Source organism: Haemaphysalis longicornis, unplaced genomic scaffold, assembly GCF_048455015.1.
Source record: "Haemaphysalis longicornis isolate Haplotype H1 unplaced genomic scaffold, Haemaphysalis longicornis Haplotype H1 scaffold_4, whole genome shotgun sequence".
Classification (NCBI taxonomy): Eukaryota; Metazoa; Arthropoda; class Arachnida; order Ixodida; family Ixodidae; genus Haemaphysalis; species Haemaphysalis longicornis.
Genome location: NW_027526361.1, coordinates 224,555,250 through 224,626,805, shown reverse-complemented (window position 1 = coordinate 224,626,805; position 71,556 = coordinate 224,555,250). Strand labels below are relative to the sequence as shown.

The 71,556-nt window shown below is 46.9% G+C and overlaps 3 protein-coding genes across 4 annotated transcripts in view; 2 read left to right on the top strand and 1 right to left on the bottom strand.

Annotated features, from left to right (window-relative positions):
• The window catches only part of LOC144179660 (uncharacterized), a 144,706-nt gene extending 118,930 nt beyond the window's left edge, over positions 1-25,776 (top strand). The window contains exons 1-2 of one of the 2 annotated variants that reach the window (XM_077708098.1): positions 3,881-4,130; positions 24,822-25,776. In XM_077708098.1, coding sequence (XP_077564224.1) covers positions 4,101-4,130; positions 24,822-25,319 — 528 coding nt within the window. In that variant the 5' untranslated portion in view covers positions 3,881-4,100 and the 3' untranslated portion in view covers positions 25,320-25,776. Of the gene's footprint in view, positions 1-3,880; positions 4,131-24,821 lie in introns of those variants that run through there. The other variant, XM_077708097.1, reaches the window with a different exon arrangement.
• A 13,515-nt stretch (positions 25,777-39,291) lies between these two features.
• On the top strand, positions 39,292-53,026 carry Snpf (short neuropeptide F precursor). Its single transcript, XM_077705616.1, has 3 exons — positions 39,292-39,340; positions 47,496-47,592; positions 52,813-53,026. The coding sequence occupies exons 2-3, from the start codon at positions 47,505-47,507 to the stop codon at positions 52,971-52,973; spliced, it is 249 nt and encodes an 82-aa protein (XP_077561742.1). The 5' UTR covers positions 39,292-39,340; positions 47,496-47,504; the 3' UTR covers positions 52,974-53,026.
• Positions 53,027-55,592: 2,566 nt separating this feature from the next.
• Positions 55,593-67,932, bottom strand: LOC144179659 (uncharacterized). The gene is made up of 11 exons (XM_077708096.1): positions 67,507-67,932; positions 66,730-66,871; positions 66,505-66,621; positions 65,330-65,440; positions 64,537-64,596; positions 64,358-64,434; positions 61,866-61,986; positions 61,298-61,513; positions 60,939-61,208; positions 58,286-58,614; positions 55,593-57,160 (listed from the first exon to the last, which is right to left on the bottom strand). The coding sequence occupies exons 1-11, from the start codon at positions 67,666-67,668 to the stop codon at positions 55,934-55,936; spliced, it is 2,832 nt and encodes a 943-aa protein (XP_077564222.1). The 5' UTR covers positions 67,669-67,932; the 3' UTR covers positions 55,593-55,933.
• Between the last annotated feature and the right edge of the window lie 3,624 nt (positions 67,933-71,556).

Here is a 71,556-nt window from a genome sequence, read left to right as displayed (position 1 = left end):
TTTTAGTTTTTTTATTCTAGTCCAGACTTCCCTAGAATCTGTATAAGAGTTTATAGACGATATAAACCTTGTGCAACTTTCATTTTTGCCATAGGACGCGTACGCTTTCCTTTGGCTTTTGCCGGTTTAAAGTTGAACAGGTTGTCAGCCGCAGGATAGCGGCCTAAAAGTGCCCACGCCTTGTTCTATTCAGACCGTGCAGGCACGCAGTCCTTATTCCACCATGGTCTGGGTTTTGGGAAAATTTTAGATGTAGTCTCTGGAATGCTTTTGTGCGCACAGTCAAGAATATGGGCCGTAATCAATGAAGTGGCTGCTTCGAAATCTAAATGGCTTATTAATGTAAGGGATAGCCTGGAAAGTTCCTGGTATGTTGTCCAGTCAGCTGCTTGCAATTTAAATGTTCGAAGGATTTCTGTGTCTTTTGAGTCATTTTTTAGCTATTAGTTTTACGGGAAAATGGTCAACCATAGGGGTTGTTCATTACGTTCCAATCATGCGTAAGCAGTAAGATTGCGGAACCAATTTCAAGGTCTATTGCTGAATAAGTGGGGTGCGTGTTGTTGTAATATGTGGGGTGTTTCTTATAAGGATGCAACATCCGGACGACGTGACAAACCTTTCCATGAGCAGCCCTCAAGCATCGACTCACACAGATCCCAAAATGGGGTTGTGGGCATTAAGATCACTGGTTATGATGTAGGGTTCCGGTAGCTCATTAATTAGGTTTTCAAATTAGACGTTGGACAGACGATGGTCAGGCGGAATGGGAGAAAAGCACACTGTAACTACCTTCCGAAAAACTATGGCTCTAACGGCTTCAAGAGGTGTCTGTAGCTTAAGGTACTGACAAGCCACAGATTTCTGTAGTATTATTGCCACACCACCAGAAGGCTGGATGCAGTTTTGTCTGTCCTTTCGGAAAACAACGTACTGCGTTAAAACGTTTGTCTGTGGTGGATGAAGGTGTGTTTCTTGGAGGCACAACGTTTTTGGTTTGTGATTGGAGAGTATGTCATAAATATCGTCAAAATTGCATACAGCCCCCTACAATTCCAGTGCATAACATTTTGAGCAGCCATGAGAATCAACAAAGCAAAAAAAATCAGTTTTTTGTTTGTTCGTTTTTTTAAGTGCTATTTCTTAATAGGCCATGTTTGGGGAGCCCTTCTCAACATATTCGTTAGGTTGCAGAGTCAGTTCCGGGTGCAATGACCTTACGGGCCTTTGGTTTGGTCGGTTTACCACGACCAGTGGCACCACGACGTTCTTGTGATGCCTCAGGAGTAGACGTGATTGGTGAGACATCCATGGCCTCAACCGCGTTTCTGAACGCCAAACCGTGTCGTGGGGATCAGAGGTTGTGCAAGAGGCCGTAGCCACAGGACTGGACACAGCAGCAACAGCAGTGGCTACAGGGGCAGCCTTGTGGTGCTGCACAGGAGTTTGAGATGAAGCCAGGTCAACATCGCTGACCTGGTCAGAAGTCGTGCTGGCTGCCTTTGGCCCAGCCCTAGGTCCAGGTGCAGCAGCAGAATCCACAGTAGCGACTTTCTGCTGCTCAGTGGGGGGCTGCGACGGGATCAGGTCAGCCTCGCTGCACTGTGTGCCCGCATCTACCAGGCGATACCACACACCCCCGGCGAGCTGCGTCTGCGTAAATGTTGCCCGATAGCAAGGCATGCATCAGGCGCGCTTGTGGGAACGTTAGGTTCTCGGTGAATTTCAGTCGGATAATTTCTTTTTCTTTCTTAAATTATGGACATGCGCGTGAGAAGGCAGGGTGTGGTTCACTGCAGTTCGGGAATTTCACTTGTTGCTTGTTGCACTCGTCACTGGTGTGGTCAGGGTTTCCGCAGTGAGCACAGATGGGTCGGCCACGGCACGACAGAGTACCATGGCCGTACTTCTGGCACTTGAAGCACTTTCGCGTATTAGGTATGTCTGGACGCACTGGACAGGTAATAAATGCAACATGAACATATTTGAGAAGTGTTGGACGATTGAAAGTCAAAACAACGTGCTTTGTTCGAATTTCCTCACCCGCGCGACGCATGGTTATCTTCCTTATAGCTGTGACGCCTTGGTTTAAGCCCTTCGAGATCATCTTCACTCTCATGAAAAGTAGCTCTCGTTCAGACATGACGCCTTGGGTTGTATTTAGACTACGCTGTGGTGTGACTGCCACTTTTAGTTGTGCCAGGGTGTCCTGTTTCAGGATTCTCGCTTTGGTTTTTTCTTTGTACTTCTACTAGCACATCGCCAGAGGCAGGTTTCTTTGCATGGTAGTCTTTCCCGACAATGCTATGCAGGCATTTTGCGATGAGGAACACGCACTTTTTGGCTAGAGGCGAATTTCCTTCTTCTGAATGTATCACTAGGTATTTTCTGAAGGTTTCGACTGTGAGAGCTGGTTTGAAGTTAATTACTTCGGCGCGGCCTCTCTTTAAAGACTGATCGGTTTTTCTTGATGAGGGGAAAAAGGAAGTTATAAATTCATGGTGTACATTCGGTAGCAAGATCGGTCGCCCACCACGGAGCCAAACAAGGGAACGTGACTATGCAGCCCACGCTAACCGTACTTGCTACTATAATCCTATGCTTGGAATCGAGGGTGATGTCTTTGCACAGGATTAACTCTCACTGCCTGGAAAAGCATAGTGATACGGAAGAAAGGAGATGACAGTACCGGGTTAGGAAAGGAAATAGAAAAGAGAAAGAATTGAGAGGAGGACAGAAAAAGGCGACTGGCTGATTCCCCCCTGGCTGGGTCAGACTGGGGGCACCTACTGCGTGAAGGGGGGCCAAAGTGGCGTGTTGCCGCTGCCAGTGGGCCGTGAAGGTCCAAAACAACCCTGGCTTTGGGTCAGCCACCAGGATGGCCTTTTCCCTGGACACGGCTAAGCCACGCACAGCCGGGGCGTGGGTGGGTCCGACCATATATGTGCTCGGGTCTGTGGTATTGCAAATACCAAATGCCTACAGCTGTTGGCACCCATGTGGGGCTCGGGGCCGAGGTGGCGATACTCACCAATATACCTTGATTAGTCAAGGTGCCCCCTTCGGGGACGCGTTGTGGCCATCTAAGAACCATTCAGCTTCAATTTCCAAAGGTGATGGTTGGAGGCCTGTTCGTAATCAGAGTTGGGGAATTTAATACACCGTTTTTACACAAGGGAAATTCTTAGGTCGGTCCCTGCGCTTCGAGTGGAGTTTTATGCCAGAAGGCAGCGGGTTCTTGCGGAAACATCGACATTGGGCCGAAGCTACCCTGCCAACTTAATCCTTGTGAACGATTTTTTGGGTGGTGGGGTGGGGGGAGAAAATTTGTTTCGGACAAAATTGTTTTTGTATGCTAAGCTTTCGGTAGTTGATGATCCAGTATCTGTCTCAAGTCGTGCATTGACCATGCTCTGAATACGCATCAAAGCTGACTGAATTTCATTCAGTCAGCTTTGATGCGTATTCAGAGACTGAATTTCATTCCTCGGTTTGTGTAAAGTTACCGCGCCGGAATCGACATTGCGGCTTTGCGAGTGGAACAGAGCGCCATAGCTACTGAATACTTTGACGGGCCGATATTTGGTCGCTGGGAGTTCTCACGTTACATCACTATCCCCCATGTGAGAACGGATATTAATCGATGGCCTTAAACGTTAAAGCTTTAAACGTGAGGCAATGAAAGTAGGTGCAGACGTAACCATCGAGGGGACTCTAGAAAAGGCTGGAGGAAAAAGAAGGGCACTGCGAAGAGAAAGCCTGGTGCTTTTTGCGCGTCAGTGGTGCAAGAACGCTAAACGGTGAACATTTACAAGTATTGGCCAATTCGAAATACCAAGACACTCGAAGGACTCCTTTGTCCATGCCACTGCGGGCGTGGTCCGTCCCGCAGGTGGGACGGTGCGCGGCGGACAGTCACGGAATTCCGCCGCTTCTACACGGCTGCCGTGAAAGTCGGGGAGCCCGGCCGCCTTCACCCTCTTTTTTCTTCCTCCTCCTCGTCTGTGAACCTGACCCGAATCGGGGGCGACCTCGTATAAGAGGCGCATCCGGAAGCGGCGGCCCCCAGACACCCACCCCCCTTGGGACGCGAACACGCCATGGATTCCTCGCCGCCCTGCTGTCTCGCGGTGAGTACATAGTAGCGCAAAGCACGCATTGAGGCATAACCGGACACAGTCTCCTACGCGCCTTTATTGCGACAGCGCTTATGAATGGGCGCGTTACAAAAAACGAAAATGCTCTGATAAACTCAAAGGATATGTTTCAAGGCCAATGGTAGGCATCTTTGTTTGCACTAGCGATTAAATCGGTTTTGCCGTCCTGTTAGTTGAGTAACCTTTAGCAGCACCGAGATATCCAGATTAAAAATTGCGCCGAAACGGCAGCTAAGCGCAGTGCAAAGTGTGTGGATATCGTAAGGTACAGAGTGACACTGATTATCGCGAAGAAAGAAGAACAGTGCTGTCGCTTTATGTTCACCTATAGAACAGAATTCTATATGAATAATTTCAAAATGTGATCACACTGCATCAAAAAAGACAATAGAAAAGGAAAAAAAAAAAACATCACATTTGGTAAGAGCTTTAGCTGCTCTTTTGTTACCCTTCACTACGACTGGCGGGGGCCATCACATATTACTTGTCAGAATAAGAACTACTGAATGGTTCGCTTTATTCCAATTCTGTGCACGTTATTACGGTCGCGACCTAGAGGCAAAAAAAAAACAGAACCTATTCCACCATGTGGTTCATTTTTTAACAGTTTTTAACCGAGCTGCTTGCTCAACCGTTTCTTTTGCTACATCCGGGGCTCAACCCCGCCGACAATGCGGCAACATCGTTCCACATTACTGCGGCTGTGTCTTACGCCAGCGCCGCAAAAGGAAAACTATAGTTACAAGTTCAAGCGATACAGGCAGTCGGTGTGGGCAAAATATAGCTCTGGTCATTCTTATGTTGCAGAATGAGACACGGTTTATTAATCGGGTGCTTGCAATGGGCTTGGTGGACACTGGAACTATTTTTGTGATGAGTCGATTTTGAAACCGAGGCTTAAAGGGGCCTCGGTTTTTCTAACATTTTTCTAAACGTTTTCGATAACTTAAAGGCTTGCAGAACGTAGTCAACCAACACATCCAGTACTTAGATTAGGGAGTCCCAAAGTACCTCAGCCAAAATCACTGCTCTGTGCCGCTCAGATAACTTAGAAACTTGCTCAAAAGATTTCTCTCTCTTCCCGGTCTTGGCGTTCTTCGACCGCGGGAATTACGTCATTACAGGGTTGTAGTGGGTATCGGTCAGCTTTCCTTCAGGTGCAGCAATGAATGGATTCGATAGCCACTTTAAAATTAAGGCCACAAAAACAATGCAGAAGCGGAGGGCGTATCTTCTGCGGCGACCAAATTACGCAGTGCGGCTCCATGCTGGCGATAACTATAGCTTTCGCATGGCTGCCAGACGAGAGGGAAAGCGTGAAAGCATTTATCGGACGTGTCGCAGAGTCCCTTTAATCGTACAGTATTCTTTATGAGTATCGTACTGCTACTATTTGAGCAATAAGCATAGAGTTATTAACCCACCATCATTCCGTGCTTCCTTGTTTTGTGAAGAATGTCTCGGCCATGTCGAGACAGTTGAGACTCATCTCTACGCCGATGTCACCGAGAAGCCCCCGTATCTGCATCGCGACGCCCATAACCCTCGCCCGGGCCCTGGCGCAATGTTTTTCTGCGCTTTTGACGACGCCTTGGATCCTGCACAAGAGGACCAACTCCTCAGCGTTCTTGAAGGTTAATGCGCATCTTTGGACTGCCACCAAGCTTCTTCGGGTCGGAGATCCAGTGCTTCGCATCAGATTGACAATCGTTCGCACGCCCCATTGAGACATTGGCCATATCGCGTGCCTCCCAGGGAGCGGCAAGTCGTCGATGAACACGTGGCAGACATGCTGACACGCAACACTGTCCGACATCCGACGAGGCCGTGGGCCTCTCCTCTCGTACTCGTGAGGAAAGGCACGGCTCCATTCGCTTCTGCGCGGACTACCGACGCATCAACAAAATCCCACGCAGTGACATGTATCTCGTGCCACTAATGGATGACGCTTTTCATTTCTTTCTCAGTGCGGAGTTGTTCACCTCTGCCAAAAATGTGATGACATATAAGGGCAAAGGTCTTAGTAAGATTGGTGACGCCGTCTAGCTTGACCTCAGTAGTAGCGGGAACAACGAACGGTTGCCGCTTTCCTAGTCGTGCGCACACGATCCTGCTTCTTCTTTCAGATCTAACCTATGGAACGTTGCCGTTGGGTAACTGTCCAAAAGCAGGTGTAGATTGCTGGCAACAGTGATGAGATTCTGAATCAAACATAGCCACTGGAAGAGTGTCCTCTCTCTTTTGATCTTTTTTCCTACAATCTATGTATTTATACCGTTAGCATAGGAGGGCCGATACAACATGGAAAAATAGTCATAGTGCTAATAAACCCCGCATTAAGGATAGACACCTGGCAAATAAAAGAAATAATTAACACCTCAAAAGCCCTCTTCGTAAATGCTGTTACAGTGTGGAAAGAACAAACAAGATACATAGAACCGCGAGTGTTCGTGATGTGCGAAATATTTATTTATTTATTTACAGATATCACATAAAAAACATACACTCTGTTCCCCGATGCTCATAATTAAAGCAAATATAGTCATGCCCATCACGTGGAGACACATTAGTGCCAACTTCTGAAACAAGAAAAATTTCAAGGCACACATCGACAGCGCAACATTTAAAACTTCAAATTTACAGTATCCATAAGCGCAAACTTTGCATGATATTCAGTGCTTACCTAACATTTAGTGCTTACATAATTTACACGTCACATACATTTTGTTCCTCTTATGCGATTATAAATCCCTGTGAACTTCATCCACTTTGCACTATGCATGTCCCTGTTTAACACCTACCGACTGAGCAACTCACAGCGGATGAGTGGCGGGCGTTCAGAAGAATGACATGCGCTTGTGTTGAACGCCATCGTGCTGGAGACGCTGGCGACAGATGAGACGGTGCTGTACGTAGTACCACGTACCATTAAAGGCGCTCAGGCAGAGATGACCGAGCCGTGCAACTAATGTGTATCCATATTAGTGCGATTAGTATTCTTCGCCAACTTAACCCACTTTGCGGTGCATTTCAAGCTACCCATGGGCTCCTAAAGTTTTAAACTTCGTATGATACCAAGTACAACCATAGATCTTCTATGGAACGAGGTCGGGGCTGAGGGTTGTTTCGTACGCTTTACCGCGGTGATGATCACCTCTCACTACGGCCATCTTAACAACTTATATTAAGGGAATTATAAACGTCTACAACCACTTTATTAATAAAATTATTCTAATTTCAGTAACAAGCATGACACTGACTGACCACACATTATCTCCCTTGCACTCTTTTACCCTGGATGCCCTCGAGTCATTAAAACACATGCTACTACCACTCCTATAACCACCTCTCATTTAGTCGTTGTTGGTCCGTGTCTATGAAACCTGCGGCGAAAGTGGACAGGCGGGGTCGCGAGGAGGGAGGAGGGAGTTTAGGGTTGTTGAAAGGGAGGGGGAGAGAAATCGTAGACAGTAGCGAGGGGAGATATTGGGACACGCAAGAGTGTGGAGCAATGGAGAGGGTTGATTGGTGGAGGCAATTGGAGGGAGATAAGATGGAAAATAGTGAGAATGAATGGCAGCCTACCATTGTCCCTGAAGAAGAAAGGGCATGACAGCTGCACCTTACCGGTACTCACCTGCGAGGCAGAAACTAGGAGGCTCACTAAGAGGGGTCAACTTAAATTAAGGACGACTCAGCGAGCAATGGAATGGAAGATGATGGGTAACATTAAGGGACAAGAAGAGAGCGGAGTGGGTCACAACAAGCGCGTGTTAAGGACATATTAGTAGAAATTAAGAAGAAATGGGCGTAGGCAGGGCATGTAATGCGAAGGCAAGATAACCATTGGTCGTTAAGAGTAACAGACTGGATCCCTGGAGAAGGCAAGTGTGGCAGGGGGCGGCAGAAAGTTATGTGCGCAGATGAGATCAAGAAGTTTGCGGGGATAAATTAGTCGCAGTTAGCAGAGGACCGGGATAATTGGAGACGTATGGGAGAGGCCTTTGGCCTGCAGAGGGCGTACATAGGCTGATGATGATGTTGATGAAGATGGAAGGAAAAGGGTGGGCGAGGTGAACCCAGTTCTTCAACAAGCACGTGACCCACAATCGGAATGGCACTGCTAGCGCAAGCCCCACCGCAGCCGATGGCCTGATCGCTCCGCAATCATCGCGCGTCATGATGCAGTACCCGCCGTGTGCTATAAGTGTGCTATAATACCCATACTTTACTGGAGGTGTAGCGGTGGCCAAGTGGTCAAGTAAGGGTAGCGTCCACGCATACATTCGTACTACCAATACGGTTTTACGAATATGATTATTTCCCTAAAGATGGGTGGGGCTTTTATTTTTTAAATCTAGCCTAAATATTGGCCTGACGTTTTGCGCATGAGCAATGCGCGCTGAAACATATGAAGCCGGATAAAAATTGCCGCGTGAAAGCTAGGGACGATGGTAGTGAGATGAAAAACTCAATAGGCAGTGGTATTGCGTACCAATTTGAAGAGACGAAAGCGCAACTGATGGTTTTATTATTTTACTTTATTACAGACACACTGTGATGTCGGGAACGGAGTCAAAGAGTGTAGCTTTGTTATGCCAAAGGTTGTTATATATCGTGATGCGAATGTAAAATAATATTACAGTATTCTAAGGCTGCTTTATCTCCGTCACTCGCATTTGTATTGTTTTCCGCTTTGCACTGAAAGTGCCCAAACACGCATGCACACTCAAAAATTTGCTGTGTTTGGAAATACTAAAGGCATTCCATGCCTATCGAAGTTTGAACTTGCTGCCCAAGAATGGTCGCTGCCAGGTTGCGTAGACTGTCTCTCCCTTTTTAGGTGTACGAGAATGATTATGAAAGCGGTGATCTTGAGCTATGCCTCGTAGCCATTTGCCCGTAAATTAGAGATGTTAAAGCCTTCAGCACTGAGCAGCGCTATGGCTCCAGCTGGGAATCAATATACCTCCACTTGGAATATCAAACCATTTTGGGGTTTTTATTTGGCTACAGCTGCTTTTACAAAGCGAGGGGTTATGCGGAGAAGGCACAGTTTTTTGCTAGTCACTCGCACGCCTTGCGTGCTATGTCCGGCGGAATTGCGGCCAGGCACATGCGTTTCCCAACCATGATCAACTGCCCGATTCAGCGTTTCTCTTGTGGCAGAACGTGCGTTAACAAATGCGTCCAGTGCCAACACCCCATTCGTCATATTGTACCCCGTCTGGCTTTCTACGTGAGAATACCTTACAATATTACAATTTGAAACATGTTTGAAACAGCCACCTCTGCTCTTTTTCGCTCTCTTCAGCCGGCTAACGCACAATTGTCGTTTCCATGAGAATACCTGGCCCGAAATGCTGCTGCCGAGCCTATTGCGATGATAACCTAACCTCCACATTTGTGCTCAATTGTGTCATCTCGCAGCACGAATATCCTTGGTGAGATGAGCAAGTACCGCAACTACGAATTTCTTCGAAATATTATTTAAGAACTTCACCTTTGTTCTATTGAAGTCCAGAATTCTGCTTGTTATGGCTGCATGCAGACAACTTTATGAGGTTTGGCCATCATGAAGCTGACGTCAGCCTCAAACGGACCCATATGTCATGGTATGAGATGAGCTTGAGGACTGGCACCTAGTGAGTGAGAAAGTGCAGAGCACTTGGCGTTGAAAGCGATTGAAACATGAAATGAGGTTTGAATGAGAACCATTATCAGCTTCGTAATTCTGCCATAAATATCTGTTTCAGCTTTGTACTGTGCCTTACGAAATCCAGCGCCCTTTTAAACATGAATACCATGTAAAGCACACCAACATATAAACTCTTATGCCCGCTACTAATTACGTTCATTTCTCTTTGGCAAAAAAGCTTTGCGCGGTTTGACGAACCTGGGTGTCCTCTAAACTATGCACGGTGCACAAAAAATTCGCCTAATTGTTCTGAGCAATAAAGTTGGCAGGTTATTGCTCGTGATTGCTTATGGTAAATGTCATCATGTAATACTAAGTGCGTTTGTTTCCATACAATCTTGGCCTGTCATGTGTTTTATGTGCCGGGAAGGGCTTTACAGCTTCAAAGAGGGCCCCCAATCGACGCTAAACCGCCAGGCTTCAGGTGTATGACATTCACGTCGAGATGAAGTTGAGTTAGACGTGAAGTTGTGGTGACATATGATATTCCATCGACGGTCATTTGATCTTATCCAAGCGGGCTTAAGTTTTGAGGTGAGTACAATGCCCGACATGTCATTTGGTCAGCTCTGCTTACCACACGCGGGCAAACTGCGTGGACGACCGTTCTGACGTCGCATTGGCAAGTGCATTGTCGATGTACGTCGGTGTTAATATTAACAACTGGGATGCCCTGCTGCCTTAGAAAACATCGTCGAGATTTTACTACGCTTGTCGATTCCTCGACAAAATTTGTACCGACTTTGAACACTTATTCAAATATCATATATTTCCCACAGCATGCCCCTACGAAGACAAATAACAAGGCAGTATAATGACATCAAAAACTCTATGATAAGTGTTGAATATGCCTTACTAAGGTGTTTCCAAGAATATGTATGCTCCTAGCCTCAACATTCATTGGCCGCGTCAAGCCATTTTATTTGATGAGTCACATATTTATCATTCAGTGGAGACTGAATGAATGATAAATATGTGATGAGATGATGAAGTTTGCGGGGATAAATCGGTCACAGTTGGCACAGGACCGGGCTAATTGAAGAATAATGGGAGAGGCCTTTGCCCTGCAGTGGGCGTAGATAGGGTGATGATGATGATGATGATGATGATGATGATGATATTTATCATTCATAATGGTAGCATTGTCACTGGCAACCGGTTCGACGGAACGAATTTCCATGCAATATACTATGGTGGGAAATTTTGTGGTTTCTCGATTCGGCTTGGGGAATAGCTTCGTTACAGTTTGCAGGTATTTGTCAAACAGCGTCACTGTAGGCACCTTGGTGGGCCACTTCATAATTACGAAGCAGTGGTCTTTGTTTGTGGTAAAAGTTTGTCATAGCAAGGAAAACTCACCCATGAGAGAGTGCGTGTGTGGTAGATTATCCTTGTCAGATCCTCGACACAGGCAGCTTCGGAAACATTTCACATGTTGAGGTGGCGGCTAATTTCTTGTCTGTTATGTTTTGGATATTGTATCCCGCTCCTTCGTGCTGGTGGCCCGCGCTCGCTGTCACGTAATTTGTGCGTTTATTATGTCATCGTTCTTGCTTCATCCTAAGCTTTCCCGCTTAAAAGTCCGACCTGTCAGGGACCTAGTAAAGCCTCTTAAAAAAAATTGATATATGGTATGGAGAATAGAAGTGGACTAGGGCATGAACACTCTAAAATTACTTTTCAGGGCTCTGAAAAGTTCTCGTGCAATTCGTTGTCAAAATAGACTCCCCATACATTTCAATGGGATAGTTTCTATGGCTCTGGAGCATGGTCACGCTAGGCGCTAAACTGGAGCCTGCGCACAAAGCAAGCTTACGCCCACAGTATAAGCTCTGCGAAAATATTTTGCACTCCGCTGAATCACTACATTGTAGCCGTTACCAAAAGAACTCCGATTAGCTGGAAAGCTGCACCTGTGTGGTGTGCAAGAGTGACTTGTTGTCTTTATTTTATTGCCTCGTCCGCTGCATTTTAGTTGACCAGCTCTTCAGCGCGAAGTTCAAAACCCTTATCAAAAAGGTTCGCAATACCTACTTTCTCATTTGGATCAGTCGCTTCATCTTAAACAGAAGTGCTACGTACCCACCGCCTAATTGGGGCAGTCGCTCTACCAACTGAGCTAACTAGGATAATATGGAACCAGCTATGCAGAACCAACTGAGCTGACCAGCATATAATCCCGGTTAGATCAGGATTATATCCTGGTTAGCTCAGTTGGTAGAACGGCTGCCCTAGATGGGCGATGGTCCCGGGTTCGAATCCCAGACTGGGACGAATTTTTCTTCAACTGCGAGGTTTCCGGGAAAGCTGACAGATTTCGTTTGCAGCCGTACGGCTGCATACAGGTGGATGTCACACTTTCCTTCGCAGAAACTTACTCCACCTTTGGGATTTCCCCTAACTCTGGCCGATTAACAATGGTGTCGTAGAGCGAAAAAAAAAATGGCGCAGCTTGTACTAGTGGTGCAAGGCTGGAGAAACAGCAGAGCTGGCTGCCCCTCTTCCTTCACCGAAGAACCGGCTGTTGCACCTCGGATGGATTTCCGAACTTGCCCCTGAAAGTTCTCCATGACTGGCAGGCACGGATCGTTTTGTCCGCCGGCTTTCACATCTCTCCCACAGTGGACCGCGTTAACACGCCCTAGAACCCGTGGCAACCGGCTTCGCCAACTCGGCGTCTGTGCTCCCCCCTTCAGGCACGAACGCACGTGAACTAGCGAGGAGAACATCATGCGATAGATCACGCCACGAACGCTGGGCAGTGTTCTCGAAGGTCAAGCTGGCCGACGCCGAGCGCTACTCACGAGGCGCACACTCACGTGCGGTCGGTAGTTTTATAGCTTACCTGTTTAAACGCGATAAATAAAAGAAGTGGCAAGGAAGAAGGGGGTTATTTGTCCACTGGGACACAGAATTACACCCTGTGCAAGAAACTTAAGCAGCCAAACATTGCTTTCTTGGTGGGGGCTTTCTTGGTTAGAGGCGTGTTGCGGCGTGGGTCTAGAGAAACACGTTGACCGCAACCCTGGGGGGATCGGAGATCTCACAATAACATACGATATGAGGCTTTCCTGCGTTATTTGTCCCACTGGTTTTTATGCGTGTCGTTGTGCCGCATAATTCTCTGCTTGAACGTCCAACGTTTCAGTGGCTAATTTTTCAAGTACACATTTTCATTAACTTCTGAGCTACGTTTAGGATAGGATTTCACTCATTCACCGCTGTTTTTGTATGCGTCATTTCGTATTTGCTAACAGGAAGCTTCCTTTGTTTTTGCATTCTTTCCATAATATTCAGCTCTTACCGCATTGGTTGCCCGCTGTTTTCGGCCCTGCTGCTACGTAAGAAAAGCAAAACACTGCACGCATTGGTGCCCGATTGAATGATAACCGAGCCAAATTGACTATGATTTTATTGCATAATCACACCAACTCATTCGGCAAAACAAAGTGATTGTCATCCCGCTAGCCTCTAGGGACATTCCTCCTAACCCTACACAATTCCCACACCCCGTCACCATAACTCGGATAGTGCCATGTCAAGGCATGCACTCTTCGAAAACATTTGGGGGTTTTACGCGCCAAAGCTACACGATGGGCTATGAGGCGCGCCGTAGTGGGGACTCCGGATTAACTCTGACCACTTGGGGATCTTTCGCGTGCACGAAATATCGACACACGGGCCATGTCGCGTTCAGCTGCCATCTGAAAAGCAGCTACCGTGGATGGGGTTGAACTTGCACCCTTGAGCTTAGAAGCATAACGCCATAGCCACTGAGCCACCGTGGCGGGTGTCATGCAATCTTCCCTGACTTGACCGGGAGTGCACTTGAGTATGTTCGGCGAAAGGAACACTTCCAGTTTCACTACAACAAGTCTGAAGGCTTGTACATCCTTCAAATCAATGTGGCTACCGAATTTAGGAAACAGTACACCGAAAAAGTGCAGAACGACTTTGTCGGTGGAGGACTTCTTAGTGATGATGATGATGGTTGGAGTATTTTGGCGCAAGGCCAGCTGGGGCAAAGAGCGCCAAGGACTTCTTAGTGACAGGGACAAGCGTTGTGGGCTGAGGACTAGACGGCCGTGAACTTGCTTTACAAGTGAAGGGCACACACTCACTGAGCGGCACCCGCGAGGTAGGGGCGGCCAAGAAAGACAACCACACTGTCGCATGGCGTTGCTGCGTGCGGACGCTGAGATGTTTCCAAAGCTGCAGAGAAGGGGAGTGCGAGACCGTCCGTATCGTTGGCGAGGTCCCGTAGTTTTGCGTTAAAACTGAACTTATCGTTTGGATACCCGTTAGTCATAACAGTTTCCCTAATATCTTCGTTGCACTCACTCCGTGGCTGTCCGTCGACATTTTCAGCTTATTGCGGCAGTATCCAACAGTGGTGTCGTATAAAAGAAGAGATATTTGGTGGGGAGGCCAGATGAATATTTCCGAAAGTTGCCTGTAATGGCGAGATTCTTTTGCCTTTTAAATATCCTAAAAAGCGGATGAGAACGAGGAGTAAAATTATGGTTCCGCTCTTCGTAAGAAGCAATGGCAGATCAGCAGACTGTTGACTATAGTGGCCAGAGGTCATGAAAACGGGATCCCTCTTTCACTGCGAACAAGATCATTGCAAAGACGTGAAGATTGAAGTGCCCTTTTTGTTTCTGATGAGCGGTCGGATGTCATACGTATACGTCAATCCCGTCGCATTGCCATTGTTCCAATTCAAATTTAGACATGTTTTGCGCGCCAAAGCTTCAGACGGGTTTGAGTCCCGCTGTATTAGAACGCTACGGAATAACTTAAACCACATGACCGCGCATTATTTTTCCGCCACCATCTGAAAAAAATGCCATGGCCGCGATTGAATCTCTCTCCCCGTGCTGAGCAGCACAGCGCCCCATTATCAATGAACACGCAGGCTGGTCATCATCGTCCTTTTTCTGTAACTGTTCCTGAAGGGGGCTGCGTACGTATGGCTGTTTTGTGAAACCATATTTATATTTGTTTTTGAAGCGGCCGCAGTCTTCAAGCTTCTGCGTTTCTTTCCAACAGGATGTCTATATCAGGCAAAGTTATTTCTGTTGTCTTCATTTAAGATTACTCGAACGTGCTGAAATTCTAATGTGCCACATCTGTCAGCATTTACACCCATAATTCGAAAGGATAAAAGTGGCGCTAAACAGACAAAAACGAAGTAGTCTTCGTCTATTCAGCGCCCATTTTATTCTTTCCAGTAAGCATGAACCAACTAGCTCGACAAGTTTCGTTAGGCCATAATTCGAGTTCACCGCACTGGAAACTCAGGTCACTGGTGACTTAATTGCGTATTTTAGTAACCACGTTTTTACATGTCAGGGGAGCACCATGAAAGAAGAAAATCTGAGAAGGGAGGAGGGTGAATGAGTGGTTATTTTGAGCAACGCGGGAGATGTTGGAGCCGTTTTCACTAGCGGGGGACGTCCTCAGTCCAGGATGTCCTGAGCACGTCCGGGAGATCAGCGGAAGCTGATCCCCAAGGTGGGTGATAACCAGCTGGCTTTCCCACTGCTCTTAAAAAAGGCTGGAGAGGAGGCAAATTTGGGGTGTGAGTACCCGCCAATACGATATGGTACGGGTGCAGGGAGATGGCCAGAATGTGCTTGTAAGAAAACGTACGCAAACGTAAGCGCGAGGAAACGTACGCAAAGTCTTTTTTCTGATTTGCACAGTGGGTATTCTTAAAGAGTAAGTAGGAACACCAACATAAAAAAAGTTATTCCATCTGTCATCATTAAAACGTTTAAACGAGGGGCCACAAGATGCACCTTGCACCCCTTTCCGGTAAAACCAGAATGCTATCGAGGGGCAACTTCAGTGTCACGTGTGTCAGAATGGTGCCAGAAGATGAGAAGCGGATTTTTATATCGACAATGTGCATCCAGAGCCACTAAATGAAGAAAACCTTTCAAGCACTTTTACATTTCGCGTCGTGCAATGACTGCTGGACGGGAAAAGATGAACTTTATTGCGTGGAATGGTGTGGTGGTTACAGTCGTTTTTCCTGTTGGTGAAGTAACTTTAAGACCTGGCCACTTACTGCCCGGACTTTAAAGACTAGAGCCTTCTGGTTCAACAGCCTGGAGCCTGGTCCCTGCTGGGAAAAGGGTCGGAAGCAAGGAATGACGTGTTTGTACGTTCCATGTGTATGTGATACAATGTGTCTGGTGTAGGGCAGTAGCTACATGTTCCGTATTACTGAGTTGGGAACGTGAGCTGGAGGCGTCTTCCGCCAAATGAAACGTTGGTTTGCATAGAGCGGAACGTAGTCTCTTATTTCGTGGTAAGGTAAAATGATCCTGCAAAATTTTCAGTGTGATTGGGCGCTACCCCAGTCTTAAATATTCATTTTTTTTCGCTTGTCATTTTAAATATGTAACTGTTTTATCGCTGGCCATGCTCGTTGACAATCGCTCCGGGTGCGTTGCCGTAGCTGAAATCACCCAAAAGGCAAAAAAGATGGCGCAAAAAAAAAAAAAAACGATCTGAAGGCGCATCTGAAGGCACATTCTCCCTTAAAATACACTACCACGTTGGCCGGAAAGAAGCAAAAAAAAAAAGAACTCGGAACGTGGCGTATACACATTCTGGTCTTGATGCTGATGTAGTAATTAGATAATAATAAGAGCTATGTCTGGTGCCTCTTTTTTCTTATAGTCGTTAGGTACCGTAGTGACGCCACCAACTGTAAAAAGAGTCGATTTACTCTTAAGTTTAGCATGGAACGTGGTTTTGCTTTATACTTCCTTTATACAACACAGATTAGAATCTCCGACAAGAAGCCACCGAAGTTATAACCCGCGGTGGGTTATAATGACGTCTGTAAAAAACGTGCGTGCCGTTACGCATGAAGTGAACCAAATCACATGAAATTACGCAAAACGCTCTGGTTGAGTGGTTGAAAGTGATAGAGATATCAATAGTAGAGAAGGAGAGAGAGGTGAGGACGCTGGCTGGAATCGCTTTTATCTGGAAACAAGACTATTTTAGACTCGCTAATGTACGAAGGTATAACAGCAGCGGAAATATGAACGAGAAACAAAATGTAATGAAAGCGGAAAATGTGAATTGGAGATTTCTTCTGGTATTTTGGTCTTGGTGTAAAGCTATTTTGTAACCTGTCATGGACTACAGCCGAGCTTCCCTGAATCGAACTCCATCATGAACTAGGTCAACCGATGTCCAAAGACGCAGGATATGAATTGACAATCTAAATGAAGTACGCAAAGTAAAGAAAATGGACGAGGAATAATATTGCTGAAATCATCCACTGTTTGATTTTGTATCTTACCAAGGCAGTGAAAAAAATAGAAAAGAGGACGCAGTGCAAATGCGTTGTCCCCCGCGCGCCGAAGTACTATAGAAGAACAGAACATTATGTATAAGTAGCTCAAATCCGGAATTTGCCGAGTGGGGCAGTCTGCGTCAAAATTTTCTATGGCATGCCAAATTTCCGGACACAATTGGTTCAAAGCAAAAGCTCAACGTTCAAGTGCGGCCAAACTATTTAATAAAAGTCAGTAAGAACGGTGCTTTCGCCCGCTTGTTGACATAAAACATCGCAGTCTCACTCAAGAGATGTGATTGTATTTTAAATTCTCTGCGGTGTATTAGCTTGTGGCATGGCCTAGAAACTGTTGACAAATACAGTGTGTTCGTACAAACGTTTGGGTGTAAGTAGGCACATAAACGCATTGCCATCGTCATTAATATAGCTATAATCATCATTCTGAAGAGCTCGGCATTGTTCTTCTGTTCAGCAGCCAAGCTTTGTAGAGGAGGATTCGCTTTGAAGTGCGTGGGAAAATCAAATATTCGCATCATCACAGTCATAGCAATCCTACTGAAGAGCCCTAATGAATCCCCAGCGGATGCTTCCGATTTATTGACCGCACCTTAATTCCTGCTGGTAGTTTTACGCTCCACAGCTATAAGGAGGAGGCTTCGGCCTATAGACATTAGACACCACATCAGCACTCCCGCCCATGGTACAGTTTAAGTGAAAGGGTGGTTTGAAGAGAGGGGACCGTGGAGGTGACAAGTCAGGACAGTACTTACCCACAAATCTGGTATGCAGGTCTGAATACGTTGTGCGTGTGTGTATATGCTGTTAAGGTTGCATGGCCATTTAAAAAGTCATCCCGATTGTTTGTACCTCCCGCGGTGACTAAGTGGCTCAGGCGATTTGCTGCTGGCACGAGGACGCGAGTTGAATCAAGGTTGCGCGGCTGTTTTGTTGATGCAGGCGAAAAACGAAAACACCCGTTTGGAGACATTTCGGCACCCGTTAAAACCCCGGGGTTTCCCAAATTAACCTGGAACCTTCCACTGGGACGTGCGTTATACTCACGTGTGGCTTTGGCGCGTAAAACTAACAAAATTTTAAAACAAAAGATTTTGGATTATTCGTAGATTTTAAGCGATTAATGAGAATAAATTAGGTTGCATTGATTTCCAGCCAGATCAAGTAAAATGCACAAAATTGTAGATGTCAGTTTTGAAGGTATTTGCTTCTTATTTGGTTGTTGCACGCTGATCTACGATGTTCTGCAAAAAATTATTTTAGACATTCGTAAATACCTAAATGCAGCGGCGGCAGCAAACACGTTCGTTAGATTTTTTCGCCTGTTTCACGTTGCTGTGCTTCTTCACGGCAATTCGTTCTGCGATAAACAGATGGTCGCATGGCATTGCTGTTGATGCGATGCAAGTTACCATTTTTAAAAAGCGACTATACTTTCGGAAAGTGAGAGCCAGACGCCCACCATCATTGACAGAGATTTAAATAACCGTCGGTGACCTCTGCGAGAGACCGCTTATCAAGCCTTCGAACGGAAGCATCTATAAATTAGTGTTTGAACATCTTCCTGAACTTGGAGACAATTTCTGGCTCAGAGAGATATAGAGAGAGATACAGCAGTCATCTCGTTTTCTACTCTATTTCTGGAAGGGTGCCACCGATACAAATTAATTCTAATTAAATAGGGCGTTGCTAGAACGCAGAAGTATTATATAGTAGCAATTTCCAACCTAGTTACTGCTGTAAATACTCGAAAAAAAGAGACTCACTAAAAAGTTCTACAATAGAATCAGCTTCAAAAGACGCCGTACGCGAAAGCCACAAAGTATTTCGAATATCTAACCTTTCGGTCAATGTCTTCACGCGTTTACATCACATGCGTGCATGCTCCCTACAAGGACGGCTACCCTGCCTTCAAGCCGACTGCTGCAAGTGCGCCTCCTGCTGCCGGACGCGGTATCAGCAAGGAAAACCGTAAAACGCCATCCCAGTCGGCGATCTGAGTTCGCGATTGCTGGCAGACAAATACGTAACTAAACGTGCACCTAATGACGCAAGAGCTGGGATCGCCCCATGCGTGACGGGCCGCGGGAGGGGAGGCGAGCTCCTCGCCGGGGGTGGGTGTGCTGCTGCAGGAGGGGGACATGCTCGGATCCCAGTGCTTCCGAGGTGGGAAGGCGCAGAGCGGGGAGGCCGCCTTTGCGGATGTGGGTCAGGAGCCGTTGGCGGTCACGGCCACTTCCTGCCCGGTCAGATCGCCTCCCCGTCCCCCCTCACTCCCCCCAGCGCCAGACAAAGGGGCGCCCCCGAGCGGTGACCCCAGCAGGCGGAGGAGCCTCCCCGCATCATCACGGCACGCACTGCGCTGGGGCAGCGCCATGCGTTTCGACAGCGTGGCGAACGCCTCCGATGCACGCATTTTGAGGTCGCTCGCTTGTAGTGATTGACTGCACCGATAGAGGAGGCAGAAGAGCCTTGACCATAACGGAACCTTGAAACGCCGCGATTTTGAGAGAACGCGAAGACGCGGGTGGGGACGGCATGGATGCCACCAATGATGCTCCTTTGCATTTGCTACTGCCCTTAGCTTACTAACGTGAGAGTTTGAGCGAGTTGGTGCTTTATTGAATTAATGGTTACAGCGCGAACAACAAGACGAAGGACAAAGAGAGTTGCTACACGGACGAGCGCTTGTCTGTGTAGCAATTCTTTTCGTCCTTCGTCTTGTTGTTCGCCGGGTAGGCATTAATTCAATGTCCTTAGCTTGTTGTGTATTGAAATGCCTAACCCTGGAACATTCTTGTGTATAGTGTAGTACCCTTCATGCAAGTGTGTATTAGGTAATACTAATAAACGGACCGGAATTAAACACAATAACAAGCACAAGTGGTGACTAGCACCTGGAGTTGGAAACCTGCCAGATTACATGCTTTGCGGCTTTGTACATGCTAAATCCGTGCAACAACGGCAACATGGTGTTGAATTGGTCAGTTAAAGGGAAGCAAGCAAGCGCCAGCGAAAATGCTCGCACATCACCTCATTCCCTATAAAAATGGTGGAAGGCTTGCTAAAATAATTAAAACGTTTTTCTAGCCGCTACGGGCACCCAGGCTATGGCTAGTCAGCTTTTCATGTCTGGGTCCGATTAATCAATGCGTGTGTTGCCGTTTAGGCGCCCATCCGTGCTTAAGCAAATTCGTAGCAAATGTCCAGTTCGTGCCATCTTCAGTGACCAACTGGATACTGCAATCACGCGTTTCACAGCCTTTATAACTCAAATCCGCGTGGTGAATTACTGAAAAGGCACATGGAACATATGTGTGGAGTTTGACTAGCCGCGTTTGAACAGTGTTTAAGGCGTTGTGCTGCGTTGTGTGGCCTCTTTTCATATGGAAGCGAAAAGCGAAAATGCCCGTGTGCCGATATTTCGCGGCACGTTCAAGATCCTGAGGTGGTGAAAATTATTCCGAAGCCTTCCACCGTGGCGTGACTTGCAGCCCAGTTATAACTTCGGCGCCTTTACCCCCCCCCCCCCCCTCCTTATTTAAAACAGCAAAAATAGCAAAAACAAAACATGTGGCGCTTGACAGGGCAAATTCTTAAGGCGAAAAAGCCTTAGATCTCTAGGTTGTACGAAAAATTGGTCGCGTCTCGGCTCACTTTGGTGCAAATGTCGTCGAAATCTTCTACTGCCCCCGCCAGGTAAACGCATCCGCCCCTCTCAGCTCTCGCGCTCTTCCCCACCCGTCCCTCTCCTCCAAGGATGAGCACGGGGGAGGTTTGCTGACGTCAATTCAGCTTTCCCGCGTTCCACTTCCCGCGCGCCACCCAGTGGAACCTTTCGTTACTGTGGGACTCAGAATGCTGACACGAGGTGCAGGCTCGGGCGCGAGTCCTTTGTGTATTTCGGTGTAAAAATATTGTTTTAAACGTGTGTTTTTGATCCGCTTTCGCAAATATTAGGCGCCCATCTCTTTTCAATCAAAAGAACACTGCCTACTACCGGTTATGTACTGATTGATTGTAAGGTTTCACGCGCCGACGCAACGCAGGCGATGAGGCGCGCCGTGGTGGAGGGCTCCGGATTAATTTTGACCACCCGAGTATCTTTAACGTGCGCCTAAATCTCGCCCACACGGACGTTCTTGCTTTTCGCATCCATCAGAAAAGCGGCCGCCGCGGCCGGGAATCGAACCCGCGACCTCGTGCTCAGCAGCACCACGCCTTAGCCACTGAGCCACCACGGCGGGTCGGTTATGCATTGATGTTTTGTCTCAAATATGCGTAGTGTTTTCTTTCGCTCAGCAATGTTAAAAAGTGTGATGATTGGCACCAGATTTTGTGGTTTTGAAATGGTTTGCCTGTACACATAAGCTTCTCGCTGCAGCATTCTTGTATCTTTTGGCCGGGTGGCCGAATCAAGGGAAGGACAGCCAGACAGAGAGACAGACACAGACAGACAGACCAAAATTTTCTGGATTAGGTAGCCCAAGAAAGACTGTCGTGTTTAAAAATTGTTGTGAGGTACACATAACTGTCACGCCCCTAGGATAGAAAACAGCTGTGCCGGAGGGCCGTGGGAGGAGGGACCTAAGGGCGACGGAGCTCAGCGCAGGAGGGGGGTAGTCAGCTGCTGCAAGTGCACGAGCTGCCTTTAGTGGTGAAGGTACCGACGAGGGCGAAAAGGATGCTCCTGGCGGTTGCAAGCAAGCGGAATGAGCTTCGGAGCTAGGTGCTGACTAGGGGGCTGATCAACTGGTGACGGGTTCGGCCGCAAGGTTCAACAGAAAGTTCGACAGCAGGTAAACAGATTGAACAGCAGAAAAGAAGCAGATCAACGGAAACAAGTAGCCAACAGGCACGGAGTGCTTGTTGTCTTTCTGCGGTCGCAAGTTGGCTAGCTTGTGGCCCAAGGTCCTCAAAGGTCCAAAAAAGGTCAGAGCTTGCCAAAGAAGCATGCTACACCGTTTGTGCTTTGCGAAACGGGGGTTGTAGACTCTACACCACTCACATGCGGAAGGTATATGTCGGCCAGACCGGCCGATGTGTCAATGACCGCTCGAGACAACACCAGCTACCAATGAAAACCAAAACATGGTCGCACCTTCCACGCCAATGTTTTGCCTGTGAAGAAGAGCCATGTCAGCCGCTGTTAAATGAAACTGAAGTGCCGGGCAGAAGCCGGGAAGAAGTCGGCTGCGAGCTGATACCGGCCTTCTTTATTCGCAAGAACCATGAAAATTGTGTCAGCGAGCTTGTGTCAGCGAAAACTGTTTCAGCATCGGCCTTTTACGGAAACACATTCAACCCGCACTGTTTTCTTCCGCTGTAGCTGATTTGCAGCACGTCCTGTACAATGGATATGCTATGTCCAAGTTCCCCGGACAATGCCAAAGTTGCCAGTCTCCGGATTTAGTGGCGTACATTAGAGCATGAGCCTGATTGGGGAGCGCCACAGCGGCGATATTGGCCGCGAGGCCCACCACTGGAGAGGCCGGCGCTCCGATCGTTTTGACGTCACTTGTAGGATCACCGTTCATATCTTGCTGCGTAGTTGGCTTGCAGTGCGTGACACTTCGTTTAGAACGCGCGTTCTAAAAGTATTTTCGTGTTAATTCTCAGTGCGTCAAGCGCACTTTGACCTCCTTAGGACTTTATAACCGTATCAACTGTGGTACATTATCCGCAAACTTTTTTGAGCGTGGTGGTGTATGACGTATGTGACAGAATCGTAAGCTGCAGCTTTTTTCCCCTATCAACAATGTAGACTACGACGATCGCCGAGTTTAGCTTCTGGATTTCCCTTGTTTGCAAAAAATGTATAAAGCAGGAAATTATGCTCGCAGGAACGCTCCGCACGTGCACCCGCCGTGCCTGCCTGCACGGCCGACGGAGCGGCTCGAACCGACGCAGGTCGCCGCAGCAACTTGTCGCCGCTTTTAAAAATCACACAAGCCGTGAAAAATAAGTTCCAGATGGGTGAAAGTGGATGTTAGTGTGGTGAAAAATTGTGCTAGGTAGTGTCATCAGGTGTGGTTTTCAAAGCGATGCTCAAATATCTTCCGCGATTTACGCCGACCTGCCGCTGAGGTCGGACCCGGCATCGCCAGCTCGTTCACGCGCGGTGCGGCGAGTGGCCGAAGGCTGGCGATTCCTGCGCGCAAGAATCAGCCGATGCCGTGGCAGGCATCTTGATCATCGGTCGGTTAAACGGCAATCACCGCGGATGCAGAGTTCCACATACGAGAAGGGGGGTGACAGTGCGGTGAAAAGTTGTGTCAGGGGCTGTCATTCGCAACTGTAACGATAGCGGCGATGAAATATCTGCCGCTACGCTAAGCCCAACATTCGAGTACGTGCATCCGAAGCCGGCTGGGAGCTATTGGAGAAGACCCTCTCGTCACGCGCGCGCGTGTTGCGTTTGGGTTCCCCTACTTCATGGAGGCCCCCAACGCTCGGTTCTCCTATTCTAAAACTCCCCATTACTCCAAATCATTAACGACATGTTTCTCCTCGCACACAGCCTCGCCTTCTGTGAGCAGTCGTGAGTTTCGAAATTAATGCTGGAGAAAGGCAGGCTCACTGTAAACAGACAAGAGCCCGCGTTGCAATTATAAATTCCCACGCCGAGGTCCCAATGAAAACTAAATATAGACACGCCCAAACCCGCTCGAAGGCGTCAGAAACTCGCGTTCATATATACGATTCATACATTGCGGATAAGTTGTCGCGAAAAGTAAACATATCAGCCGTGCACAGTACAGGCTGCGGCAGTGATCGTTAATCAAATCCGGGCATAACTATAAAAACATTTTAGCCGAAACAGGCACTGCTTAAGCCAAACTGCAGATCAAAGCACCACTTTTAAGCATGTTCGGCGAAGCAATCCGATCACCGCTCTCGCGTAGTCATTCATTTATCAGGCAATGCGAGCTGTATGCACGGTGAGATCACAAGTGAGCGACGCGTTTCCTTGGCGGTTACAAGGTGTTTACTTGCACAAAGTCTCGCACATGTCCCGTCACAAGTATTCCAGCGTACAGCGTACCTTTCTCGGCATCTGTTGCATCGTCCTTGGCGTTAGCTGGCCGCGGACGAGCTGTGGGTCGCGATGGTAGCAACTACCTAAACGCGGCGGTGTCGCCGGGAACAAGCGAGTGGCTGATTGCTTTCCCGGATTATTCGGTCCGCAGAACAGTTTTGGGGGTAATTTTCATCAAATCCACAAGGAGGGAGACGGTGGCCACAACAAAAAACACGCAGTCGCATGCGCACAGGAAATGTGTTGTAGCAGACGACAACATGAATCGGCGTCCTAGGAGTGACGTCACTCATAGGTGGCGCCACGGTACGTCCTCGAGGCCAATAGTCTACATGCACTTTTTCAAGCGGAAACAGACGATCCAACCGCAAGTAGTCGAGAGCCATGAGCAGCAACTAATAAATTACTCAGATAGAGAACACTGCAGCTGACAAGCCCAATCAATCAATCAATCAATCAATCAATCAATCAATCAATCAATCAATCAATCAATCAATCAATCAATCAATCAATCAATCAATCAATCAATCATCAATCAATCAATCAATCAATCAATCAATCAATCAATCATTCTTTTTTCCTTTGCAGATGCTACTCCTGCTACTGCTCGTGGCTTTTGGCGCGAGTGCAGACAAGGCAACAGAGCGCGAGCCTGCTTCATTCCGGCAGCAGCTACCACTGGGCTCGTACCCTTCCCTGTACGGGCTGGCCTATCAGCAGGGCTTCCCAGCTGCCTACCTGCCACGGCCTGCGGTGACCAGGCCCTCTCTCGGCACACGCTTGCGTGGCCTGGTGAACGCGCTCTTCTTTCGCCGCCAGCCAAGCGGCTACCAGTCGTTCAAGCCAACAGCTGCCCTAAAGCCTGACCTCATTGCCGCAGCATCGAAGCCGCTGCTTCAGTCGGCGCACAAGATCCATTTTCCGGGCTCCTTCCAAGCAGACAAGCTGGGATACGCAAAACAAGGCCTCCAGCCGTACGCGCAGACATATCCTTACTTGTCCACGGCCAAGCTGTACAATGGTATTTACGCCCCTTCAAAGGGATCGTACGGTGCCAAACCATTTACAGGAAACTACAAGGCCTGAGTCGGCTAGCCTCTGAAGTACCGGCCGGCAAACTGGACAATCAATCGTTTCAGCTCACTGTATTTTTAAGCATGTTGTTGATGGTTGCATGGCTTCTAGCTATCTATCGAGGCCATCCGATGTGCCGTGGGACCTTTTTCTTGCAGAGCGACGCTTACACTCGTTGGCAAACACTATGGCTGCGGCTGTCATGGATGACGCAGTTGCATCTGCACCAGTATTGTTTGCCTCCACACAAGTGCCAACCGTGGTGACATTTCTAAATTTCTGCGTGCGCACGCGAGAGAAGTAGAGCGCCATTTTGAAGCTAACATGAATGAAGGGTGTTAAGCATTAGATGAAAAAGGCATGGGTAAAGTGTTGGCAGCATGAGCACCGTGCCGAACATACGTCTTTGTTAAAAAGTGTTTACCTCGGTCCTCCTCGCCTGCACAAAAATTAAGTACATTTCACAGCCCCCCCCCCCCCCCCCCCCCCCCCCCCCCCCCCCCCCACGTGGCGACTCGACGTTCTTAAGAAACTTTTAAAGCTGGCATAATAGGTTCGAAGACCGCGCCTCATGTGCGTGTCTAGTGCGCGGTCATTCTCGCTTATGCAGCGCTATAGCTTTCAAGTATAGAACACCATACCGCTCAAACCAGCATTTCTCTTGGATAACTGTGATCGATGGGCATAAATCTTTTTCGAGGCACAAGAATCATGCTGTAAGTTCCGTCTTTCAGAACGGTGTGCGCTTTGGAAGGCCTGCATGATCACTCTTTTTATCCCGCATTCGTTCAAAAGGCGCCTCAAAAACACAATCTAAACTCTCTGTGTACAATGGAGGATGTGACTGAATTTGAAATTTGAAGTTCGAATATAATGCAACATCTTTTGGCGCCGGAACGTCTACTGACATAGCTCATTATAAGTTCGTCATCAAACAACACAGCAGCACGAATACCATGGTGTGAGCCGTAGAGAAAACGATGTATCGCCTAACAACGGTCATTAACTTCCCTAACCATAGTAAGAAATGAGTCGTTCGCAAGTCTCTTACGGTTTCTACAAATGATATTTGCTTTATGAAATGTTTTTTCACGTAAACGATGTCGCTACATTGCGAACTATACGCTAATACAGAAGCCGCTTTTGTTTAACCGTTGAAGGATATAACAGTGAACCCTAAACTGTGACGGGTACAAACGCGCTCTCCCGCGTTTATCGACGAGATCTACCGAGCAAGTTAATGCGCCTTCGCAGCTGAAAGTTCTTATCTCTTTCCAACAACTTTGCCGGTATCCATCTGGAAATCGTAGGTTGAATAAAGCCCATCTCGATGCACAGCGTATGAAAGTGCGTATCAAGCGCTCAACCTAGCCGCTTTGTTACGAGGGCTCGGGGAAATGAGCGGGTGACGTATTCTGGGTAGGTATTCTTCCAACACTATGAAAGGCGAAAACCGACAAAGGTAACATTGTGTTTTCTTACGTGATCCTCTCAGGTTTCAAATGATAAAGCCCGTTGGCTTGATAACACCATGCTACAACGCACCATAGCAGTACGGAAGATACAATTGCTCTTTTGTAGCTTTTTCAGGTTTTAGTCACCACCGTATGTGAACATAAGCCTCTGTCAAAGGCAAGCACTATTGAATGCCCTGGCACGAAGGACTCAATCGAAGGATTGTCTGCAGAAGCGCGCATTTATGCTTCAGAACATAGCTGAAAGAGGTTGCTACGTTTTAACCTTCGTATGTGTGAGTGTGTGTGATCTCTAACCGACAAAGTCGTAGTGAAAACACCAAAAATAGACTTAAGAACATCGCCTATTTATTGATGTCATTTTGGCGATCACCAATCAGTCTCGTAATCACATCGTTTGATACGCCTTTCTTGCTGATTGTTCATGTGATTCTTGTCTTAATAACTTCACGTCATCTTGACAATCACAGTCATCCCTGTAATCACATCGCTTGGTGCTGTCTTTTGTAGTTTGTGTGGTTCTTGTTATAATAAACTTGTGTTCGACCTGTATGACTCCACATAAATTTTTGGAGCGTGAGTTACACTGACCGGGGTTGAGCAGTTTTGCGTGGCTCCTGGAGAGCCGTGCTGCGCATGCGCAAGGAGCAGTGACGTCACACAGTGCACAGAAAGTTGCTCGCTGCCCGGCGTCTCTCACACACCTCACGCTCCCAGCGTCTTCACCGACCTGCGCTCCGCACGTGGCGGCCCGGTCCACGTGATGACCATGCGAGGGGTGGCCGGGTGTGGAACCGATAGCTCGTGCGTCGCAGCAACACCGGCGTGCGACTGTGGAACCAGCAGCTCAGCTTTGGTGCGAGTGGTGACGCTGTGCCGGAGCCGTTTGATAAATATACATGTGTCACTTAATGCGTATATCGTTATTGTGTCATTGAAGGAGCAGTAAGCATGATAATCAAGCTAATCCTAGACAACCAGGCAACCTAAGAATAACCAGCTGAACCTTAGCTCACGCTACGTATATCCTGGCTTAGCCGAGTTAAGCCACTGCTAATATTTTTTTGTATAACTCCTAGAACAGGAAGCCTCAAACTAAGTTCCCACAGTTTGAAATGTGCCATTTATAATGTATGGCTTAGCATATATTCAACATCACAGCGAGAAGATGTGTTCACTAAGGTTTGAAAATATTTTTCCCTGGCTGTCACGTTGTAGAAGAATGGCCGAACGATATGGATAAATAAATTAGTACGTCTACTTACTCGAATATTCAAGGAAAAACAACTTAACTTTCTGCAATAAGAGGCACACAGAAAAAATGGTTCCTACATTGCAATATTTAAAGGTACCACCAAGCCTCAACTGTTGAAATAACAGTTATATTTGTCTAGCCCATACCCCGAAATATTTTTAAATGCACGAGCATTAAATGCCCGACTACGCGGAAATTCAGTGTCCCCCTTTGGCGTAACCAAAAGACAGTCCTAAAAAGGGCGGGTAGCGCAAACGACATAGAATAAAAAAATAATAAAGCAGTCCCACTCAACGTGAAAGCTCCCGAAGTGCGGAGCAGTGATTCGCGAGTGATGCCTTCTTTTGACTAGTTTCAGTATCGGCCTGGCGTTGATACCGAAAGTAGTGGAGAGAGGGCGCCACAGCCCCCCGAAAAGGCTTACAAAGAGACACTGGATTGAGTTTTCAATATTTTGGGATAATTAAAGCGTTAATTTATGCTGTTTTTCGTATTTTATATTGCTGTGTACTTATTTGCGGCCTAGAAACAACGCCATTCTCCCAGCAGCATGCAGCAACGGCGCAGCGAAGATAACCCCAAGACTTTGCATATTAGTAACGTGCGCCTTTGCGGCGCAATAGGATGGATATGTGCGACGTTAGGATGGATCTATATATATATATATATATATATACATATATATATATATATATATATATATATATATATATATATATATATATATATATATATATATATATATATATATATATATATATATATATATATATATATATATATATATATATATATATATATATATATATATATATATATATATATATATATTGTTGCGCCTCTGTTTGGGTGAGTGGCGGTACCGTGACCCCAGACGAGCTGCGGTGACAAGCCGGGCCCCTGAAGTTCGCCGAATTAAGTGCAGAGTTAGGCGCTCGCCTTGTCGTCCTAGCTCGCTCGCTCGGCCCAAGTATATAGAGCACCAAGGCGGCGTCCCCTGGTAACGCTGTTGTTAAGGGCGTACCCCAGAGTCTTCGAAAGCCAAGCGGTTTATTTAGTCATAAGCGTTCGAAACTCGTGAAACGCTGGCGCTTGTCTTACATCTTCCCATTGTTTAGCGCAAAGAGAACTATATGTACATTTGAGGAAAAATATACGTAATTAACCGGCATCGCCCGCGTTCCTTCAGTTAAGGACACCCGTTGGGTTGGTTTTTACGACAGTAAACGCAAAATGTGGCTGTGCAGCACCGGCACGTGCGGGGAGAAAAGCACAAAGAGAACAGAACTCCCGCTGGCACAGTTTCAGGCAGGAGACGCGCGAGCACTGCGAAGGGGGAAAATTTGAATTGCACGGGGTGGTAGCAGTAAGCGGATAACGGCGGTACAGCCCATTATGGCGAATCACTGCTCTGAACTTCCGACAGCTTTCACATTGAGTGGAATGGTCTTAACTTTTTAGAACTGGGTGCATTTTGGTCTGCTTTTCGAACCCGAATTCCCAGGACTGGGTCTGGTTACCCACCAGTAAACGCTAACTATAGTCTGCGTTTCCGCTGTTCAGGCAGCGACGTCTGCAACGCCATTTGCTGCGGAGCAAGCGGAAATGCGTCCAATAAGGTAGCATTGCATGTCATCACCAGGGCCCAACTAATCTTCAAACTTTCTAGCGTGTCTGCGTTGTCACAATTGGAGAAGAAAATATATTGAAAACACGTGTGACGTGCCCGACTAGGGTTGGAGCAACCTCATCACGGGTATACGAGGAGAACCACCGGGCCACAATATCAACACTGATTTAACCGCTCACCCGCCTTATTAGCTTGTGCTGCTGAGGCCAAGGACGCAGGTTCGATCCTGGCCGCGGCGGCCGCTTCTCAGATAAGAAATGCACCTGTGTACGAACTTTAAGTGTACGTTAAAGATCCCCACGAGGTCAACATTAATCCGGAGCCCTCCACAACGGTGCGCCTCATAGCCCACGTGCAGCTTGAGCGTGCTAAACCTCAAAAAAAATGTTTGGCGACACGGTGAGTGCTTTGTGGACAAATAAATGTTGTTTCTCTCTTTCTCGGCCGTGAAACGGTCCAGACTATCACACATCTCGAGGTGTTGGAGGAGGCGGATCTAAATTGACCTACCTGCGCTCTTCTGAACGGATTTTGCTCTTTGCATTTGTTTTTTTGGGATACAGTACACTCGCGATAATTAAAACACGAAGTGACCCCAGGATTTCGTTTGAATTATAAGACGTCTGAATTATCACAAGTTATCGTAAGCATACAAACTTGTGTTGTAATGAAACATTCACATATATTTATAATATTGGAGTGCTATTCCAACTCTGAACAAAAACGCGAATGTGTGACTGTTTTGTCTTTGCATGAGAGTCCAAAACAACGTTTTCGATGCCAGCAAGGGTAGTCAATTCATTGCTTTGACAACTGTAGGCAAGTAATCGGCTTCATTTGTGACTTTTAGTGGTATTACGATTCAAATGCGGAGCTAGAAGAGGCATATGGAACAGATATTTTCCCGCCCGGACAAGAAAAAAAATACGAATTAACGGAATTTACGCAATGAAGCAGCTTTCATTAGGCGGCTTTAAAATACACTGTAAGCATAGCGGTCCACCCAAAATTTCGAAATTTTTTCCAGAAACCGAAAGCTTGAAGTAACCGAGTTTGAATTATCGCGGGTCTACTGTACTTTTTTCTAAAAATTCTCTTTTAATTATAATCATCACCATCATCATCGCCATCGCCTTCACCTTCCCCAGCCGATGTATGTCGACTGCATGACCAGGGCCTCTCGCAGACTCCCAACCCCTCCTACCCTGTGTCGGCCGAATCCTTTCTTTTCCCCCGAATTTTCCCATTATATCTTTTCGCGGAGTCGTCTGCCTTCTCTAATGGTCCGTCCCGCAGCAGCCATTCTGTCGTGGGAATGGTCTGCCTTTTGTCGGTTTGGTCGCATCACTGGCCAGCCAAAGCAAATTTTTTCTTCACATAGACCTAGGATGTATACGGCGCGCTCCATTTTCTAGTCTGTGACACTTGCTGCACATACGTAAGTATTGCTCGTATCGTCCTCCGTTCACGGCATTTTTAACCTGACCAATGTTTTCATTGAGGCTGATTAGTCAATGTAAGCCAGGTATCCTGTAGTAACAGTGTTTTAGTAAGTGGTATAGATAGATAGATAGATAGATAGATAGATAGATAGATAGATAGATAGATAGATAGATAGATAGATAGATAGATAGATAGATAGATAGATAGATAGATAGATAGATAGATAGATAGATAGATAGACAGACAAACAGACAGATAGATAGACAGACAGATAGATAGATAGATAGACAGACAGACAGACAGACAGACAGACAAACAGACAGACAGATAGATAGATAGATAGATAGATAGATAGATAGATAGATAGATAGATAGATAGAAAAAAAACGACAGAGAGAGAGAGTGAGAGAGAGATATATAGAGAGGGAGGGAGGGAGGGAGGGAGGGAAAGCTTTAATGAATACCGAAGATGTTAGCCCTGCAAACGACGGGGCTTGCTACTTCAGACGGGGTGCACCTAGTGAGGCGAAAAAAGAAATGAAAGCGGGAAAGAGTACGTAGCAATAAGAGGGAAAAGATGAGATCAATAAAAAATTCTTTCAAAAATTTCAGCATAAGGACAAAAACTGTGAGGATCTCAAGGCTGCACAACCTCGGCCCATTCTGAGTCAGATAAAGAAAGTCCCTAGCGCCGTGTCAGCGTGATCCTGCCACAGTCCAAGAGAGTGATTTTGTTGTAAAGTGTTTCCTCGTAGCAATGGCACAAGAGTTCTTTTTGTTGTTTCGATGTAACCTTTTGTATTACCCGAAGTGGAGTAAGTTTCTGCGGAAATTCTGTCAAGTTTTCTTTCACAGAAACGTACTCCACCTTGGGAATTTCCGCTAAATTTGATCGATTAACACCAGTCCCTCATTCGCAGCGGTAGCGCACTGGCCAAGAGGTTGTACTGCTGAGCCCAAGGACTGGGGTTCAGTCCCATCCCCAGTGGCAGCTTTTTAGATGGAGGCGAAAAACGAAGACGACCGTGTGTCTAGACTTCGGCGCGCGTTAAAGATCCCCAGGAGGTCAAACTTAATCTGGACCCCTCCACTACGGCACGCCTCATATCCCGGATGTAGCTCGGGCGAGTTTGTGAACTCCTAAAATTTGAATTGGTCAACGCCTGTTTCTCATTCCATTTTAACTGAACGATATTTACCGATCAACCCCGTTTCCAAAGTAATGTGTGTCCTTAGTTTACTCAAAGAGGCACTTCGAGGTGAGGTGGCAGACATAAAAGTGAAAACTGGAAGCCTTTTAGGGGACTTGAAGAGCCGTTTTCTAGAAGTTGATATTCACATTAACGATCTGAAATCAAAAACTGCAAGATTAAACGACATAGACAACGCCATAAGCTCCTTTTCTACCTCGGTGGAATCCCAAAGGCGTAAACTTGTCGACCTTGAAGACCGAAGCAGACGGTCGAACTTGGTGGTTTTTAGCATACCTAAAGACCGTGACGAAACAGAAGATGATCTTAAGCGAAAAGTCATTGGGGAAACATTTCAACAAAAACTGGGAGTTAAGTGCGAATCCGTAGGTCGAATTCACAGGCTAGGCAAATATCCTGTCAAAAGGCCAGTTATTTTGTTTTTCCAGGACTTTAATGAAAAGGCTGCTGTCCTCAAGAATGCAAAAAAACTAAGGGGCACGAAAATTTCCATTCAGAATGACTACTCAGCTTCAGAATGACTACTTCAGAATTTCCATTCAGGATGACTACTTCAGACTGACTACTCAAAGAAACGAAAAATGCTCTGGGAAAGTGCCAAAAGCGAGAAAGCTGCTGGTAAAAAAGTTTATCTCGTCCATGATAAACTGCACGTCGACGGCGATACTTTTATCTGGAACGCAAACTCTAATCAGCGGCAAATAATTTACACTCATTCTGATCAACGGCACACGCCTTCGCAGTCCAGTGTTGGGATTAGCAGCGACACGCTCGCGGTAGATATCTTAGACACGTCACCTGATGGTAATGGAAACAATTCTGAGTCGTCTGCTCTGTGACAGTCATCTGAAAATACCATCAGCGTCGTTAACCTAAATGCCCGCAGTCTCGCTAACAAAACTGGACAGCTTGAAGCCCTTTTGTTATGTCACACCCCACACTTGACCGTTGTTACGGAAACGTGGCTTCACAGTGAGATACCAGGGGCCCTATTCTCGACTGCGCAAATTGCCGGCAATTCTGGCAATTTGCCGGAAGTCTTTTCTGATTGGCTTTCAATATTTGTCACGTGCTTCCGGTTGACAAAGCGGTTGTGTGTGCTGTCGTCATTTTGACGTTTCATGTCGTTTACGGTCACCAATTCTAAAGTTTGCCTTATTTGTCGTTAAGGGCGCATAATTCTTGGACGGCAATGAAAAACCAGACTAAATGCAGCGGACATGACAACGTAAGCCTGTCTTCGCTATTCAACAACAATATACACCCCCCCTCTGTGAGTGGCTGAGAAGGCGTGAAGTAATTTAAACAGTTGGCGGGAACGATTACGTTATGCATTGGCAACTTCAGCTTGCGTAAAAGTGACGTAATGCTACGTAACAGCTTAAAAATGGCGGCTGTTTTTGTCGCAAAATACAAGCAAAATAGGACAAAAAATTGCCCCGGCTTACGGCGCCGCGAAATGTGCGGCAATTTACAGCAGGCGTAGTTTCGCATGCACGCTGTTTAAAGCATGTTTTCTACCGAAACAAATTATAGTTTCAACTGCTTCCCAGTCAGCGATCATGGATCATACAAATAACGTGCAGTATTTTGCTTTTATGTTTGGCAATAAAATAAAAATTGTTTGTTTGTCGTAACCGCAACATGAGAGGGCAGTACAAGCCTCTCCATGACAAAGAGAACCCAATGCATGGCATTTGTCTACACTCGTGTTAGTAAGCTGTTGGGTCACATGATCGAACTCAAGAGAAAAATAACAAAGAAAACTGGCTATTTGGTTCATTACAGGGCTGATTGAAGTCGAGCTTGACGAATGAGTGAATCGGCAACATCGGTGCGCTCCGCGGTTATCAGGCGTAGCGCTTCGCTGCTCTTATGTGTCATAGAAGCGATGGTCGCGGCCGTCTTTTTCTGTGATCACGCCATAAACTTGTAACACAGCAGCAGACGATGGCGTGGCGGCGGTGGCGGCAGGGAAGGTGATAACGCAACAAAGCTTGCATTGAAGCAGAGAGCCCAGCTATGTTACTGAAAGCGATTGAAAGAGATAAATAGATACGGTAAAACAATGGTGTGATGTTCTTTAACTCGACATCCGCCTTTCGCTCGCTTTTGGATCAACGTTACTCGATCGCCTTGTGGTGTTGACGCCAAATTTGACCTCCAGAAATGTGTTTTTCTTGTCAGCCTCAGCTACCGTCTTAATTTTTATAGTACATTCCAAGTGTTTTTATATCTTTCTTGCACAATATTTGATACCTTGGTAGCGATCTTTATGAGTGATTCGTCAAATTACACTGCATGTCGTCATAGCTATAGGTGCAGCACGTCACTGATTGCTTACGTCGTGCTTACGCAAAAAAACATGGGCGAATTGCCGGCAATTTCTGCAGTCGAGAATAGGGCCCCAGATGACAACTTAGTGCCGCCAGGTTACAAAATATTTCGAAGGGATCGGCCAACTAGAGGCGGCGGTGTTGCAGTAATCTTAAAGACTGGTATTAAAGCCTCCCTTCTTGCGCAATCGCCAGACACTGAAAGCCCATGCTTAAGGGTTTCTTTCGGGAACAAAGTTATCATTCTTATTGCTGTATACAGACGACCTGATTCTGGGCCCGATTTTCTTGTGAACCTGCGATCCCATATGGCCTCTTTTAGTAACAATAAGCTTCTCGTCCATGGGGATTTTATTCTGCCCAACTGGGACTGGGACCGCTTGAGAGCAAGACCCGATTCTTGTCACAGTGATGATATTCTTGACATAATGCTTAGACCCAACCTTGTCCAAGTAGTTAAGCAACCAACACGAGTTTGTGGAAATTCGTCCTCTATACTTGACCTCGTTTTTCTGCCCAGATCTTTCGAGAAAGTACGACGTCTGTGTCGAACACGGTTTCTCAGATCACAAAATTGTCTTTGTGTCAATTTTTCTTTTTTATAAAAATGTAACAAGTTCCCCAGTTCTCAGAAATGTAAAAAACTTCACGAAAGCTAATGACACAGCAGTTATTGAGTATTTCAAAAATAACTGGTATAATTTCGCTGATTATGATGTTGAGGTCCTTTGGAATAAATTTAAACATATGTGTTTATTCTGCCTGCGAAATTTTGTACCCGATAAAGTTAAGAAGACCGCCAAATATACGCCCTGGGTATATAGATCCATAATTTACCTTAAACGCAAAGCCAAGCGCTTGCGAAAAAAACGTACAGCACCTCAACAGCTCTCCGAGATTCGTACTGCCCTCTCCAATGCTATTACCCATGCCAAGAGTTTCTACTTTAACACTACTTTACCGAACTTCATAAAAAAGAAACCACAAAAATTCTCGAACTTTATTAGACAGCGCAAAGAAAACGTCACTGAAATTTCATTCGACGGCTCTAAATTGACCCATCCTCGAGTCATCGCGAATCACTTTAATTTGTATTTTCATAGCGTATTATCGCAGTCTCAGTTGAAAGAGAGTAATACGGTAGCTTCCTATCCTGATGTTAATATAGTTTCGCACAATGGTGTCTTAAATATGTTACTCCGATTAAAAAACTCCGATCATCAAATCCTCTCGCCATTTCAGCACAGGTTTCGCAAGGGATTCTCGACCATCACTCAATTACTTACAGTTGTTCACCACGCTTCTTCAATTCTAGATAAGAGAGGACAGGTTGAACTCATTCTTTTAGACTTCAGTAAGGCATTTGATCGCGTTCCACACGACAAATTAATCGACAAATTACTCCAAATCGGGCTTCCACCGTTTATAGTTTCTTGGGTGACTGCCTGTTTAACTAACCGCAGCCAGTACGTCGACATAAATGGAAGCACCTCTGACGCTCTCCCTGTTACAACTGGCGTACCGCAAGGAAGTGTGCTAGGGCCTTTACTTTTTCTTATTTTTCGTAACGACATTGTTAATGTTATAAATAATCCGGTACAAATACGTCTTTTTGCAGACGATTGCATCCTTTTTAACGAAATTAATAGCATCGAGGATGAACTTGCGTTAAACTCAGCGTTAGAAAACGTTGCTTCTTGGAGCAAAGCTTCTAACATGCAACTAAACCATCACAAAACAGTATACCTCCGATGTACTAGAAAGAAACACCCGTTGGAATTTACTTATTGTACTTGTGACCAACCGCTAAAGCAAGTATATGAACACAAATATCTCGGCGTAACATTAACCAGTACCTAAAGTTCGAACTCTCACATTACTAACATATGCGCTGCACCTTTCCGTAAACTTTGTTTATTACGACACAAACTCAAGGATTCTCCCTCTCAAGTTAAATACTTAGCGTATACTTCAATAATTACACCTAAACTCAAATATGCTTGCGTTATTTGGGATCCTCACACGAAAACCAATATCGAATCCCTCGAGAGAATTCAAAGAAGAGCCATCCGCTTTATTTATGCTATGTACGGGCGAACAGACTCCGTTTCTGGCCTCATGGAAAGACATGGTATCCCAACATTACAATCCCGACGTAAATCAGTTCGGCTAAAATTACTCTATCAAATAGTTAACCGGAAGCTCTTATTTGATTCCAGCCCCTACATTAGTCTCCTGGCAACACGGCGCGGTCGTAATTTACATGCCCTTGCCTTAACTACATATTTCGCCAAAACTCATCTTTTCAAATTTTCGTTTTTTCCACGCACGATCAGTGAGTGGAACAAGCTACTGCGCCCTTCTGTCGACAGATTCTATTGACGCGCATGTCTTCCTGGTGACGTGAAAATGTTTTGCTGTTGTCTTAGCCACTCTTTCATTGTGTTGTTGCATTGCTTTGCTTCAGTGCCATGTTTCTCTTCCCCCCCCCCCTTTTTTTTTGCAAAATATAAGTCATGTAATCCCGCTTAATTGATTGTTGTATGTATGTGATGTTAGGCTTGATTGCCTTTTCATATTCTTTTTTTTCCCTGCTTATTGCCTGTACCACTCCTGCTTGGGCTTCATGCCTGCAGTATCTTGTAAATAAAAATAAAATAAAAAAACATTTTCACATCGCCTCTGGTAAAAGGCACGGCGCTACACGCGGATTTTGGATGAGTGGTTGCTGCTAGTTGGTCAGTTCGTGAATTTCCACTTATTCCAATGTGCCCGGGAATCCACTGGAATGTTATTTTCTGAGTTTTCCTATTCCAGTTGCCATCACATCACAGATGTGTCTTGCCAAGAGATTGTGATGACTGCAAGCTGCAATTGGATTTAGGGCTTGAAGAGCCGCTTTTGAATATGTGAGAAGTGCCCATTTATTCGGTGAAGTCATGGTATACCAATAAATTTGACTGCAAGATATATCTCCTGTTTGGGTTTGAACTAAACTCTCCAATGAATAATTATTTCTCTCCCTCTGTTTCATATATCAACAGTTAGTCTTCCGTCGCCTGCAGCTTTTCCTCTCTTCATTCCCATAATAGCGTTTTCTACGTCGTCTATTGCTGCTGTTGCATTCTATTCTGGCCTACCAAATTAGTTACATCAGGATTAGCCCAGTTAGTCCCGTTCACAACACTGCTTCAGTTTGTGGCGGCGTTGTTCCGAGTATGAAACTTGGCAACTAGCGCGGAACGCCTTGCGCCAACGTGAGGAGCCTTGCACAACCAGCTCCGCACACGCTGCGCCGGGCCTTCCTCGCGTTCTGCAGGCAGAAACGAGATCGCAAGGCCCGCCAACGTGTAGCAAGGTCGATTGTTGTGGCCGCGGCGAGAGTGACGTAGCGTTACGGATTGCAACCAGTATTTGTCTGCGCGCCAAGTACCGTATTTGCACGACTCTAACCCGCACCTTTTTTCTCTCGAGGTAGCCGTAAGGTTTGCGTACGCGTTAAAATCGGGCTCGAAAACCGTAATCAGCTTTTGGTGTTTGCCGCGTTGGTTTTAATGCCAGCAGGAGCTGGATAAGCAAATTTGAGAAGCACAAGGAATTTTTTTCTGTCACAGTTGCGGCCGTTAAAGAAAATGTCTACTGACAAGTACGTGGTGCCGTGCCTTCTACATCTTCGCGTTGAAATTGGCGCCATTTCTTTTTAGAATTTTTAAAGTAAACTTAACTGTGCGTTATATGAGGGCGCGTTAGAATCGTGCAAATATGGATTCCAACTGAAAAGGGTCGCTTAGAAGCCAAGGTTCCAGCTTCTGCGGGGACGGAAGGAAGTTTAACGGTGCCTACATTCAGATGCGTGGTGCGTGAGTTTGCCATCGCAAGAGCCTATGCACAGCAACTACATCAGGTGGTTCATCGAACCTCGGTCACGCGAGAGGACAAAAGCGACGCGATTAGATGATGTCAGTAGACGCGACTAGTAACGGCCTCTAAAGCTAGGGTTGTACGCATTCTACGCATTTCCGTAGAGGGCCTGTGAATGTTTTGAAGACAGTAACGTGTCTTGGGCTACTTAAATACGAAAATTTTGGTCTGTCTCTCTGTCTGTCTGTCTGTCTGCCTGTCTGTCTGTCTGTCTGTCTGTCTGTCTGTCTGTCTGTCTGTCTGTCTGTCTGTCTGTCTGTCTGTCTGTCTGTCTGTCTGTCTGTCTGTCTGTGTCTGATATAGGCAAAACATTTCGAAACTAATGAGTTTGGTGGCAACGTTTGTACTTGTCAACATTGTTGACAAGTCTCCCAGCGTTCGCGGCTGGTTTGTGTGACCGTAAATGATATAGCTTTGCTGAGAAAATTCAGTGCTACAACAAAAAATAAAACAACAAAAGCAACTGCGAAACAAACTGGTTCTCACAAAAAAACAATAATAGGGTGTCTATTGGCCCCTGATTAAGGCAATACAAGCAATTATTTACGTCTGCTTGGCTATCACATCCATGGATGTGATTGTTGGCTTTGCCTTAATAAAACATGTGCCCCAACCGACGCGACTTGATTAATAAAATTGCCGTCATAAATGTCTCACTCGTGGGTGAGAACAAGTAAGGGTGCGTGCAAAGGGTTTATAAGCCCGTCTTCAGCAGACGACGTGGTTATTTTCTCCTCAGCGGGGGCCGCCTAAGACCACAAGGTAAGGTTCTGGTGGCAGGGAACTTTCGCTCGCCTGACACCATTTCACCTTCTTGATGCGTAGTGTTAACTACGACTGGAAGTCGTACGCACGTTGCATGGAAAATTGGGAGTCATTATACTTATCGCAAAGTGGTTCAAAATATTATTAGGTTACTTATTGTGGCCGGCAGCCATGTAGCTTCCGAAATGTTTCCTCAGCTTTCTTTCTCGATATGTACGTATTTATAAAAACATACTTAATGTAATGAAATATTTTTTGATAGACACTAGTGATTGGGACAGCCGGTCGAAAAAGCGCTCTTCCCTCCTCGTAAATACGCGGGCGTGGCTTGATGAGCGTGGACGACGACAACCAACAAGCAGCGCCTGGCACGAGTCACTTGAACGCATTGTCTTGCAGAGCTCTCTGAGCTGTTGCAATCTCGCCTTCGTTATTAAGCTTAAGTCTTAAGCTTAAACTTAAGTTTTGTGCTGAAGCTTACGTTCGCGTCATTCATTTTGCTTAATGTAACTAAATAATAATGTAACTAAATAAAAAATAGGGGGCGGCAGAAAGTTAGATGGGCAGATGAGATCAAGAAGTTTGCGGGGATAAGTTGGTCACAGTTGGCACAGGACCGAGGTAATTGGAAAATAATGGGAGAGGCCTTTGCCCTGCACTGGGCGTAGATAGGCTGGTGATGATGATGATGATGAACTAAATAATTAGATTAACCGGCAGCGCGATCTAGTGGTTAGGACATCTGGCTTTCAGCTAGGAAGACCGGCTTCAATTCCCGGAGCCGTAATGATTGGCTCCTGCTTTCGAAGGCTGCCGGGTTCAAGTAAAGAAATCACATCGCCGGACACCAGTGCAGCTATACTAGACAAGTACGACCACACTATGAAGGTTTCCTGGGACGCAAACAGCTCCCCTACTCCAGAACCAAAAAATGACCCCATGGCTTTTAGGCCACAGCAACTGTAGAATGCCTGATAGGCGCCGATCGCGTCAGCAATACAGCGGAAGGTGATAATATTTGCGTCCTGACAGGCCGACAGGGGAGAATGTACCTGGCAATGCTTGTTATCAGGACTCTGTCGAGTGGGGGGAGGTTAGCTTGGCGGCCAGTAGAGCTTCAAGGCGTTAGATGGGATGTAATAAGGCCAAGCGAGGTTGAAAAAACAGGCGAGGGCTTCAGGTGTTAAGTAGCGGACATTCTCTGCACTACCGAGGTCATTGAGAAAGAACGAAGCTGGGGGTAGCCACCTTGACTTACAAACAATGATCAGAAATTGAGATTTATACAGCACCAGCAATGGGGTCATGGCCATTATTATAAAGCTAAACAGGAGGCGGTCGTAATAGCAGACATAGACTGGTTGGATTTGCGGAGATAAATAATCTTAGGGTGATTAAGAAATTCTCCCGCAAAAGAAGGAATAGGTAATGAACATGAACAGTCTCAACGGCATAACTAAAAACGAAATTGACTTCATCTTAAGTGGCAATACAGGTTGAAATAGGTGCTAGGCAAGATCAGGTGAGGCGACCATGGGATGGCAAAATGCTGGATAAGGGTGGGTTTTAAAAAAGGAAACAGGGAAACTGTCAAAAGGTGGAAAACTCAGCGTAAAACCAGTGATAGCCAGTGCACGGGAGCTTAAAATAACCCCTCAGAATTAATTTGCGCTCTTAACCGGTGTCAGTGAGGACAGCGTGATAACCTAACGGCGGCAATGACAGAGTCTGCAGTACCTGTAGTAGAAGCAGAGCGTGGGACAGAAACCGTCAAAATAAATCACAAAACGGAGAAGCTGATCGCGAAACGCAGAAACATGAAGTTTTCCAGTACGGTGGATGAAACTGAATTGGTGGAGCTTTCGAAATTGATTAGCAGAAGGAAAGCTCACGACATTTGTACCCTCAATATAGCAATGATTAAGGAAATGCTCTGCAGGGGAGGAAGCTTAAAAGCAAACAAAAAAAGAAGATAAGTATTGGCGAAGATGGAATGTACCCACTCCGAGACGAACAGGCTAACATTGCACACAGCATGGACGACATGATAAAAGATGCGAAAAATTTCTATACTGGGCTGTATGCTAGCAACATTGGGCTAGGGGATACTACTCCACCTACAAGCTTAATTTTGCGACGTCCCACTACAGACACATTACCACTTGCGACTCGGGCCCGTCGCGCGACGACGCGCGACGCGAGTCGCGCGATTAGGCGGTGTACGCACTTGCGACGAGCGACGATGCGACTGCGTTTAGCGGAGCTCGTATCCAACTTGTACGACTTCCTTGGTGCTTCAACCATTCGCAGTCAAAGAAAATTGTTACATGAGCGAGACAAAAACAGAAATCACTGTAGAACACATGCTACTAACCTGGAATAGTGCCGAAAGCATTGCGGGTTGCGGTAGGAGGAGTCGAAAATAACGAACTCAAGTAGACTCTTTTCAACATGCTGTTGCCGGCAGAACTACACCCGTTTGCTTTCACGCCACACCACTTGTATCCCGGCCAGCAAGGTTCGCTTCATTTCACAGACGCCGAAGTTCTGGCACCTTCCAAATCCATGGTGTTTACCACTCGCCGATGAGGTATGAAAAGCCTGCACGTCAGCCTACCGTACCGCTATCCACCCAGCTATTACTAAAATTACTTGCTTTTGCAATTCGAACACGTTTCAATACACTGATGAATTCACTCTGTTCGATGATTCGTACATGTGTACACTGAAGCCACTGACCAAAGAACCGAAGTGCGCGGGACGTTGCTTGCCGGCCCAGCGAGCCGTTTGGAATGCCGGATGTAAACAAACGTTTCGTTTCCGGCTAGGTCAGCCGACTCCGCCGCCATAATTGCCTATACGGTTTTGCTATGTCGTCGCGCGACAAGGGATTTCAGTCTGAAAGCAATCGGCTCCGCTGTCGCAAAGCGACGAAAAGCGATGGCCGACTCATCGTTTTGCGACGCCGCGCGATTTCGCGCAGCGTGGCTAATCGCCAATCTGAATGTGCCTTAAAGCGGAGAAGATAAGGCAGCAAGGGTATTAATCGAGGAAAGATCCGGGTGAACCCTGCGCCACTTAAAGCAAGAATGAAGTAGTGCACGTGAAAGATCGCCTAACTATTTTCGGAATGCCTAAGGAATTTAGGGTCTCAAAATGTCCATAGGATCAAAAACGCCAAAACAATTCTGATTAAAAAATAAAAAACAGTGAGATTTCAAAAAGGTTCAGAAAAGCACCAGTTAGTCTACTTTCGTTTGCATACCAGCTTTCTAGCAAGGTAGCCGCATGGAACACCTGGTACATGTCCAACAAACGCGGGGACAGGGTGGTATTAGAAAAGGATACTCAACAATGTATCACATGCACGCCCTCAGTTTAGTAAACAAATACCCCAGGAATATAACAAACTCATTTAATTGCATGCATAGGCTACGGAAAGCGTTTGATTCAGTAGACAGTGCATAAGTACGGGAAGCAATAAAAGACCAGGGAATTGAAGTGACTGTGAGGGATGTACGGCCGGATCTGTGAAGATCCGGCCGTGAGGGATCTGTGAGGGATGTACGGCCGGATAATTCTCCACACGAAAAGAGAAAATTTCCCGATCAGAAAGGCAGCAACACAGGAAGACACAATCTCGTCAAAATTGTTCACAGCATTGTTCACCGCCTGGCAGTTTGACTAAGAGAACGTAGGACTACGGATAAAAAGTGAATGCTTGAATGGTTTGAGGTTTACGGACGACGACATAGTCTTGTTCAGCGAGTCAGGAGAACGCAAGCAAAAACTTATTCAAGACCTGTGCTCACAACACTCACTCGTAGGGCTAGCATAAGTAAATATGAATAAAAAATAATGCTAAACGGACATGCAGGAAGTACCTTCTTCAGAATATAGGCAAAAAAAGCTGGAGCAAGTGGACGAATGTAACTACCTAGAACAGTCTTTCGGTACTAGCCCAAACCGCGAGAGGGAAATCCAGCGCAAAATGGGTATGGGATGGTGCTCACTCGCAAACAGACTCAAATAGTGAATAGACAGGTACGTAAATCACTAAAAAGAATGGTATACAACCACTGAGTATTGCCGATGATAACATACAGGGCAGAAAATTCTCATGAACACTTGGAATCAAAACTGAAGTCACCTAATCGATCAACGAAGAGAAGCGTGATAGGAGTACAGCTTACAGACAGAAAACTGGCTTCTTGGATCAAGGAACAAAACTCGGGTGGATGATATGTTAGTTAAAAATAACAACAAAAATGGCTGAAGATTACTATACTCCCAAATGCAAAATCTGTGCGCGGCGCGAACTGCAGCCTTCTCCGTCACGGCGCATAGCTGCTGCGTCTCGGGAAGTGATCGCGTAATCAGCGAACGCAGGGAGGCGCGCGCTAATCTGCCACTAAATTGCTGCGCGTCGCCGCCACCGAGCATGTTGTTGTAAATCGTGTTTGAACCTCCCGCGCAAATGTCACGTGCTGCCGCACAAGGAACAGGAAAGAGAGAGTTGCTTTACTGAAAGAGAAATGAGCGAGGAAGAGGACACCGAAGGACCTATGTACGTACATCGCGCAGCGCGTGCTGGGGTTATGTGGAGGTGCCTCGGCATACCGCTCTCCCCCTTACACTTTCGCAACACTTTCCTCCTTCGTTTTCCTTCTGTCTTCGGTGTTTCCTTCGTTCGCTCGGTTACGAGGCAGACGAAGCGACCAAACCGCAGTAGCGGACGCTTAGGTGATGCGCACTAAAAAGGTTTTGGGTCGCGCATGTAATGGTACGGAGCAGGACAAAGAGGTGTATTCTGAGACACGGGTTTAGAGGTAAGGGAAGACCGGCCACTCGATAAGGGGACGAAATACGAAATTCCAGGCGCAGGGAATGGATTCGGAGAGAGCAGGATAAGAACGGTTGGAAGCGTAAGGGAGAGGCTTTCGTCTTGGAGTACGCATAAAAAGGCTGGTGATGATTAAAAGTAAAAGTCGACGTGTCTAGTATATTTTTAAAATGTCAGCTCCTCTCAGCTTGACCGTTTTGAGTATTATTGGTCCTATAAAAAAACTGAGTACTTGGAATCTAGAAAACGCGGTGCATTGGTATCTAGTTCCCCTTTCGGCAACTGCATGTGGAAGAATTGCGGTAACCAGAGAAAAATGAGAAGAGGGAGAGAGAGAGAACGCCTTTAATGAAAGCTGGAGAGGTCAGCCCCACTAACGGCAGGGCTTGCTACTCCAGATGGGGTGAATAGAGTGAGGTGACAGCGAAAAATAGAGAGAAAAAGAAAAGGAAAGAAAGAAAGGGGAGTAAGAGGGGAAATGCACACATATACAAATTGTACATGCTCAGAGAGTTCACAGTAAACGTTGTGAGTGTTTGTTCACGTAATGAGCTTAGTTATGATACCTTGCACGGTTAGGGGTTCATTGTTTGCATGCAGAGTATCTTTCTGGAAAGATTCTTCTCAGAAGACAATTAACCGGCCGTTTATTTATTGCGCATTAGCATTAAACTGAGAGTTGGGATCGTTCACCGCATTCATTTTTCCTCATTGAAATGAACAAGATGAATTTCACGAGCTCCGGCCCGTAAGCGTAAATACGTTAAAAAAGGACTGGCGAAGCTTGCACTGAGTCGCGCAAGGCTTGAAACATAGCGGAGCTGCACGATTTCTTTCTTCGTGAGCACTGAAGGACACATCACGACGCATTTGTACAAGTTTGAAAATTGTTTACTCACATGCTCCGTCGTCGCTTTGCACTGTGCTAGTAGTAGACATCGTCGTATGCATCGATATCGCCTTGTTCCTTATACGAAGCATTGCATGCGCGTTAGCGCTCAACGACAGCTAGGGCGCAGCGGCGGCGCGTACGTATACGACGCATGCGCGGCGTGGAGCAGTTGTTGTGCCAGCTGTGGCGTTGTTGGTTACTAGGCAACGCAAGGCACTGCTCGCGGTTTTCGCCAGTATTGTTTTTTTTTTTTTTTTGCTAAAGGCACTGCGCGTGCCGCCGACGCTGGGCGGTCCCCGCGAGGCACGCGCTGACGAGCGCTCGGTATTCTCTCGGTATTTTAACCCGTTGCGTGTTACGCGCCAACATTTATTGCCACTTCTCAGATAATTCGTTTCGTATTTTTCGGGTCAGCGAAGGAGATCAGGAAATCAGCCACCACTCCGTCTAACGACGACGATGGTTGAACGCGAAGCTTTCGAGTGACGGATCATCTTCGTCTTTACACGGTGGGGTGCAGGATTCTCCTGCATAATTTTGCACGTCCATGCACCCCTCTCCTAAACCGAACCGCTTCGAACATGTCGAAAGGAGCAATTGGATAGACGCCGGCTTCTCAATACCATGGACGTAGGTTCGATTCCCGGTGGGGGAAGCGTTCCTTTTTATTTCACTCCACTGTTTTCGCGTTACAGATGCCATGAGTGAGAACATTAAGGCTTCGCCTTAGGAGCCAACTTGAAAAACGAGAATTTTTTTCGCATTTACCGCTTTCTGGTGAAAGGGTGCCCGCCATCTCTGGTTTTCTTGTCGCAGCCCATCTTTTATTGGAAAAGTATAGACGGAGAGTAAATAAGTTGGGCAGTGCGAGTATGTATAACGCGATGATCTCGGTATTACGAGCGCTACTCTCCCGCATTGATTATCTGCTGATGAAGGTTGAGGGGGAGAACCGAGAGCAGGCAGTAACGTAGCGGCCACTACATTGCCTTCGTCAGGCACAGCTGTTCATAGCACCTACTTGAGCTTGATAAGGTCATGAATACACTTCAGCCTGTCTTTCTGGAGTGTGGCTCCGTGCAGGAATTTTTTCCGTTCGCACATGAGGACGTCCCAACATCCTCATCGTCGTCGTCTTCATCATCATCTAATAAGTGGGCTGAGCCGTCGACTTCAAAACGTCGACAGCCGCTACACGCAGCTCGACGTACAACATAGTTTGACGCATTTGGCCCGCTTTTGGGCTCGACGTTGAGAACCATACGTTAAGCCTAGATATACAGCTGAAAACACGCGATATCAGGTGAATTGCATGGACAGTGTTACATGGGGAAGGAGTAAAGTTTTGAACTCCGCTAGCTGGGTGGGCGAGCGGCGTGCAGTCGAGTTGCTTCCGTTCCGACGACAACGAGCCATGAGCCAAACTTAACGCGTTTAATGCATGGCGACTAGAGAAGAGCGCTACAGGACGCAGCACACCGGCTTGCTTAAAACATGACAACGGGAGTGGGAAGAGAAACGTTCTTCGGAAAAGCCCAGGACGCACTGCCCCTCGTCAGAAAATGGGCCTAATTATATACTCAAATGCAACTTTGAGAACCACCACCTACGCGTTAGAGTCGAGCACACACACAAGAGTCGAGCGCAGACACTCTCGCAGAGCCGCCCGGAGGGGTGATGATTCAGACACCGGCGGCCGCAACGGCCGCAGCGACAAGCCTCTGCATGCTCAAGAGGGAACTGGGCGCGCCGCCGCACTCTCGATGTCACTGGGGCGTGCTCCGACTTGCACGGTTCAACGCTAGGTGGCTTTCACCTCACATCGTCAATGCTATGCGGGGAAGTACTACATCGCGTCGTCGCGTTATGCGCTGTTGAAGCCTGCGCGCCGCGTCAACAACGCACCACCATTGATTCGTAACAGCGACGATGGCAATTGTCGTAAGAAGCTTACGACAGTTTTAAAGCGAAGCTTGCTACGCCTAACTGATGGCGTCGATGTCCGAGCGAAGCGCACTGCAGGAAAGTCAACTTTATACAAACTGCAGGAAAGCCAATTTCCAATTGTCATCTGGCGGTGACGTCCACATGTCCACACACAATATACACATACTCACTCAAAGAAATTAACCAATGATGATGACAGCCGTTCTCAGACGATCACGGTCGACGCGCCAATTCTCACTGGCCGCGATGTGAGCATACCCACTTGAAGGAGCAAACTGCTACGGCATTCGCAACTCGTAAGACGTGTTTAGGCTTCTCCAGACATTTTTTGCTGTGCGGGTGTGCTCTGAACATAGGGGCACTGGCATTCGTTAAAGCAGGGTACATGGTTCATGCGCATGTAGTTAACTGTATTCCATGCATTCGTTAGACGAGCGGTGTTGCTGAAACGTTTTGCATTCAACACGCAGAAGAACGATATGGCAAGTTCAGTCGTCACCGCCGCCTCCCACTGCCTGGTGCTTCTGCTGCTGTTACAGGCGACGTTCGCCTCCCCCGACTACAAAGGCAAGTCCATGCACCTCTCGATTATTCTTCACAAGATCTGCAGCGCAGTTGGTCATGGTGTTAACACTTCTATGGCGAAGTTCGTACTGCTGTAAATGATGCTGCTGTAACGTGGCATTCTTGAGTGAGTAGCAGATGTTTCTTCCGGCTGCTTGGGGACGTTGTAATGGAACACCACGTGGTTGTTTCCTAGCTGCAGGGCAAAGGTAGGCCTTGGGCTTTCCCTCATTACTGTGAGTAGCACAGAATGCTACTACGCAAATGAAATTTTCTGAAATGCCAATGCCTAACAAGATGGTACTTAGACGAATCCCTCCGTTTTGCATGAAGTCGATGCTCCCCGAGCAGGACACACTGCGCTTCTATAGAAGCAGAGCAAACGCCGCTTTTAAATGCCACTTAGACGTTGCTTCACATTTTCCTGCCGTCGATACCTCGCAGACAGGATAGCGTAAGAAATATGGCAGCGAGAATCAAAGGGATGGCGAGTGCGCAACCAACAGCAAGGACGACTCCGACCCCTCCCCAATGTCCTCAAAATCCACCGCAGTCACGGAAACGGAGGTGCAGGCGGTGCAGGAACTTGTATTCGGTTCAAGACAACTCCGCTTCGACGACAGGTTCGCCAAGTTTAAATTTAGGTCCGTGGATTACCCCTACAACATACACATTCGCTGGGATTCGCTCCATCCCTCAAGACGTCGCTGAATTTTCCCCTCACCCACGGAGGAGCAGGTTGGCCGTGCCTATAAATATAGTGTACACTGCATAGAGAACCTACTATATGGACGTAAACAATATCAGCGCGGTTGCAGTCACATCGGCAACGCAGAATAACGTTCCACGGGACAGCCGGTTTCTGAAAATTGAGCTCGAAATGATTAACACTGCAGTTCTCTCCTGAGAAGTGACCTTCACTTCAGATTAGGTCTCGAGGATGGGGCACAGCATGAAACAACGGAGTCAAGAGAAAGCAAAAAAAAAAAAATCACGCCATATCCACGGAATGAATGATGATAAGTGGGGCGAAGCTCGAGAGGGGGAGATCATCGGTAACCGTAACTCTCCCGTGAAAGTTCGCCCATTACATCATTAAGAAAGACGTAAGACTGTGTGCGTACATTGTACAAATCAACTTTTATTTTCGGGGTCAATGCTCCCAGGCCCAGACCTGGTGAAAGACCCCGCGCCATCGAGGACAACCCCGCACCCCCACCACAATTTGTCACGTAGGATGGGACACAATGGTAAAGAAATAACTTTTATTTAGGGCGAACTTGTGCCCGAACAAGACGAGAGGAAACGAGCAAAGGTCCTTGCGTCTCGTTCGATCTCCGAGAACGACTGCCTGCGTTCGTGGCGTGATCTCTTGCGTGATTTCCCCCTCGCAGTGCACGTGCGCTCTCGCCTCCGTTGGCGAACACAGACAAGCTCGCGCTCCCGGTGCCGAGTTTGCGCTGCCGGTTGCAGCCGGTTCTTGCGCGTGCAACGCGGCCCACTTTGCGACATCTCCGAAAGCATGCGGCGGTCACGTACCACAAGACACAAAGGATGGACAGACCCATGGCTTTAGGAGCTTCGCCCCTAAAAAAAAAAAATTAAAGCCGCTTCACTCAACGTGAAAGCTGTCGGAAGTGCAGAGCAGTGATTCGCCATAATGGGCTGTAGTGCCGTTATCCGCTCACTGCTACCGCCCAATGCAATTCAAACTTGCCGCCTTCGCTGTGCTCGCAGCGGGTGCCCCTGCCTGAAACTGTGCCAGCGGGAGTTTTGTTGTTTTTGTGCTTGTTTTTCCTCCCGCACGTGCTGGCGTTGCAATGCCACGTTTTCCCCCTTACTAGCGCAAAAACCAACCCAACGAGCGTTTCTAACTAAATGAACGCGGGCGCTGCCGGTTAGTTACGTATATTTTGCCTCAAATGTACCTGCAGTTTGCTCTGCGCTGAACAACGGGGAGATGTATGACAAGCGCCAGCGGTTCACGAGTTTCAAACGCTTATGACTACATGAACTGCTTGACTTTCCAAGCCTCTGTGGGACGCCGCGACGACAGCCGCTACGACAGAACGCCGTGTGGCCCTACTTGGGTACAGCGAGCGAGCTACGACGACAAGGCGAGCCCCTAAAGTGCTCTGCACTTAAAGCAATCTAAGCGGTAAAACCTAGAGAAAGCGTTTATTATTCACACAGAACACAAATAAGCCGGAATGGGAGTAAATGGCTTGTGTCATAACTCAGTACCAATTCGGAGTTTTCAAAACTCCTTCCAATGGGAGTTTCGCCTTACTCCCATTATTTCGGCAGTTTTTTCAGTAGCATATGGGAGTTTCAGTTTACTGCCACTACAACGGGAGTTTCCAGGGGTACCATTGGGAGTGTATTGTTTCCTCCAACTGGGAGTTTTCAGGGGGCGCATTGGGAGCAGTGTTGACCTGCATTCGAGGTTTTTTTGTGTGTGTGTGTTTTTGTGCGCTTCATATATATGCGCTGCAGTGGAATTTATTACTGCATTTGGGAGTTCTTGATAAGGGCACAGGCCGCGTTTTTATTTTTCGTTGGGGATCACGTAATTTCTAGTCTTTTTCCGCTTCAAACGTTGAATGGCGAAACGTGAAAAGTTTGTTTTCTGCACAGTCAATTTATTGCATAAAAATTACATGAATACGATATACGTGTGAACACGTTAATAAGACAATAAAAACACTGAATCAACAAAACACCTACATCGAGAACACAAGGTATCTTGGTCAGAACTTTATCTACTACAACACTCCTCAACGAAAAAAATTTAAGCCATTTGCAAACAATGAGGTCAGCATGTCGTCGGTGCGCTGTTTGCTTGCACCTGCCTCCCGAACGCTGACGTTGCCGCACCCCCTGGCACGTTCTTCTGGAAGCCACAGCAGCACATTCATTAGAGGGATAGCAAAACGCTTTAAATCTGCGGTAACAAATACATAGCATATTGGGCATCTGACCTGAAAAAAAAAAAAAAAAAAGAAACGGCACTCTAAAGACGGTGAACTTGTCACTCTTGTGTCCAACTTTCCGTAATGTCTGAACGTTTATTTAAAGCTACTCAAAGTTGCACTTCCATCCGAGACACCTGCGCTCACTAGTTTGTCAAAACTAAGTGCTCTGCTGTTCAAAAGGGTGCGCGACCCTTGTGGCGACCAACTTCTCAGAATGCTTCCTTTCCCTCTTTTCTTTGCGTGTAGTGTTCTGGGAGCGAGCTTCAGGTTTTACCACTCGCCCAGCCCCTCTCTTCCCTTACCCAAAGTTCAGGAAAAATTTCGGTCGGTGTGACGCCTGCGCCGCCCCCCCCCTCCCCCTTCAAAAAATAAAAAAATAAAATGAGCAGTCGTCCGTCGATACTACAGAATGCTCCCTGGAATGGCGTTTGCTGGTTATAGTTACACGCGCCTAGCGTACGGAGAGCTCCCACGGGGCCCCGACCTTCTCCCTTTCCAGTGAAAGCAATTAATCGCCGGCGGCACGCGGCAGTCACCCTCCTCGTAGCAGGCGCGGCTGGCACCACACCTACTTCTCAAGAAAAGCGGCCGCACTGCGACGTTTGACCGGCCAACTTCAACCTCGCCTGCCAGTAAGCCACAGACACAGCCTGACAAAAACGCCTAACAGCCGTCCAGAGTTCGGACAGTTTTCATTCTGCTTGCGAGTGTGAATGAGTGAGTGTTCTGCTCGAGACCTGCGCAAATACGCATTGCTTTCACACCGTTCGGCCTCCCCAATGATGTTCCGGGCATGGTGCCGTCTTTCACGCACAACGCTCACCTCCAGTGGCGGAGAATCGCCCGTGCAGTGGCGCGGGAAACACGTTGAGTTTATTTGACGCTAGAAGGGGCACAAGTCTCCCAAAATGTTGCGTACAATAAAAAACGTGAAAATCTTACCTTCAACCACCTCGCAGAGGCACAACCGCGTTGTTTTTAACGAGCCACTCTCAGCGATCACTGCATTTAGGCCTCGCGTCGGCTCGCTGGCGTATTCCGTCGGCTCGAAGGTCAGTGACTCGGAGGCGACGTTGCAGTCCGTCGCACGTCAGTCCAGGCTGGTTCCACAATGTTCGCAACGAGCTTCAGTTGTTGGGAAGCACTTCACATCCGTTCGTCCGGCCGCAAGTTCACACTGGCAATAAATTTTCGGGGACGCTGGAGCTCACACGACACACGACACCAACTGGCAGCCATTTTGTAAGGACGCGTAGAGGAGGAAGGGGTGAAGGAGGAGGAGAAGGAAATGGAGGTGGCGTGGGAGTTTTTAATACTCCCATTAGGACAAACGCAGTAATCACAGACAGATACTGCGTTTTGTGAAGAGGTACAACCGTGGTAAATGCGCTTATTTACGACGGCTGGTGGCCCCCGGTGTAAACTGGCAGTTTTTCCACCATCATACTACCACACGTGGGAGCAGGGCGCCTGTCGTGAGGAGTTTAAAAGACGTATTCCAGCCAAGAAACTCCCATTCAGGCTAACTTGTGTTTTGTGTGTTGCCCCTCCACGCAGGCAACGCTGGCCGCCCCATCACCATCGTCGGAAGTGTACTGATGACTTTTGGTTAATAAAAATTATTCCGATCTTCCCGCGAGGGAACCCTGATGTGATGCGACGCATCAGGGGGGAGGTTTTGGACTGACGCTGGTATTGGATTGCGTCAGTCCACTCGCTGAAGGGACTGTCGCTTCCATCACGTCTTCATTGGAAGATCTTGCACGGAGGTATCGTCAAGCAAAGTCAAGTCAAGTGCGAGAGCGAGCGCTGAACTGATCCGGCGCCGTGCGCTTCCCCGCTAATATTCCCGCTTTTGAAAGGAGAGGAGCCGGGGGGGAAGGGGTGGGGGGGGGGGGGGGAGTTGCGCGCATGCGCACACATGCGCGCACCCAGAGCAGCGAAGCGCACACGCGCAACTGTTGTTATGATAATGAGACGGAGTGAGGGTGTTGCGCACAGCTGTCGAAGAGGAGAACGGATGAGAGTTGCGCATGTGCAGTGAGCATGCGGACAACGCCGCGACAACGACGCTGGAGGGACATACCCGCGAGCAAGAGATGCGTCGCATCTAATAATGCTCTTTCATCCTGTATTATACACGTGGACCTAGTTTCTGCGTGTGCGTTCGTGTGCGCACGTTTTGCGGGAGTATACTCCGTCCCGCATTTGAAGAGACGTAGGTAACCCCGCTTTTCGCTTTTCGCAGAAATTGGCGACCTGTACCAGCTGATGCTCAAAGGGGAAGACACCGGCCACGCCTTGGAGCGGAAGTCGGACCGGGCGCCTTCACACCGACTGCGCTTTGGCCGCCGTTCCGACCCCGGCTGGATCGCGCAACACGCATGGAGTGACCAACGGGCTACCTAAACATCTTTCTTGCTGCCGGAACGAAATAAACGGTGACACCCGCATTGTCTGAAGATCGGCTGGCTTGGTCATGGTGCTTTTGTATATCGAACACCGCGCTCGATAGACAGCTATGGTACGAAGCAAATAACGCTGAAGGAGACAACTGAAATCGGGATGTTCCTGGATGTAGTCAGTGATCTTACGTACGTAACTAAAAAAAGACCTTAGGCGCCACAGGAATCTAACAGTGCCAGCGTGTTGAAATCGTTTCCTCGCAAGATGTCTGAATTCTGCAAAAGCAAACTAGCATATTTGTAAAAAATGGAAATGGCTATAGTCGATTACAGCTAAAGACTACGGTTCATTTCGAACACAGAAGGAAATTTTTATTTATCTGCAACTAATGGCGCCTTGCAATTTGTGTGACCTCCCTGGCGCACGTTTCAAACGACCGCCCTTCTCGTTACGTCTAGTGTCACTAAATAAGCTACGCTTAAGAGTACCGCCACTTCGTGAGCCACGGCAGCCATTTTGTTCCTGAGCAGTGTTGCCAGTCCTCCGTACTAAACCTCCGCCTGTTTTGACCGGCGGGTTGGGCAGGCATCGGCGGCGCTCGTCAACTGTGGGGCTATGTTTACTTTCGTTTACTTCAGCTCAGTTCGCGCAAGCAAGCGGCGATGTTCATTTGCGCTTTTGTAAAGTGCATCATGTCGGGGCACTCATGTTGGTCTTGTGAAACTCCTAGCTTTTCCTAGACATGGGACTCGGTAGTAAGTTACTTCTTACGGCTTATTGTAGCACGTTGCAATGAATGTTTAGAGGGGTGATAACACTCGGCTGTACGGGAGGCACTGCATTTTATTTTCAGCTGTCATTTGCGTTAACTCCCCTGGACAGAAAAGAGACGATCGTATCATACGTTTTTAGTTGAAGCCAGGCGCGCTTTTGAGACGGCACTCACCCCGATCTTTTGCGGCTAGTATGGAAATATTACTGAATGTCCAAAAAGAAATTCAGCGGCGACATCCGCGAATGCTTTTAAACAGGTTGTTGTAAAAAGAACATTATAGTGTACTCTGTTCGGGCAATTAGGGTGTTTTCACAAAAACTAGCAAAAATTGGGAGTGGCGTGATCCGCGTCCACACTCCTCGCCATCCTAATATGTAAATGGTTTCAATATGACTAGCTTTTAATCAAACCCTGCGTACATCATCGAGAAACTATAATTTCGTCGTGACCTTTAGACCACGACGTGTAGATTAACGCGTCAGACCAATGAGATTGCAGGTATTCCAACCATTTCTTGAATTCTGAACGTGCTCACATTAAAAATGAAGCATGCAAATATCCTCTCGCCTGCAGTCGTCATCGATTCAAATTCCCATGATTTGCCTTAAATACCTTTTGCAGAGTTCGGAGGGTGTACGTTACCTTAACCGCAACTAAAACATGTCACTTTTCAGCCGCTTGCGCTTGCGTGCATGCATACATGCGCGCGCGCGCGCACATACACACAAAGGGAGAAATAAAATACTGTAATATGAAAAGCGATGCACCAAGGAAGCACTTGATTGTATTTGTTTATTGTGTATTATGCAAGAAGACATGCAATGAATCCACACAACTGCAAGTCTCAAATAATACGACACGCCCGATACCGATACACTGGTCAGTTTGCCAAGAAATATGTCCAATTCTGCTAGCTACATTCAGGAAGCGTCTCAGCCAAAACATCCTATTTATTTTCTGATCCCTACAACTTCATCACAATTGTGTGAAAGGGTGGGAAATGAAAAGTGAAAAGGGGGGGGGGGGGCTGGCATTTAGTAAATTCTGGAAGGGGGTGTTCATAATCATCTCCCTATGTGCAGCGGCTCCTGTAAACCTGACCCCGAAGTCGAATGATGCAGTTCATAGCAACAGTGGTAATTGCCGCAACATAAATGTCGCCCCGTGTCTGTAGTGGGTTACTGATCCCGTATAAGGCGGGTGGTGGCTTCTGACCGTTCATGCTCATCGTGCGATAGCCGGTTAGGATGCTTGTTTGGTGATCTGGAGTATTGTTGTTCTTGTTTTCTTGGCAACCTGGAGAGATAATAATAGAAAATGCCTCATGGGCCGATAAATGGCCTCAAGCCTTCATAACCGGGGATCAATGGCCCTATCGTGACTGCAGAGCTCTCTCTTTTTTTTTTTTTCTTTTTTTTTTTTACTGGGCACAATAAGAATTTCCTACCACGGTTGACCACGACTAGAGCCACAAAGTAGCTCATTTAGTGGCTCTATTACTGTGTTGTGTGATTTATTGGCGTAAGGGCGCCTTGAGGCCAAGGAGCACCAAAACATTTAGTGGCTCTAACCACGACATTCAAGTTTAACTAGGACTTTTCCAATTCTTTAGGGTAGCTTGGGCATGTTGACTGATTATAGCAACATAAAACAGCGCAAAAGGACGAGGACGAAGAGGAGCAGACAAACACCAGCGCTGATGTTCGTCTGCTCTTCTTTGTCCTCGTCCTTTGTGCTGTTTTACTTTACTAGCAATAATTGATTTCACTTAATCTTTATTATAACATGTCTCAATTTTTTTAGAAAGAGAGGGCACACACGGGGGAGTCGCTTTTTGCAATTCCGCCATGCAACGAGGAAGTAGCCTTTAGAAAGGCTGTTTTGTTGTGAGGCGTCCGGAGTAACACTTGTCACTTCTTTCTTCGGCTGTCGCACTTCTTCAGGCGAGTGTCCAGTCACGTACAGCATCACTGGTTCACAAATATGCTGTCACACGTAGCTGGTACCCGTTGCAGTGGCTAAGGCATTGCGCTGCTGAGTTCATGGGTGAAAAACAAAAACACCTGTGTGTAGAGATTTCGGCGCACATGAAAGATCCCCAGGTGGTAGGGGGCAACTCATAGCACAGGTGTAGCTTTGGTGCGTAAACCCTCCATCAAAAAAAAAAAAAAACTTCATACCCAATGACTTAACGGACCTGAGATACAGCTGCTCGCATCCCAACGCTTTTCGATGCACACTTGGACTTGGCAGCTTTCGCCTTGCAGCTCAGCTTTCGCAGGGTTATCCGCAGTCGCAGCATGAGGAAAGATGAAGTGAGGTGCTTTCCCAGTTGATGGCATTGTGGGAAATCATTTGGCAGTTGGTACGAGTCTAGGGTTGCCTTTGTGAGAGCCGGCAGGGAAACGTTCAAAGCATCATGCTCGAAACTCCGGAAGACGGTGTCTGCATGCGTCAACAACCTGACCACGTGGGCTGAAGGACGTACCAAGGGGTTCGGCTGCGACTGTGCCCGGTACGACTTTAGCTGCAAAAGTTGGTCGCTTTCTGCAATGGGCTCGTCCTTCAAATACGCCTTGCATGTGTTGCACAGTGCGTACCGCTTGCTCACACTGCGTGTGATGTACCCCGACAAGTAGACGAGAGATTCCATCTCAACGTCGTCAAGCGGAGTGGCGTCATCGAGGAAACTGTCGTCTAACCGAACCTCCTCTCCTGCTTCAAGGCTCTCTTTTGACGCTGCCTTCACCTCAAGGAACTCCAGCAGGTCAACACTGTCATCGATCTGGTAGCTGCCCTTGCGGCTAGGCCTGAAAAACTGGCTCAACATGATAAGCCGCAGGGTCAGCTTGAACTCTAGAGCCCTGGGCACTGGGTTTTTCGCTCGCACGCACGAAAAGAGATTTTCCAGGGCATCCTGAGTGAGTCGGCACAGCAAGACGAACTTGAAGTTGTAAACACTCAGGAGCTCGTGCTGCAGGAGGAGGGCACTCGTTGTACTTATCAGCACGCCGGTTTGCACGGGCTTGAAGCAGTCTTTCTGTTTCTCGTTCCGTATTGAGACACCAGAAAACATTTCCATGAACTCCTGAAGGAAAGCCACGGCGTCTTCATGTGACGTCTCCTTAAACAAGCTCATTGCTGTGCCGATGTAGCGGGACGTCATGAGAGTGAACCAGCGGAACACCTGCTCCACAAACCACGCCGTGGTCAGTGCCTCTAATGGGAGCAATCCCATTTTCACGAGTACCCGCATTGCTGCCCCCACACTGTGGTTGAGTACGGCGACAGCTGACGACACACTCATCTTCTCGAAGTGGTTCAGGTCGAGGTAGCCAGCCTTGAGATGAGGCGCCAGCTTTAGGTCCCGTTTCGCATCTTCCTCTGCCAGAAGTTTAATGTGCTCCACGGATACCTGCGAGGTGCAAAAATAGCATAAAAAAGGATGAAATGCTAACAGCTGCATGTTTCCGGGGGCTGTTGGCAAAAAACAAACACTTGTATGCCTTAATTTAAAGCTTGGTGTGAAACTCAACAGGGCATGTAACAGATAAGGTTAGTCAAGCCTCATAAAACTGCTACAGCTAACTTATCAATAATTGAAAGGTACACTTCAGGCAAGGAAGCTTGCTTTTAAACAAAAAGATAGCATTGTACAAGACTTCAGGCATTTATTCTGTGCCAGAGGGTACAATACTTCTTTTTATTAAAGGGGTACTGACACCAATTTTTGGTGCTGATATTATTGTACACTTCGTTTCCTTTACCCACCAGGATACCCTGCGTAAAGTATGAACAGCATGCGTCGCCTGGAACATATTCTAAATTGATTGCAAATGTAGAGCCGACGAGACTGCTGTGCTGGTGGCTTCCACCGAAATCGACATCGTGTGACATCAGGGTGTGGTAGAGCAAACGAGGTGACGTAGCCGCGTGCTCCCCTACTCCGTGACGTTCACCTGGCACCCGACTAATGGCAAGGCGCAACCGTCTGGCGCGTGGATGGAGCGTCACAGGTTTTCGCATACCCACGCGATGGCGCTGGCCCCGTTCAGCGGAAACCGTGACGTCCTAGCGTACTTTTGGCCGCCCGCGAACTCCGGGCTTTTTGAAACGGCAGCCGGTGACGGCGGTTTTCGCTGCGTTATATTTCCTCATTTATCGTCCGCTGCTGTATTTGAACTACTCTTTCATGATAGTTGGCCCCGTAGGCCTCGATCTAAGCAATAAAAACATGACGTAAAATTTTGGGGTCAGTACTCCTTTTAATTAGTAAGACAAATGTTTCCAATTTTTCTCCCATTTTTGCTTTCCACGATGAGGTAAAGGTGCCTTAAAGAACTACAAGCACCATGAAATTATACAGAACCCTCCAAAATGACATGCTATTTGATAGCTCGTGTTCCTTCAAAGCATTAAAGTTGAAAAAAATTACTGAGGTCCTTTACGTTTATGAACCATCGCAATAAGCAGATACTAAGACTGAATACTTTCGGAAAATGCATTTTAGCATAAAAGCACCTTTTGCGCTTATACCTACCTCTCTTGTTGGGAGCTTGTACTTGGCAACAGTCTCCTTTGACAAGAAGATAGACTGTCCCCTCACCAGGTGGCCTCTAATGTTTTTCAAAACATGTGGTGCGTCAGCCAGAAAGTAGAGTTGCCGGTTGGTGTTGGCTGCGCACGGTTGCCTGCAGGAAACTACGGGTTCGGCCACCCGCGTCGCACGGATGCCGCAGCATTTCCAAAGGGCCTTGTTGCTCGACCCCATGTCAGAAATAACCGCGTCCACATGGCAACCAGCAGCCTCACACTCCTCGATCACTCGAAAGACCACATCCTTCAGGAACGTGCCATCAATGGAGTCCCCTGCAAGACAATTGAATGCAACAACACTTTGAACAGGGCACAAGTGCATACAGGAGCTTTGTGAACACGATGCAAGCCATTTGTGGACGTAGCTGGTCAAAAAAGCAGAAATTACGCCCCAGCACTAGGCACAGCGCTAGCTGAGTTGGGATTCCTGGCTTATACCCATGCTACACGGGCGTTTGAAATGACATTCGAGTCAAAGGGCCTTCGAAATTCCAAATATCATTCGAACTGAAAGGAGTTTCGCCGATCTACACGGCCAATTCTCAAAGGCAGTTGAACGCTTCCTCGTTCACCCGCCATGTTTTGGTGTCGCTACTGCTGCACAGTTTCGTTCTCGTAACTTGACAAAAAAAATAATTTTAGAGTTGACACCATCGCGAGTGATGAAACTGATTATAACCTACGAACGCACGCAAAACATGCACAAAATAGCATGGGCACTATGGCTTCCATAGTTTTTTTTTTTTTTTGCATTGCCGGTGTGGAGACTGCAAAGTTACCTTTTAACCGTAGTTTGAGCGATAGGAAAGTAGAAGAGGTGAAAAATTATTAAGAACATGCTCTTTGAAAACCAAGTTTACCCTTTTCTGTAACTGCGGCATGCAGAAACTGCGCCCGAGAGTACAAACGTTCATGTTTCAAAGGCCTTTGAGAATCTCAAAGGTCGGTTGGGGTGCTCATTTGACTCAAATGGCATTTCAACCCAATGCCTTTGAAAAGCGCCGTGTAGCAGCTCAAAGGTGGCTTTTGAGTCAAATGACATTTGGTTCAAAGGCCTTCGAAACGCCCGTGTAGCACGGGTATTAGACACTGCAGCATACTGTGACAGAACTTTTGAACCTCGAAATGCTCCCTACAACCCCTTGAACTGCCCTCCTGATGATGATTGATGATTAATAATGGTATCCCCTTTGTACCGGGGCGATGACATGAGTCATCTCACCAAAAGCATAGTTAACTAGGTTGCATAATGTCTATATTTAAAGGAGTACTGACACCAAATTTTGCCTTTTGGGTTTTTATGCTGGAAACGGTACCTCTTCGGCCACTAATTATGAAAATCGATCCAAAAGCGGCCAGAAGCAAGCATAGAAATAATTAAAACGCAGTAATTTCAAGCAGTTTCGGTTTCGGTCGCCGGCAGCGCAAACGGATGTTCAAGAGCTAGTCGGAGTACGTGACGTCACACTGTGGCCGCCGCAAAACTGCAGGTGATAATGCCAATCGAAAACCCGTGACGACGCGCGTTTTTCGTGACCACCGTGACACCAGCAAACGTGACCACCGACAACAGCAACGCAGGAGAGCGTTTCCGGTTCTAGAAAAAGCTATACGACGTCACCCTCAACCGGCCGGTTCACAGGGCACGGAGTACGTGTCGTCACGATGATAGCGATTTCGCTAGTTCTGGCAATCTGAGGAAGCTCGCGGCTGGGGCAATTAAAAGGGATTTTCGCTGTGTTTCCGGCCACCGATGGCTGTCAAAATTGGTGGGAGTGATCTCCACAAACTACTGAAGCCAATTACGTAATTTTTAACGATTCTGAATTTGGTGTCAGTACTCCTTTAACGCTATGTAGGATGAGCTCAAAATAAATTATGTTCGTTACAGGTGGTAGCTGCCCTAGGCTATAATCCCCTCTCCTCTCTTCTTCCACCAGTATTCCAATCTCCTTTTAGTGACCTCTACAGCCTTGTAATTGTCTCTGCGCTACATTTAAATCCGAGGGCTTCGGGAAGGCGAATATTTACGTTATATAGATTTGGATGGATACACTCACATTCCAACACAATGTGTTGAATCGTTTCGGTTTCATTTCCGCAGACCACACATACCCCATCATTTTGCGCATACTTGCCCACAAAGCTCTTTGTTCTCAAGCAACCTGCTCTAGCCTCAAAAAGTAACGCCCTGCCCTTGGAATTATCGTAAAGATTTTCCTTTCTGATCTCAAATTTCTCTGCCCTGTACATCTCTAACGGCGTTTTCGATTCCAGTTTTTCCTTCCATTTATTCGTCTCTGTCTGCCTCGCTTTTTTGATAGCCTTGGCTGTCTTCGGTACGAATACCTACACTTAATTCTCTCCAATACTAAATTCTGTCCTATACTTAATTCTCTCTCTCTCTTCTCTCTCTCTCTCTCTCTCTCTCTCTCTCCCTATCTCTCTTTCTCAGCAGTGGAGGAATGGTGGCCCACTTGTACCCTTTTTATTAAAGATAAATACATGTGGACTTGGCGTCACCACCTTTGTGTCCACTGCAAATGTATTGTTAAATGATTGCTTGCTTAATATTTTTGTTAGAAGATTGCACTTACCTGTGAAATGATAGGCAACAACTTGTTTCCAGCGGGAGGATAATCCAGTCAGCATGACGACAAGGCCGTGTGTTGCGTACACCAGCTCGCCTTCAGGCCCTTGTTTTACAAGTGGGGCTGTTGCCAGGCCAATCGGCTTCTTGACTGTAGGGTCGAAGTCGAGACCAGAAGTCAGCTGCATCTCGTCTATGAGAAGGGCACAGTGTCGCTCCTCTGGCTTCATCGTTTCCAGCTTTGCCTTCAAGGCTGGAAGAAGCTCGTTGAGGATTCCTTAAAACAAAGTAAAGGCAATCTTGTAGTGTGCTTGTCATAAAAAACATGTTGACAACATATGAACACTGGTACACCAGCATACACACCGGGTTCAAATTTGACATCCTCAATGCGTCTTTGCAGTGTCCGTTCAGATGGAAGAGGTAGGACTTCATCCTTCAGGAGCTCGTACCCCCTGGTGCCACATGCGAGTCGCACCTGCAGGGCCTTTTGAACCGTCTTGTCGGACCACCTGTTGCCACGTGAATCAGGATGCCCAACATTCAAAACCTGGTCAGGAGCTAGGTGTGGAACCTTGTTGCCTGCAAGAGAACGGAATGCCACAAATAAATGCGACAACGCACTTCACAAATTCTAGTTTTATTGTGGCAACATTAGGGTGAGCAGAAATGCAGTCTTCAACATTATTTTTACAAAAAGCTATCATTAGAGCTACTAACTGAGCCTTCAAAATACAATTTTAAATGTGGCCCGTGCAGTGCCACATTTAAAAGGTCATGAAGACAAAGTTAACTTTATTATGAAAGAACCAGTATTTGGCAACTCACTGAACTCCATTCTAGCCCAGAAAAACTTTTCAACAAGAAAAGGTATTGACGAACCTTAAAATTTTGCTTTCACTAGAGTTTTTGTGATTAAAGATAAAATGCTCACCGATAACAGCTTCCAACTGCTTTTCCAGCTTCCTGGTCTGCTTCTGTTGCAGATCCAGCTTGCGCTTTAACTCCTCAACAGTAGCTTCGTGCACACACCTGGGTCCACTGCACGGAGCCTCCTGTAACATATCAAAATTTTGAAAACACCCTTGAGAACCAACACAAAAGCAGCTGGTAATCACTTGTAGCCTAAGCACATTTCGCGGTAACTCTTGAACACATGCGGGCAAGTTCATAGGTGCGTTAAAGGGACACCGAAGACAACCAACAAGTTTGTTTCAAATGAAAGTATTACCTTCTAATAGCAATCTTAGCATTTATTCGGTGCCAAAAGATGCATTAATTGCTGATAAATCACTAATCAAACAACACACTTCCGTTCCTCATTTCCCTCACAGCGATTCGATAACGCAAACGGCCGGCAGCCGTTTGCTTCACGATGAACCGGAAGCAAGGGAGGCAGCGGTGGTGTATAGCTTCGGGCAACCGAATACAAGGCTATTACGTACCAAGCGGTTTCGTCCGTTTGGGTCAAATCAGTCGTGCTTTCCTGAACTCCCACGTACTTTGCTGTTCATGACAACTAAGCAAAATGTTTCTCCATCGGACGTGCGATCAGGTTTGATGCTCTGTTGAAGACGAGCACATAAGCCGTGTGACAGTTCTAACCAACTGCTCGTGTGCACAAGCTCCATCACCCGCTGCTTGCACAGCACCGCGCACCTATGTACGAACACCAGACATTTCCTATGCTGGAAGTAAAGAAGCCCTCGTTGGGAAAGAGGCAAATAATACCAACGTTATTCGATATAAGATCCACTCTCGTCCGCCTCGCAGCGTGCGTAGCCCACTTGCATTCGCTCATTGCACACTCACCCACAAATACTTTCGGGCTTGAAGAAGAAATGTTTGCAGGATGATCCTCTGGCTCACTTAACCATCTCATGACTAGTCTCACGTCGTCTTGGTTGTTCCCATTATTCCGTCTACCGCTGTTCCCGACCGCAGAGGAAACAAAAGCTTTCCTCTATGCGCGCAACATGCATGCAATTGTGCCGCAACAAATATCACAAATGCTGTAAAATGCTTGCCTATGCGGTGCATACTAGTAGTTGGTAACTTGAAATCAATTGACTTTAGCCAAAATAGGCATACTTACGTTTTTTACTACAGCAAAAGCACGCAGAAAGGTCATAATGATACATGTACATAGAACCGTACAAGTGAAGTGCCACACAATGAACCGGTCGCGCAATCGGGTATTGCACCGAAACCGAAACCGATTTGTTGTCGTTTGGGGTCGCTGCGTAATCTATCAGTTGGGCTTGTATCATATTGTTTCTAGGCTTCTTTCTGTTCGTCGACGTGACACTATAAAAGCTTGCTGTTAAAGGAGTACTGACACCAAATTTTACCTTTTTGGTTTCTATGCTGCAAACAGTACCTCGTTGGCCACTAATTATGAAAATCGATCCAAAAGCGGCAAGAAGCAAGCATAGAAATGATTAAAACGCAGTAATTTCAACCAGTTTCGGTTTCGGTCGCCGGCAGCGCAGATGGACGTTCAAGAGCTAGTCGGAGTACGTGACGTCATACAGTGGCGGCCGCAAAACTGCAGGTGATGACGCTAATCAAAAACCCGTGATGGCACGCGCGTTTTTCGAATCTGCTGTGATGGCACGTGGTCTGCATTGGCCCGCCCGAGCTTGCGGCGGTGACTGGGACGCGGGAAATTCGAAAAGTAATTTGCAAATTCGTGTAATTAGGTGTTATTTCCCGTGTTTAATGTTTAATTGGAACACATTTGAGTTCGTGTTTGTTCAGGATGTTTGTCTTCCATTGGTTTTTGAAAGCCTAGCGTTACTCTTTTGCCATTTTGACGAAGTTGAAGATGCCATTGACAGAAACCGTCTGGCGAAACGAGACCACCGACAACAGCAGCGTAGGAGAGCGTTTCCGGTTCTAGAAAGGGCTTTACGACGCCACCCACAACTGGCCGGTTCACAGGGCACGGAGTACGTGTCGTCACGCTGAAAGCGATTTCGCTAGTTCTGGCAATCTGAGGAAGCTCGCGGCCGGGGCAATTAAAAGGGATTTTCGTTATGTTTCCGGCCACCGATGGCTGCCAAAATTGGTGGGATTGATCTCCACAAATGAATAAAGCCAATTATGTCATTTTTAACGATTCTGAATTTGGTGTCAGTACTCCTTTAAGTTTTTATAAACTTAGGAAGGCGTATTGTTTTAATATTTTTCACACAATTTTAACCACTTCCGGTGTAAGTTGTGCGGAATAGCCAGTGGTGGCGATACTTGTTTTTACGTTTTTTCAATTTTCTACCTTATTTTAAAGATACGCATAAGAATGGTATATTCGTGTTCTCTGTAAGCTATCGATCTAGAGCAACTTGTATTTTGCCTTCAGTGTCCCTTTAACATGTTGCACGCTTACACATGGTCTCAGAAGCCAAGATAGGCAGTTTTTCATACCGTTTGGACAGCCTGGTCAGTTGTACCGGCAGCACACTGTTGGTTGCTCGTTGAACAGCTCCCATGCACTCCTCTAGCTGAAAATATACGCATCGTGTTATAAACTTGCTTCTGCAGCAGATGTGCAGAAATACTTACACCTGTGAGCTTTGCATCGCTCCCCATACTAGTTCACTTACTTGGTTCATCAGGCATAGATGTTGAAAAGTCCATGGTCTCAGCCTCCACAGCACATGCACCTGTTAAAAAAAAAAAAAAAAACATTACTGAACATTTGTTTTTTCTCCCTCCTTGCTCATGCCATCATTTTTATTGCTGGTTCATGAAAAAGCCCCTTGCTGGAGTTTAGAGTAGGGAGGGCATGGAAAAAGCAGTAGTACAGTAACTTAAAAAAAAAAAGTTGCCTGAAGGAGGTGGAAACCGAAAACGCTGGTATTGAGATTTCGCTGCACGTAAGAGACCCCCATGGTTTACGTTAATCCATAGCCCTCCACTGCAGAAGGCCTCATGACACAGGTGTAGCATACATACGTAAAAACCCCAAAGACAATTTTTAAAACAAATAAAAGTTTCAGGCTTGAAGTGGGGCTCTCGTGCATAAGACACGATGGCTGGTCACCCCAGATGCCATTGTGCTCTGCTCAACCAGTCCGGCTATTTCTGCACGCTTTCTGCAATGTGTGCACGGAAGGTTAGAAACTAATCCTGGAACGCCTTCACCCAAATTAAGGGGGATGAGTCAAGGCGCGTTAATGCAACTATGGTGCTGCTCCACCTGAACTAGTTCATGAGAATGACTTTGTGAAACCAATTTTTATGTGAAGTACTTTAAGCATTTAAATTATTACTGCATGCAAGTGCTTTGCACCGAACTTGACAACTTTAATTCAACACCCACTAATAGCTATGTTCTTGATGTACATGAAACGGCTGCTGCGGCCACCATGTTCTTGTTCTGAATGCGATACCTACCTGTTTGTACTTCCACTTCCACCGTAAGCAGTGGCACAACGTAGCCATCCCCTTGCATGACGTCAGGTGAAGGTGCCCTCACTCCTGAAACTTCAGCCGTGCTTGGGGTTGCTGGAAAGGCAACAACACATCTCAGCTGTGGCACAATGGTCCCTTATATAGTTGTGCTAGGAGTGGCTGTTCTGCCTCACTAATCTAATTTTCATGACAGCGAAATATAAGTACACTTGGGATTTATAAACTGGCCTGCAGCCCAAACCACGGATGATTTGTCTCAACGAATTTATGTGATTCTGACTTCCCCTTCATTTTTAAAGGAGTACTCACACAAAATTTTTACGTTGTGTTTATATTGCTTAGATTGAGGCCTGCTGGCCTAACAATCATGAAACAGTAGTTAAAATGCGCATGATAAATAATGAAATATAATGCAACGAAAACCGCTGCCTTTGGCTGCAGTCGAGAAAAGCCCGGAGGGCACGGGCGGCAGAAACTACGGCGTGATGTCATGTTTTCTGCTGAACAGGGTCGGCGCTATCACGTGCGCCCATGCGAAAACCTGTGATGCTCCATCGGCGCGCCACATGCTCGCACCCTGCCATTAGCCAGGCGTTGTTACGTGACGTCACGGAGTTGGGGAGCACGCGGCTCGTTCACTCTACCGCGGTGTGATGTCACACGATGTTGATTTCGGTGGAAGCCTCCAGCACGGTTGCCTTGTCGGCACTGCAATTACTATCAAATCAGAATATGTTGCACGCGACGCATGCTGTTCATACTTTACGAAGGGTATCCTGGTAGGTAAAGGAAGCGAACTGTGCTATAATATCAGCACCGAAAATTGGTGCCAGTACCCCTTTAAAAGGTATATGGAAAGGGTGATTCTAGGCGATTCCAATGAAATGACATTGCCCTACATGAAGGACTGGATCTTTACGCTCCTCCTCACAACAGCTCACTAGGTTCGTGATGACGCTTCTAATGTGACTCCACATGTTAGGAGAGAGTCAGATTAAATGCCACGGTATCTCATGAAGGAAAAAGTCGTGATTTCACCCTGTTTTTGTTTTCACTTGTCACTTCTGTGTGCACCAAGGTTAAAAGTCAATCTCTCATACAGTCGACATCACACTACGTATGAAAATCAGTGCTTGCGCCCCTCAAGAAATACTTACTCGGGTTGTTCTGTAGAACTCCGATTGCAGCTCCAGGCGTTCGGGGCTGCACAACACACACCTGGGGAACACAGACCTCGGGTGGGGCTCCTTGAGCGCCTGTGATGGCTGAAATGCCTGAAAGCACAAAATGTGCTCCAAAGTTACATCTCATTGCGACGATGTGTAGTGCTGCATTCCAAAGTGTAGCAAATGACAAAGTACTATGTGCATCACGCTACACACCATTGTCTGGCTTCTGGGCGATTATGCTCCTCGATCTCCCCCGTGCATTCTCGCAGGCTGGGATGGTGGGCACCGCGTTCCACTTCAGCAGCTTTCGACCATCAGCTCGGTGTCCTTCATACTGGTCAGCTTCAAAGTGGTCCTTAAGAAAAATAAGTCCACATGACGATGGCTACTCAATCAAAGATTTGCAAGTAACATTTAACATGAACACAATAACTTTTCAAACTGCTTGGTACGTGGAAAGAACACATTCAAATATAATAAGGGTGAGGTAAATTTCGATTCGAAGTTTACATACCACAAGTGGCATTGATTGATTGATTAAACTGGCAAATTCATAAAATAAATATTCATGCAGTAAATAAAATGACTCCGCAGCTATGCGGCAGTGATGCAATTGCCGCTTCAACGATGCTTTATTACGGGCAACGAGGCGTACGGGTCTGATCGCACACGCAAGACTTCCATGCGTTCATTTGGTGTCAGCGAGCAGGACATTTGGATTAGTGTCACTAAAGTTTCGCTGCTTTGTTCAGCGGCTCCAGCTGCACAACACTATCTTTTGAGGGAAGCGAACCACACGAAGCGCGTGCGTACTCTATACGGGCGGGGCTACAAAAAGTTTTTTTATGATCGCGCCAGCACAGTAATGTAAGGGGGAAAGTTGCTCCTTAACGGTAGTGCTTGGCCGACTCCGATCGCGTAGCCGTACGTTTAGGCTCTGGAATTTTCACTGCGATGGTTGCATTACAGCTGTGCTTGAAATAAACTCACCTCACAGATCCTCGATGATGGAGTAGGCTTAAAATCGTCGCGACCGACGAGTTGCAGCCACGCACGGAGTCTCTCACCGGCCTTTTTTCCCAAGGGAAAACGCATGAGCCGCTTTCCATCGTCGGGCTTGTTGCAGCAGTGGATCACGGAACAACAAGGCATCGCAAAAGGCTCATCAGGCGGCGAAAAACGTGGAAAAAGCACCCGAAACAGGAGCTGAACGACTGCGACGGGTCGCTTCAACGTCCGCGCAGCAGAGGCAAGCCACAGGGCAGGCACGGGCAGGCCGAGGCGCGTCCAGAAACAAAATGGCAGCGCCCATGGGTAAACAAATGTCACGTGGTACAGACCGACCAATGACAATCGTGGCGGCACAAAACAATGAGAGAAAAGAGTGTCGATACTCTAAAAGCCTTTATTTAGTGACACTAGTTACGTCCGCTCTCGTTTGGCGACAACAGCCTCTGCAGGACCTGGCTCGAACGTGGCGCAGCTTACCGAGACAGAGAAACACTGCTTGTGATTCGTCTCAGCAATGTGGTGCGTTGTAGCAAGTACATAGAGGAGTTGAATCATCGTCGCGTGTCTCCAGTGTGCCTTCGTGAGCCGTGATTTCAAGGTCAGAAAATAGCGGCCGGTTCTCTTTATGAGCAAAATCGTCACCGATCACGAGCTGAGAACATCGTGACAGCTTCTAGTGCTATCGTGATTGCTTGCGTAAATTGTGGCAGTGTAAACCAAACTATCTGGCGAGATATTAAGTAGCTTTTGCTGTACTGCAATAGCAGTGACAAGTTCCAAGCCTTACGCTTTTGAAAGACGAAAGCCTTGTGTGTGCTGGGAGAAAAGGCGGTCGCGTCGGCAGCGTGACCGAAAAGTGGTCACGAAAATACAGCATCAAGAGTGCGGAGCGACCGCCGCACTCAGGGGAATGAACGACAGTACAGCACAGAAGAAGAGAATAAAAAAAGGGACTCGTCGTGGCGAGGCGGAGGATGGTAGACAGGAAAGCGCTCGTGTCTAGCCTTACAAAGGCCATACGTACGGCATGTGCGCCTGCAGAAACCTTTGCCTATTCATCAGCCCAATTACTACCAGCCAGTGTGCAATGACCTGGAACCGACTGAATGGTATGGACGTGACCCTGTTGTAGTGCGAATGAGCCTAATTTCGTTATTTTCATAGCAGGTGCGTAATGTAGTCCCTGTTTCATAGTAACAACTGCAGAGGCTCTGGGGTGCTGGTTTTGCGTCACAGAGCAAAGTGTGTGTGTGAGTCGATTCATGGAATATTAAACGAATCACTTCCTGGATGACAACCAACCCAGCAGTAGCGGAGGTTGTCTTGTAATTCAGTGTGAAGCCTCGGGTAATGTATAGGCTTGGAATTATCCCAGCCGTGATTGACGTGGACTGAGTCACAGAGCCATCAGTATCTACATGTACGATTCTGGCGTATGTGTCTGCCAAGATAGCCAGAGCTAACTTTTTGAGACATACTGTAGCCAATAAGACTTCTTTATAATCCACAGGATATCCAAATGGGATTCTCTGAAACCACCATTGCGACGTAACCTGGGGCTGATTGGTGGTTTTGATAGTACCCACGGAGTATTCTGCGAAATCATGGTTGGGACGAAACCTGAGGGACCCATACCTTTATGACGTACAATGGCTCACGAAAAACTACTTCTAAATGACTTTGTCAAAAAGCGTATAATGGATGGTGTTCATGCCTTGTGAGACATCGAAGGGTGACCCGGAGTGGTTTGATAAAAAAACTGCATCCCTAAAAAAAAAAACAAAAAAAAAACACGTGCCTCGGCATTCGTGCCCAGAGTAGAGGTACATCGTGGTAGGCCCAGGCATATTTTTAGGGCCAGCACTAGCAAACTCTGCAATGTGCATCGGGATGAAGTTTGCAAATTCGGAATGACTGGCAGGCTATAATGAAGACATCCCAAAAGAAGAGACCGGTATAACTGAGGAGCACTCTAAGATGGGCCCCAGCTCATTTCTTGTAGGCTGCGCAGAATGCGCACAAGGATTGCATGTTAAGGATTCAGCGTGGTGACATGCCTTGTTCACGACGGACCATGGTCTACGGTCACCCCTGAAAAATAGGAGGTTTGGAAGCTGATGTTTTGCTGCTCAAGATGCCGGCGGGCGGCTTTATCGCTCAATGAAACTATTAATGCCTTCCCAAGCGTCAGCCAATACAGGTATGTGCTACGCATCGCAGCCAATCAGAGGTTTAGGAGCGGCTACGCTGCTACAGACGCCGGACGCTGGGTTCTTGGCTCAATATTTGTTATTTGGTACCCACAGCGCCCATGTCATTCAAGTAAGGGAAGGGGGAGGTGCAAAAGGGAACAAACACTTAAATTGACACAATTGGGGCATTTAATTCTGTCCTATTAATAGGCGGGTGCGTGAACAATCTCCAAAGGAGCGCGAATATACGAATAATCAGACTTGTGCAAAAGCGACCCATGACACTTCACCGAATTGCATTAACTCCAAAACACTGTAGAACCTACTTTACACTTAAGACGCGTTACAAAATAGCGGAAGTAAACGCCGCTAGAGACAGTAGCGGATTTTTTAAAAATCTCTGACGAAGTGTAATTTTGGCAGTGACAGGCTAGCAGTTGATGCAACAACGATTCTTTTCTGCCCACAGCCACCGTCATTAAAAAACCGGGTCATCTCCATTAACGTGATACCTAGGGAGGAGCGAAGCATGCAGTGCTCAAGGAGCGAAGCATGCAGCGGAGCATGCAGTCTCGTGATGTATCCTCTCAGCCTACATTACTTTCGTTATACTGCGCTTTTCTTCATTCCCATATTAATTACTGCATTTCCTCTTGGGCATTACCTACAGCACCCACCTTGCCTCCCTTCAAACTATCCAAAACCAGTTTATTTGAATACTTACCCGCAGTCCTTACCGTAGTGATGCCAAAGCATTCCTTCTTGAGAATACTTTAAATAGTGAAAATCGTTTCAAATACAAGCTTGAAATGTTCTTGTTTAACCAAATTAACAACCAGCTTCCTGTGTGCATAATCCCCGAATGCACCCTACAAAATAGTAACTTCACAAGGTTTGCACGTAATCACAATTTTATTTTACCTCTATTTCATTCCACCTACGGGAAACATGCAGCACTTTTCACCGGAATTCGGCTATGGAACACCATACCACCGGAAATCAAAATTTTCCAATCTATTGGTGAATTAAAAAAAGAACTGCAAACTTTCTTCACATCCATGGCACATTCAGCATAATTTTGATTAGTTTTTGCTTTTCTTCACGTTTTTTACCTTTCTACTTTTCCTCCCTTTCTCCTTCATGCCAACCTTTACACAACCTTCTGCTGATGAAGCACTTCATGGTGGTTGTTGTATATCTCTGCAAATAGATGTGGTTTCTTTTTTGTTCTCATTTTTGCTATTTACCAACTTGTAACAATCTTACAATTACTTATAAATGTTGAATTACCGTTTTTTTTTCTGTATAGTATGCGCTTTCTTTGCTGTTCTGTTGTCAAATGCCTTGTGTTGCCTACGATGTATTTTATTATTTGTTTTTCGCTAATACTGTTTGCTGCTTCAATTATATTTTTTGGTGTTCACTAATATAGGAGGTGTCGATTCAGCCTGTGATTATGGGACCTCCTTCTCTATACAGAAATTTTGTTTTTTATCAATTGCCTAATAAAATCCTTTCTGACTCTGATTCTGATTGATTGACTGTAGGGTTTAGCGCGCCAGCGCAACGCAGGCGATGAGGCGCGCCGTAGTGGAGGGCTGCGGAGTAATTTTGACCACGTGGGGATCTTGAACGTGCGCCGAAATCTCGTACACACGGGCATTTTTACTTTTCGCCTCCATCAGAAAATCGGCTGTCGCGGCCGGGAATCGAACCCACGTCTTCGTGCTCAGCAGCACAACGCCTTAGTCACTGAGCGACCGCGGAGGGTTGACTGACTCTGAGTGTCCCGGTGTGTTCTTTTAGTACGCGTTTTTGCCCATGGAGATGAAACGTT

Excerpts from the sequence above, each read along its gene's own strand:
- LOC144179659 (XM_077708096.1), bottom strand. The coding sequence starts at position 67,668 with ATGCCTTGTTGTTCCGTGATCCACTGCTGCAACAAGCCCGACGATGGA. Across the intron at positions 66,622-66,729 it reads CGCCCAGAAGCCAGACAATG|GCATTTCAGCCATCACAGGC; the intron begins GTGTGTAGCGTG and ends TTGTGCTTTCAG. Across the intron at positions 61,209-61,297 it reads GGATGTCAAATTTGAACCCG|GAATCCTCAACGAGCTTCTT; the intron begins GTGTGTATGCTG and ends CTTTGTTTTAAG.
- Snpf (XM_077705616.1), top strand. The coding sequence starts at position 47,505 with ATGGCAAGTTCAGTCGTCACCGCCGCCTCCCACTGCCTGGTGCTTCTG. Across the intron at positions 47,593-52,812 it reads CGCCTCCCCCGACTACAAAG|AAATTGGCGACCTGTACCAG; the intron begins GCAAGTCCATGC and ends CGCTTTTCGCAG.